This window comes from Myotis nattereri (genome assembly GCF_964212035.1).
Source record: "Myotis nattereri genome assembly, chromosome: 2".
In the NCBI taxonomy this organism is placed as follows: Eukaryota; Metazoa; Chordata; class Mammalia; order Chiroptera; family Vespertilionidae; genus Myotis; species Myotis nattereri.
In genome coordinates, this window is record NC_138076.1 from 158,011,713 (window position 1) to 158,083,801 (window position 72,089).

General features: G+C 38.6%; 2 pseudogenes across 2 annotated transcripts; one reads left to right on the forward strand and one right to left on the reverse strand.

Moving 5' to 3' along the window:
• The first annotated feature begins 9,100 nt into the window (after positions 1–9,100).
• Positions 9,101–35,538, forward strand: LOC308513899 (programmed cell death protein 2-like; annotated as a pseudogene). Its single transcript has 2 exons — positions 9,101–9,179; positions 34,816–35,538. The product of its transcript is annotated as a programmed cell death protein 2-like (transcript).
• A 4,505-nt stretch (positions 35,539–40,043) lies between these two features.
• LOC308513900 (small ribosomal subunit protein mS31-like) lies at positions 40,044–55,404 on the reverse strand (annotated as a pseudogene). Its single transcript has 3 exons — positions 55,316–55,404; positions 40,509–40,981; positions 40,044–40,292 (listed from the first exon to the last, which is right to left on the reverse strand). The product of its transcript is annotated as a small ribosomal subunit protein mS31-like (transcript).
• Positions 55,405–72,089: the final 16,685 nt, after the last annotated feature.

Genomic DNA, 72,089 nt, shown 5'->3' on the forward strand with positions numbered 1-72,089 from the left:
AGCGATTGCCTCACAGAGAGAGGCCCAGGCCAGCCAAGTGATCACACCCACACCTGTCGCCCACAGAGGGAGACAACTGGTCACCAGGAAGGGGGAGGCAGTGCCGCACAGATGGCAAACGGTGTCAGCAGTGGGAGCAGAGCCAGCTGCCGGCAGCTGGGAGAAGGAAAGCCCCCATAGGCCCTGATTGCTGGCTAGGCCTAGGGACCCTACCTGAGGTGCTCCATTTTGTGAGAGGGTACAGGCGAGGTTAAGAAACACCTCCATGTGCATGAATTTCGTGCACTGGGCCTCTGGTATTTAAAATAAAATAAAGAATAATATTCTTCTGTATATATATATAGTACAAGTTTAAAAAACTCTATTGTCTTTAACTTCATTGGCTCTATTTTGGGGGGTTTTATATGTGAAAAAATCTAGAATAAAATAGAATAATTTTTAAAAGGCATTATAATTTAAATAATTGAAGAATAATAATAATGTAAATTTTCAGGAAATGATTCATTGTCGATTTATCTATACTTGGGTCTCCCTGTTCTTCCTGCTCTCTTTTTAAATATTTTTTTTGCTCATTAATAACTGTATTTCAAACTAGGATATTATTAAAAAATCTATTTTCATACAATTTAATTTAGTTCCTTTTTTTACTTTAATTCTATTTGTAATAATGTATTAGTTTTGGGAGAAATATCAGGTATCAAAGATTCATATAAGCTATTGGTCAAAAAACAGCTTTTGTATTATCTCTGGGCCCAGGGACCCTTTTTCTCTGCGCATTAGTTTCCTTATGAACACCCTCCTGCCCTCAAATTGGGTATTTACTATAATAGGTACCGATGTTTGCACAGCATCTTCTATCATTATAGGTCTATCAGAATGTATATCCTCTTTGTAGAGAGGAATTGAATTCATCTTCTGGAATTATCAAGCAAAGGCTATTTTAAAACCAGAGGGATCTTTGCGGACTTCTTACAGTAACTCTTATTATTCATGGAATCACAGGCTTCAAAAGCAGGAGCGCTCACATTGACCCCCTTAATACCTCTCGATATAAACAGCGGTCTTTTACAATGAGCTGCCTTTCTGCCAAAAAGGAAGAACGCATCATAAAACAAGGACAGATACCACAGTTTGCCTAACTGATTTATAAAAACTAAAATGAGCTTTGATACCCTGGTTTAGCCTGAGTGTGCCAAAGTGGGGAAGATTCCAGTTCACTGTGGGTAGGGGTATAAATTTATCTCCAGGGAATTTTGGCAATATGTAAAATCACAATATACATACAAAAGATTCATATTATATTGCTGTTTATGGAAGCAAAGAATGAAAACAAAATGTTTATTAAGTTAATTGCAGCACATCTGGACAATGGGATACTATGTTATAATTTGAAATGAAAAGTTAGGTTTATATTCACCCTGATGAAAGGGCATTCATAATATCTTGATAATTAATGAGGTCAAAGGATATATTTTATTCTGAAAGTATATAAACCAAAATTTTAACATTGATACACTGAGTAGTGATATTTATGTAACTTTTGTTTTATCTAATTGTCCTAATTTATATTAAAATTATCACTTATTATTTAAATGATTTAACAAAGAAAGATTATATGCCTAAAAATATAAAAACTTGAAAGTCGTCATAAAGTCCTGATAATTGTGATACTTTTCACAAATCCATGAAAATTTTTTTAAAAAATATGTTTTTATTTATTTCAGAGAGAGGAAGGGGGAGGGAGAGAGTGATAGAAAGATCAATGATGAGAGAGAATCATTAATTAGCTGCTTCCTGCACACTCCCTACTGAGAGGATTGAGCCCACAACCTGAGCATATGGCCTGACCAGAATTGAACCTTGACCTCCTGGTTCATGGGTCGACACTCAACCACTGAGCGACACCAGCCGGGAAAGCCAGGAAAATGTTATACAAAATAGTATGCTTTCTAAAAATTGCTCAAGATATCAGAATGGTTTTTATAAATAGTGCTGATATATATGTCAGTGAGAGCAAAAATCCCACTGATGTGATCCCATCCTTTGTAACTGAAAAGCTTACAAGTGTGGTGATTTAGCACTAGAGCATAAAGGCCCCTGTATTATCTTGATCATTCCACTTCTTCAGAAAGACAATGAACTTCTGGTTCCCACCATTTAGAGTGTACTGAATTTACTGCTTTATTAACTGACCCTTTTTATTTGTGGGTAATGGACATGAACAAATTTATAATAACTTTAGATTGAGCTCTTTAAAATCTGATTCCTATTCAAATAGCCATAGTATCATGCTATTTAATGACTTTGAGGCTTTCGTTGTATAAATATAAAAACAAAAATGGATTATGGTTATTCTTGCATATTGGAGAAGTGCCAGAAATTAAAGGAAGCCAGCTTTCTCTGTACTGTTTGAAACCCAGTGACTTTCAGCCTTTTATTCGTTTATAGATTAAGTTGGGAATATATATAATGAAACCTATGGACCCTCTTCTCAGATAAAGTGTTTTATGCACATATAAAATTATTTTCTATACAATTTCGAGTGTTTGCAGAGTTCCCTGAAGTGCATATTTTTAATGGATAAATTAGTATTAGTGGGTGAAACTAAAAGAGGAGTTAAATTCATTTCTAAACTAGAAGGGTTTCCTAGGAAAGCAGAATTTTCCAATGATTTGTACTTCATTAAGTACTCCGTGAATTTGATTAAATATCTTCTGATAGCAGATTGAGTGAAATGGTATAAAAGGAATTCCGACTTCCAAATTGAGGTTTGACAAGATGACCTCAGAGAGTACTTTAAGACTTTTATCATTGGATTCAAGTAAAGATAGTGCATTTAATCTAATAGATGGGCTTTAAGAACATGAAGGGAATTAAAATAGTATGACCATACTACTCTCTGCCACTCTATTTTCTCAGTACAAAGACAATACAAGTGTTTGGTGTTCTCTTTCTTTGTCCTTAGAACTTCTGTTTCAAAATGGTGGACTGATCCCAGGCATATACTAGTATATGCCTTTCATCCCCATGACCCCTTACATTTAAAGTAAAGAAAATAAAGAGGTATAAAGTCCACAACAATGAAGAAAATGGTGGAGATGCAATCAATGGGTAAGAACCATACATTTTAGAAAAACACAAAAGATAAAAGGATGAACCAAACATGACACTAAATTACAGACTGGAATAATGGGATGGAAACTGTGGGAGACAAAGTCAAAGACAGATCTAACCTGCTCTAAGAGATGCTTGAGTGATTTTAACCCTCAGACCTAAAGGTCAGCAGAGTGTAGAAATCTCCTACCATCCCAATTAGTAGCCCCACTGCTTGGCACTTAGCTATGGACAAAAATCACTGGGTTCTTCTATTTAAATATTGCATCATCTTTCTTTGGAAAATCAGGACACCTTTTTGAGTTAAAACCTGTAGAGCAAGTCTCCTCTTATTCTGGCACTTAGAGGCTTTCTAGTTTAATGGCTACTCCTGCCCACTCACCTAATATGAAGTCTGCTGAACTTGACACACACAGAGCTTTGAATTTATTCCTCCTTAAATGAAAACAGAAAACCAGTATTCAACATAGTTGGGAGGATATCTGCATGCAACATAATAAGAGAAAAATCAAGAGTAATGTATAATTAGTGTATCATTATGAGAACTTGTTTAAAATCATTTTTTCAGAGATACTAATGAAAATATAGTATCTGTAAAATAAAAATGTCATGCCATGAAAAGGAAACAACCTAAGTTAGAAATTTAAAAATTAATTGGAAAGTTATTTAATTAATTGAAACTTTACAGAACATATAAAAAGATAGAACATATAAAACATGAAATACAGAAGGACCTACTTAGAATTGGTAACGTTTGATTTAAAAAGTGATACCAAAAAGGAATGAATGGTAAAAATTTAAGTACAAGCCAAGTTTAACAATTATTTTTTAATTAAAAAAAACAATGTTCATAGCTAAAGTTTTCCAGTGCTCAGGAATAGGCTGGGCAATAATAGGCAACTTCATAGGGTTTTCACAAGTACACAAACGAAATTATGATGAACCCTATCCTGGCATTTTTAGAAATCACCAAATAACATGTATGTATACTACTAAGTCTAATATGGCTGGGAATTCAGTATTAGAGGAGGGGCAGGTGAATTATTTTAGAAAGAGGGAGCAGCACATGGACAGCTCTGATGTGTACAAATGGAAACTTCCTATTGCCCTATGGTGGTCACTAAAATATTTAGTAAGTACCAGCTCATGCAGAAACCAACTAGGATAGAGACCAGCTCTACACAACCAGTACAACCATAGGGGCAGAGCGTCATTCCTGTAGGTATCAACAGTGAAGGACGAGTTCATTGGATTAATAGGAAATTTTAGCTTTGGTATCCAAACCAGTTTTTAAAATGCTCAAATATGATCTTAAAAAAGTGAAAATAATGGATACTAGGGGTGAAAATAGATGAGGTAGCTTTGCTGTATTAAAGCATATGGTCTTAGGAAGTGAGAAGACAAAATCTTTTATTTTGTATTTTTAAGAAAGAATACAAACACTTACATGGTAATCTATTTCACTGGGTTAGGAATAACTGCCCTATCTCCCCACAAATATCTATCTTTTATCTATATATGTGTGTTTATATGTAATATACATTTATTAATGGGTAAAGAAATGGTTGACTTTATTTTAAGGCAATAGATAACTGATTTACCTTTTAGTGGAAGTTTTGATGCTAGCGTCTCAGGGTTTCTTAAACACTAGAAGAAGCAAGAGAAGAAGTAAGGGTTAGAAGAGGTGCTAGAAACAAAGATTTATGAAAGGACCATCATGGTTCAGGTGCTGTCCCTTACCCTGGGGAGTCAGAGATGAATTATTGAGATGACAAACAAGGAAAAAAATCACTTTATAAGAGCCATGAGAAGGGCAAATTTAGAGTGATGCAACAACCGGGAAAAATTAATCTATCTTTAGAAACAAGACTTAACCCTGCCAGAATCTTTAATTCTGATTACTGTATGTTACTAAAGATCAAGTCTTATTTATTTCTTATTTACCCAAGAGCTGGAAAAAATGGATTATGCTTAATTAAGCTTGAATGAATTAATTAAGTGAGTGATTATGACGCTTATGTTCAAACTAGGTTTAAAGGGTAGGGTAGTAAATTCAATATAGGCAACTTAATTTTCATATTTTAAGTAACAAATGTTTTTTTCTTCAAAAATAAGGGTGTAATTTTTTTTTCCATTTAAAATTTCTTTTTCATGGTGCTTCTTCAGTTTACAGAATCTCGGCCATAGAAAATAAAATTCATTCTAGTTCAAGAACTTCTATTTTCAAAAAATGACCTATTAGAAGTTGACAAGTAAAAAAGGAATAAATTGAGATGTGTATAAAAAGTAACCATAAATTCGCATTCCGTATAAAACATTTAATTTAATTTAATGATTCTATTGATTTATCCATAAATAAAATTTGAGGTACAATCAATATTATTTCTTGCTTTTTAAATTACAGTTATTATTAAATCAAGCTTTCGGTTGAATTTTGCTATTTAAAGTAAAAGTTACCTGATCCTTCATGCAGTCTTCCAGTATCCTCACTCTTATCCTCTGCCCAAACCACTAGAGGGCAAGACAATCTAACATATTAGAGCAGATCTAATTTTATCCAACAGAGGGCAGTCATATGTGTACTAGGCAAACAAGTCAGTATATTACATTTCAGCGGTTCACATCTGCCATTTCCTTTGGGGATTATAAGAGAGAGGAGAGAGAGAAAGGAAGAAAGAACACAACCCTCTCAATAAACAATTCATTGGCAGACTTCTGAAATTATTAAGCAAGTGAGTTTAATAAACAATTTGCTTGTCTTTAGATTTAAATAGTTTAACTTTGAAGTGTAAAAAAACACAACTTAGAAGATAAATCTTAACAAAGGGAAATGAGAAAACATACGAAAATCATTTCCAATCAAAGAGACCAAGTGTTAACAGCTTTATTTTTATGTACAAACACAATATCAGGTTACTCTTAAAGGCTAAGTAGTGAATCAGCAGCATGAATAATTTTTTATTAAACAAAAACTAGAGAATGCTGTAAGCGAAGTGACAGATGGGATTAACCATTTCTCATAAAACATCCAGAAGAAGCCTGGGTTAATGGAAAAAGTCAAGAATCAGGAAGCCTGGGTTTTATCCCCAACTACTATCTGTTGGCTGTGTGACAACTGGTAGGTGGCCGGTCTGCATAAGCCTTCAGTTTCCTCAAATGCAAAGTTGTGGAGGTTGTGACATAAGTTATTTCCACATTTGGCTGATCATTGGAAACTTTGCTTTGCCAGTCTCCAGATCTACTGAATTAGAACTGAATCTCCAAAAGTGAAGCTCAACAACATACATACATATACCTGTATGTGCATAACTTATATACATATATACACAGATTATAATTGTATAATTTAATATATAGACATATATGTACACAGGCATACAATTCTAGGTAGTGCTGATGATCTGTCATTATTGCAAACAGGCTAAATGATGGCTACATTTTCCTTTTTCACTTTAAAATTTTATGACTATGATTATTTAACATCACTAAGTTGGTATTTTAAGGTATAAAATATTTTTTCTGGCTCAACACTAAAAACAAACAAAAAAACAATAACAACAGGGCAACAGAAACTCCATCACATTAAAAAAAAAAAAACTAAACCCAAAAAAACAATTTAGATAGAAAATTTTCAAGAGTTCAGCTGATACTTTGGTAGTTTTTTGTTCTTTTTTTCCTCAGAACTTTCATTTTTTAACTATTTGCCATAACCACTTTTTCATTATTATTGATTTTTTTTAGAGAGAGAGAAAGGGAGAGGGAGAGAGAAACATTCATGTAAGAGTAAAACATTGTGAAACATTGATCAGCTGCCTTCTGCACACCCACTACTGGGGATCAAGCCCACAAACCATGCATGTGCCTTGACCAGGAATCCAACCAGCAACCTTTTGGTGCACCTGGTGATGCCCAACCAACTGAGCCACACCGGCCTGTGGCTGCCATTGCTACTTTTGATTGTATGAGGCTGCAACTGATTATGTGCATAATCATGTTGACTTTATCACTGTTGTTGTAATATCTTGGATTTGTAACAATTAATTACCACAGGAATGATCTTAGTGTCTATGCTCTGGTTCTAAAATGGGAGAAATTTTCTCTTATGAAAGCACAACTGAAATTGTACGTTAGGATAAGGCGTGAGAAATCAGACTAAACCCAAAAGCAATATCTGAAGAAAGAGAAATGGATTCTGGAAATGATGGGTAAATTACTTTCTGTGTAAAGCTTATCTTTTTTACAATTCACTCCAAGTAGGAGGATTCTCGTCAAATATAACTTTACCTTAAATCATCAAAGAAAACTTTCTTTAAGTCACCTAATACGTAAATAAGTCTAGTGACAGAAGATGCAAAATGACTTAATTTTTGGTGGATATATGATATTTTTGGAACACAACTCGGTCACAAGGGCATTTCAATCTTTGTGTTATGCTGGTGCTCTGGGAAGCAGTATGGATTCTTGTGGGATTTTAATATAGTAATTGATGTAGGAGATGAGATGCCTCATTACAGATGAGTGACGAATAGCCTTAGAATCAGAGGTGATACTGAGAGATGATCAAAGGCAATGACAGTCGCTGCTAATATCCTGTTCTGATCACCACGTTATTTTTTAATCAGATTTTACACAATTTTCCCTCAAGAAGATATGAGAATTTATGATTTCCATTATTTCATGTGACACAGCACTTCCTGTTTCTGTGGAAGAACAAAGCAGAATAATTCAGAAATCAGATTTATATAAATGGCTTCCCTTTACTTGTCACATTTATCTAATTGTCATTCTGTATCCCTTCCCCCTTGTAACCTCTTTTTCTCTCTCACTCTCTTCCTCCCAGATGGTGTTAAAAAGTCCTCTTTTAATTTTGCACTTAGCACTTAAAATACATATTTCTATTTCAAGATAACTCTTTAAAATTTATCCTCATATAATGGCAGCAAAAAAAAAATATATAATTCTGCAATCCCAAAAGAGCTAAACTCCAATCAACAGTAATTCAGTTAGTCTCATGTTTTATTTTAAAATAAAAACAATTTCTAAGCAGCTCTTTGCCAGCTGTTCAGTTCATTTTAATATATGCACATTTTTTTTGTTTTGGGGGAGCAAGCTACAATGTTATATTCCATGCACCTTTCCGAAAGCATTCTTCCAGAGCCAACCAGCCCCAGAAGATGAAGTAGTCAGCCAGTCCAGAAGATGAGCAGAAAAATATTGAATTAATTGTAATAAATAGCACTCCCATATTGCATTTGATTCATGCCATATCCTTCAGCAACTGAAAATACAGAAAAAAATTTTAGGATGAATTTTATAATAAGAGTTTAAGAATGTGGACGTTTTCCCACTATCAAATAAATGTATGAGGCATGTTCATTTTAGGCTAACATGACTTCCCTGAATTACCTGGATGGTGAACTAGTTGCTATTAATTTAACCATTAGGAAAATTAAGCCTGCATGAAAGATCTTCAATATTCAGAAAGAACTTTAATATTTAATTTATTTTCAACATAAATATATACCCTCAATGTAAGGTGTCTGATTAAATCAAGTGCCACCCCATGCCAATGACGGTCTTTTTTCTTCTTAGGTTTAAGTTTTGTTTTTTGATCCTGATTCATGGAATAGCTCACACACCCTTAGCCTGCGACACTCATCGGTAACAGGTGCATGGACTTCTTGGTATTTCCTCTGCCCTTCAATTGCTATTTAATCCATGTACTATAATTGCTATGAAATCTGGCTTTCCAATTAGGACAAATGGTGCCTATTTAGTTTTTTCAAATACAGTTAGATCCCTGACCTATCACATGACTAAAGCATAAACAATCTAGAAATTGGTTCAAGAACTATATATATATATATATATATATATATATATATATATATATATATATATATAAAAGTGTAATATGCAAATCAACCGGATGGCAGAAAGACCAGTCGGCTATGACGTGCACTGACCACCAGGGGGCAAACGCTCAATGCAGGCACTACCAACCTCTCAGTTCCTCCCTCCGGGTGGCAGACTCCGAACGTCTGATGGAGAATGGGGAACTGGAGGTGAGTGGCTGCGGACGCGGGCAGCACCGGAGCCCCAATTGCCTCTCTGGTTGTCCCACACACAGAGGGCGACCAGTGGCAGCGGCCAGCCTAGGGACCCTACCTGTGCACAAATTTCTTGCGCAGGCCTCTAGTATATATATATTTAAAAATTTAAACAGATATTCTGTAAGTCCATTCTGTGTCATAGTGGGTGTTTATATCTTATTTACTTTTGTTTGTTGGTTGTTGTTATTTTATTTAATGAACAAGAACCAGAGCATTTGCTGCACTAAATGGGTGACTCATCCACAAGTTCCTTTCATCACTAGTTTCTAATATTGTGTAAAATACCACACTAACCACAACGTTCCTCTGAGAATCCAGACATCTCTAAGTCTACTAGATGACAACACTCTAATTTAGCATCTACGGAGCCCAATTTAGAGTCATGAATTAAAAGAAGGCACTCTGATTCTCAGACTCCAGGAATTTATATTGTCTCTTTTCTTCTTTCTCCCAACTTTTTTCCTCTTTTTCCTACATGCTCTGCAGAGAAAAACCCAGAAGCCCTTTGAAGATAGAGATAAATACAAACAAATTTGAAAAGTCGAAACGACAGATTCTCCTAGTTCTTGGCCAAATCTAGAAGGTAAGCCAAAGTGATAGTGACAAGGTATCACCACTATATTTTTGGGAAAACACTTATCGGACAATGTGAACGGAAGAGATGGATGCGGGGGCATTCAGCACACACTACGTACACTTGCTTTGCTGTCTAAAAGCCATCACTAATATGCAAATGTGTTATGCATAAATCTGAAGCTATTGCAACATCTTATGTTTTAAAACAGATATAGTGATGAATGGGGAAAAAGCATAGTATAGGCTTCCCAATATCACATCTTTTCTACATTCCATTCAGGTTTATACAGTAGAATAATCTTATATTTTTAAAAGTCTAGAAAGGCTCTCCAGATAGCGTGGGCCATTTGTTTCATTAATTCTTGAGCTATCAGAATGGACTAGCGCTGTGTCTCATCAGATATTAGTGGTGAAGTCTCTGAGTTCTGGAATCAGACGACTGGGACTAAATCCAAGCTCTTCTACATGCATAGCGTGCAACTTTGGGCAAGTTACTTCATTACTCCAAGATTCGGTTGCTTATCTATAACATGGAAACAAAGTGCCCTATTATAAAATTATTATGAGTTGAATCTCTCAAGTACAAATACCGTGCCTGGTGTTTAATAATTACACAATAAACATTATTTCTGTAATTTTCTTTGTTCTTTTAATACTTACATTAAAAAAAAACAAAACAGGGAGAAATTCTTTAGCATTTGGGTCAACCAAAATCAAATTGGATAATCAGTTGTGAGCTGACTTTAAGTCACAAAATATTATGGCTATGAAGCCAAAATTCCATTAAGTACAGACTGCATGTTGGTGAAAAAAAGCAGGAGAATTGGTGCCAGGAGAGTATTTTTAGCTCCAGTTTCTCCAATTACCAGCTATGTGACCTTGAGTAAGTCACTTAATCTCTGAGGGTCAGCTTTCTCATGTGTAAAAAGGAATTACACACATACCAGGCATTTATTGTGGGGATTAAAATAGGTCATTCGCATGAAGTTAAATTATGAATGTTAAGTTGAGTAAGGTATTTCCTTCACTTTGGGAGACAATAAGAAACAGAAACAAATCAATCAGTCAAAATCAGCAAGTGCTCAGCAGAAGGCCTTTCCTCTGTGGAGCCTTCCCTGCTTCTACAGTTTTCCCTCCCCAGAGCAATGTTGTTTACTCTGCCTCTTCTGTTACCTTCAGGCGTGTCCTCCTCAATCTGTCTCATACTTGTTTATAAGTCTACAAGTAGCCTGGTGCATGAATTCGTGCACCAGTGGGGTCCTTTGGCCTGGCCTGTGGGATTAGACCAAAACCGGCTCTCCAATATCCCCCAAGGAGTCTCAGTTTGTGAGAGGGTGCAGGCCAGGCCAAGGGACCCCACCAGTGCACGATCAGGGCCAGGGAGGGATGCAAGAGGTTGGCCATCCAGGGAGGGACTATGGGAAGGCTCCAGGGCATGTCCGGCCCATCTCGTTCAGTCCCGATTGGCTGGATCTCAGCAGCAAGCTAACCTACTGGTCAGAGCATCTGCCCCTGGTCAGTGCAAGTCATAGTGACTGGTCAACCAGTTGACTGTCTGTTCCCTGGTGGTCAGTGCATGTCATAGCTAGTGGTTGAGCAGCCTTAACATATCATTAGCATATTATGCTTTAATTGGTTGAATGCACGATCAGACAACCAGACACTTAGCATATTAGGCTTTTATTATATAGGATGGCCTATAGAAATGAAACATGTCTCTTTTGTTTCCATATCTCCAGCAACTAGCACAGAGAATGGTTCTCAGCAAATGATTTTTTAATAACTGATTGAATGTTTAAATGAAAGAATGTATCCTCCTGACATTAAAGATAGGACATATCATTTCTGAGGCTGGGTGGCCAAGAAAAAACAATTCCATGCCACTATTAACTTCACAAGATTGTCTTTTATGTGTATATCTCCAGTTGCATGATTCTTGGTATTGTGATGAGAAATGCTATGCTAATATTCCACGGTCAAGCAGATGTGTCTTTTGTTGGGTAGATAAAGACTGGAGCCTGCTGGTGGAGCTGACGCTGCACAGCCATCTGGAAAGAAAACTTGGAATAATGTAGTGGGGCCAGAAAGTGAGCATTTGCTTCATGAATGTGGCACTCGTACAACTGTTGGAACAAAGCTGGCTGGGAACCAAACCCTGTGCTTGTCTGCCTGTCCTCCTGGAGGAGTTTATATGTCACATCGGCTACAAGAGAGAGGCAAGGGTTTTCAGAGACAAGCAGAAGGGAAGATGGAATGTCATTTAAAATACATTTCTAGGCTCCATCTCAAGTGGAAACCCAGTAACTTTGAGTGGATCCACGCCAACAATGTTTAAACATTTCCATTCGTGATCAGATCACACTCTCATCTCATCTTGGCTTCAGTCACATGTGGGTTGTAGAGGCCTGTACTGCCTAGGAGACCGTAAGCAAAGAACCTGCACTCACACTCAAGTGGAACAGATTTGGGTGGAGGGCGTAGTAAACGTATAAACAATTTATACACTAAAGCATTTAGCAATTCTTGATGAAGGGACAAATCCTTATAGCTCTTTGCCAATAAAATATAGGGTTTCACTGTTTTTAGTAACCATTTGGAAATCTTGGAAAAAATCCTACTTCACAGCTAGACAATATCTCATAATGATTATGAAAAACCCTTAGTATTGATATGTGTCTGAAGTGATTTATATAAATCTCTTCCAAGTATTATCCCTCTGAACTAACAAGACGCAGGTTTTGTAGTGATAGCAGCTAGGAAATTCAAACCAGTTTTTAAAAAATGAAAAAAAAAGGTAATTAAATCAGTCAGACGCAATGTCAGAAAATGAGTTGTAATTTTTCTTTAATACATAATTGACTACGGCTCTTCAAACCCTAACTCTTCCCTGGTTGGCAACACTGAGTCTGTGTAAGCAGCCCACTCTTTGGTAAGCTGGCTTTCCTTGCCCGCAGAGGCCTAGTGGTCTACCCACCTGCCCACCCGTTCCCTTCCAACGTGATATAACCAGTGAAAGGCCCTCGTGTGGGGTGCCGGTCACAGAGTCATGGCTAAATCAAAGACCTATCAAAAATTGTGGTAATAATCTGAAAGTAGGCCCAAAATAAGCATGCCAACTTACTAACCTGGAATATTTTACTGAACTCAAGGCTTCTCAAGATCAAAGACTGGGTCCCAATCACCTTTTTATTCCCAGTACTTAGGGCAGACCCCTACACTAAGTAAAATCTCAAAAGATTTTGTTCAACAGCATGAGACACTGAGTAAAAATTTGGCTATAATAAAAAATATTTCAGCTCAATAGATGCTTTGAAGGCAGAATCAATAGTGGATGAATATTAAATACATTACTCTGTTCTTTAAATTTTTACTCTTAAATACCCTACAACAAATGGATCTTTGCAGTAAGCACACCTAAGGTGAGCAGAAAAGAGATTAAAGGGTAGAAAGAATGAAAAAAAGCTACTTGGGGATGTATAGACGAAGTAAAAGTAGATGTGAAGAGGGAAAAAGTTCCAAGCACTCCCAGGGAGGAAAAAAGTAAGTAGCAGAACTTAGTTTTATCACAAAATCAACCTTATTCATTTATAAAGAATTTCCTAAGGGATTTTTAAAAATAACAATCAATGAAAAGATCTTTAAAGAAGAAAAAAAAAATAAATGAATCACTTTAATTCAATTCAATAAAAGCTTTTCTTTATTTTCTGAGTAATAGATTTTCCTTTTCAGGCCCTCTAAGGCCAGGTCTCTGTAGTCAGCATAAAGTGAAATTGAGCAATTATTTGTTGGATTTTAATTTAAACCGTTGTAGATCAGAATAATTTAGGTCAATTATGATCAAGGATTCATGTCAGCATGATAGCCTCCAGTATTTGAGTTAATGATCCCCTCCCTCAGTGTGGTAGTGAAAAGAACATTCGATAGGAGGTCAGAAGAGGTGGACACTTTTTTTAAATTCACCAGATAACTAGGAATTGTTCATCTCTCTGGGCCTCAGTGTCATCATCTGATCACTGTAGATAATATTTGCACCGTGGAGTTGTTTTAATGAGCAATGAAACACTGTATGTAAATAACTTTGTAAATAAAAGTACTACATAAATATAATTAATTCATTGTGAAAACTCCCTTCACCCTGCATACCATCATACTCTATATAGTTTGCCTACACTTTTCTTTAGTAAGACATTAGAAGAGATATGGCTGGAAAGCAAGTAATTTGCTATCCTATATAATAAAAAGATAACATGCAAATTGACCTTAAGGGCAGAACCCCTAGGAATGACTGGTCACTATGAATCGCACTGACCACCAGAGAGCAGACGCTCAATGCAGGAGCTGCCCCCTGGTGGTCAGTGCACTCCCACAGGGGAAGCTCGGCTCAGCCACAAGCCAGGCTGATGGACTCCTCCCACCCCTCAGTGCATGAATTTTTGTGCACTGGGCTTCTAGTGAAAACATATAAACACATGTATGGGAAAGAAAGAAAACATTTTCCAATGTACATGCATTAATATCAAACAAAGCACTTCTTAGAAAAATAATTTCTTCAATAGTATTCAGATTGTTTTAGGGCATATAAAAACATGTATGATTTAACACATGATAAAAATATATACTTTTTCATTTGTCCCTAATAAGTGATCATGTTTTTTCAATGGGCCTAAATTGTTTGTTTCCATCTTACTAATGCTAAAATTTTATAAAATCAACTTTTTAGTTCAGTATGTTCTAATTCATATACCATAAAAGCGGCTCCTTCAAAAATTGAAAATGCCATTAAGCATTTTATGTGCAATGAGTACTTAGAAATGCATAATGCTTGCTTTTGTTATCATTAGGGATAATAATAGTTTACACTCATGCAAATATTGGCAGCAATATCAGGCCTTGTTTAGAAATTTTGGATTCACTTGAAACCTAACTTAAATAAAACTAGACTGGGTGAATCCACATGAACCAAAACGGCAAATTCTGTGAATTTTCCTCCCAAATTTACAGCACTTTAAATCCTCCTTATGATACTGTTGTAATCAGCTAATTATTATTAATAACAGAAAAGAAGCAAAGAGGAAAGCCAGACATTATAGGCATCATTTGGGCAGCTTCACCAGGAAGTTGCAACTTTGCATTTCCCAAGGAACCACTAGCTTATTCCCTGCAAAACACTGGGGAAAGGGGCCGAACAAAGGGAAGATAGACACATGCCCAATAAAGTGGGGGTAACATAGGAAAGATACTTGCTTGTCAGTCAAACCTGGGAACGGAGATGATTGGTCAAAATGCATATGGCTGCTGCAAGTACACACAAAATTGGGAATACTAATCTCTTAAACAAAGAAGTTCTCTTTCTCTTGTGACTCATGGGGCTCTTTTGCTCTGGCTTCCTTTCATCCGCCCACATGGCCCACAACAGATTGATGGACTGCAGCAGGAAACCCAAATTAATGTAGCCTGATGCTGTATTAGACTGTGCAGCCATGGAAAGGAAATGGACACTGCTCTGATTTTAGCCCTGCTAAAGGCAAAAATAGGACTTCTTTCTTGGTGGAACTGAGGGACATGGGACTTTGGAAACTCAGGGGTTTGATTCCAGAGAAATAAATCTTTCTACACTACTTCATCCTCCCATGCAAGTCTTAAAAATTCTTATTTCTTGGAATATCAGAAAAAATCCACCCTACCCCTATTGGCAGCCAGGACCTCCTATCCAGTAACACCTAGGTGCATATGATTTAAACAACAAAAACATTACCATAGTTGCCAAGAAATTAAAACAATATTTTATTGGTTTTAGTGAGAGAAAGATATTTTATTGTTCTTTTTGCTGCTGTTTGCCTATTTGTTTTTAGTGAGAGATCTATTTAAATTTTCTTTAATTATCATTAAACAAGGTAGCAAAATGGGAATACATGAAAAATAAGCCAGACATTGTTTGGAGACAGTAAAACTATTTTGGTTTTTTTACAACTGAGATATAGAAAGATTCTTGGATAGTAAAAATTACTTCATCATTAAGATGAAAATTATTTACCATTAAGATGAAAAGTTATGATTAAGATAAAAATTATTTTCAGGTTGGCTTTTTAAATGTTTTAAATCTTTTGTTGGAGACGGAAGATGGCGGCGGTATAGGCAGACGCATCCCAGGTCGTGTCCCGGAGCAAATGCAGTGAGCAGCTGAAACTAGTAACATCCACCCCGAATTGGCGAAATTGCTCAACTGGTGAGACGGTTTGCAGCCGGGAAGAGCAGAACTCCCCTGGAAAGGTAAAAAAAACAGGGATTTGGGCAGGAAAGTTTGCCAGACCTCTGAGCCCAGAGAGTCGGAGGGAGACCGCGTGGCAGACAGCCATGTCCCTTGGGACAGGCACAGCCCCTGACGGGGGAAAGGAGAACCGCGGGATTCCTGGCGCCACCTGGGGAATTGAGAGCTGGGTTCTGTGATCACAGAGGACTGAGCCTAAAGGGGGCAGCCTGAAGAGCTGACCAGACCATGCAGTCCCGGTAAGAGAAGAAGCTTACAGAAACCAAGCCTTTCCCGTTTCCGTGGCCGGCGTTTGTTTGTTTGTTTTCACTGAATCCTGTTCATGGGACATTTCGGATACAGACACTCACCTGTGCTGAAGAGAGGGAGAGTGTGCGGAGGAGTGGAATCTGGGGAGAGACTGAAGAGAGAGGGGGGCCGGGAGAGGTGGCAGCGAATTGAGTGCTGAGACACCCCTGAGCCCAGGTCTGGGGCAGCCATTCTCTCTGGAGAGTGAGACTCCTCCCCCCAACCCCCAGGCAAGGAGCACAGCCACACCCAGATTCCACCCTGTATGAGATCAAGGATTAAAATAACCTGATCAGTCCCTGGGAGTTAACAGGGTCTGGCCTATAGAGGGATATTTTCAATTCCAGCAACAACACAGCGCCAGTAACTAACTATTATGCAGCCAGCTCTGGGCAGTGAACTTCCACTGGACAGAGAGGCCCTATAGCCTCAGAGGCCAACCCCAGAACACTGCCACCCAGAGGCTGACCCACAAACTGACTCTTTGCTAAACACAAAATAAGGCAGTCTGGGAAACAAATGCGGATTGCTTTAAAATAAGGACTGTCGTTTACAACACAGAGGAACAGTGTATCGCAGGGAAACTCAACACTCTCCTGAATACCTGGCAGGTCTAAGGCGAGCCACACTGAAGAATAGAAGAATCGAAGGACCTTCACTACTGCAATTTTTTTTTTCTTTTTTCACCTTTTAACTAAGAAACCAATTTTTTCTTTCTTTTCTTTTTTTTCTTCTTTTTTTTTCCTTCTTTTTCCATCACCTGATTTTACCCTTTTAATTACTACCTTCTTATTTTTAACCAGTATTATTACTGCTACCATTTTACCATTTTTTTTAAAGTGCCATTTTATTTTCTCTTTATTTTATTTTGGGATTAGTGTTCTCCATTCTATTTTCATCGTTATATTATTGGTTATTTCTAGTTTGCATTCATCTCCAGGGAGCTGTTTCTGGAATTTGTTGGGATTAATGGCTGTTCTATAGGAGTATTCTCCTCATATAAAAAAGTCTCTTCCCCTCTTCCACTTCATTCTCTCTTTTCGCTCTTTTTTTTTCTTTTCTTTTCTTTTCTTTTCTCGCTTTTATTTCCCCCCCTCCTTTTTCCAAATTTCATTTTTCCACTCCTTTTTTTGGTCCCTACTTTTCTTTTTTTTCCTCTTTTATCTTTTTCTCTTCCTTCTTCCTTATCCCCTAATTCTCTTAATTCAGGTGGTCACCTTTATTTGGGGTTATTAATATCGTGAATATATTTGTGTATAGTGCCTGGTACGTGGTGCCTTGTTGTGTTGTATTTTGTGCCTTTAAATCAACGCAGCAGATCCAAGCAACAGCAACCTCCTGAGCACCACACCCACTGCTGAGGAACAGCCCCTGTACATGAAACCTCGCCCCACCAGCCAGAAGAGCCACCACAGCTGTGAACAGCACCCACCAGAGGAGCTGCTGCCAACTGAAGAGCAGCTGCTACCGCAACCGCCCAAAGAGCAACCACAGACCAAGAAGTCACTGCCACCAAGGGAGCAACCACTGAACGACTCAACGTCTAGTTATGTCAGTGAGATCAAACATGGGTAGACAAAGAAACCCCCAAAGGAAAGAGAAGGAGGACTCTCCAGAAAAGCAGCTAAGTAATACAGAGGCATGCAACATGGCAGAAAAAGAATTCAGAATAAGGGTCCTAGAGTGCATAAACCGAGTGGAGGAAAAAATCGACAACCTCTGCAAGAAGCAAGAAGAAACAGATGAAAAAATCGGTAACATATGGAAGAAGCTAGAAGAAACAGATGAAAAAATCAACAACTTAAGTAAGACCCAAGAAGAAATGAAGAGTGATATAGCTGCAATGAAAAACTCCATTGAAAGTATCAACAGTAGACTAGGAGAAGCGGAGGACCGAATTAGTGAATTAGAAGACAAGGAAGCAAAACACACCCAAAATGTACTGCAATTGGAGAAAAAAATTAAAAGACAGGAGGAGAGCCTAAGGGAGCTTTGGGACAACATGAAACGAAACAACATACGAATAATAGGGGTACCAGAACAACAGAAGGATGAACAAGGATTAGAAAACCTATTAGAAGAAATAATATCAGAAAACTTCCCTGAGGTGGGGAAGAAAAAAGTCACACAAGCCCAGAGAGTCCCAAACAAGGTGAACCCGGAAAGACCCACACCAAGACACATCATAATTACCATGGCAAATGTTCAGGACAAAGAGAGAATCTTACAGGCTGCAAGAGAGAGACGGAAAGTTACATACAAGGGATCTCCCATTAGATTGTCAAATGATTTCTCAACAGAAACACATCAGGCCAGAAAAGAATGGACAGAAATTTACAAAGTGATGCAAAGCAAAGGACTGAATCCAAGAATACTCTATCCAGCAAGGCTATCATTCAAACTTGAAGGGGAAATAAGAAGCTTCACAGACAAAAAAAGGGTAAGGGAGTTTATCACCACCAAGCCAGCAATGCAAGGAATGCTAAAGGGACTGGTATAAAAATAAGAAATAAAAAGCTCAGAAAGAAAACAGCCACACAAAAACAGAAATGGCTACAAACAAGTACCTTTCAATAATAACTTTAAACGTAAACGGACTAAATGCTCCAAACAAAAGACATCGAGTGGCTGAATGGATAAAAAAACATGACCCATACATCTGCTGTCTACAAGAAACCCACCTCATTAGAAGGGACTCACACAGACTGAAAGTGGAAGGATGGAAAAATATCTTTCAGGCAAATGGAAAGGAAAAGAAAGCTGGGGTAGCAATACTTATATCGGACAAAATAGACCTCAAAGTGAAGGCCATAATAAGAGATAAGGAAGGCCACTTCATAATACTAAAGGGATCAATACAACAAGAAGATATAACCCTGGTAAACATATATGCACCCAATGCAGGAGCACCCAAATTCATAAAAAAAAAAACTCCTGGAAGATATCAAAGGAGAGATCGACAACAATACAATCATAGTAGGGGACTTCAATACACCACTGACAACACTGGATAAGCCCTCTAGACAAACAATCAGCAAAAATACAGCAATCCTAAATGACTCACTAGATCAGATGGACTTAATAGACATCTTCAGAACACTTCACCCCAAAGCCAGGGAATATACATTCTACTCAAATGCTCATAAGACATATTGAAAAATAGACCATATATTGGGTCACAAGCAAAGTATCCACAAATTCAAGAAGATTGAAATCATAAAAAGCGTCTTCGCAGACCACGATGGCATAATATTAGAAATAAACTACAATAAAAACAACCCAAAATACTCAAACACCTGGAAGCTGAATAGCATGCTATTAAATATTGATTGGGTTACCAATGAAATCAAAGAAGAAATTCGAAACATCCTGGAAACTAATGACAATGAAAACACAACAATCCAAAACCTATGGGACACAATGAAAGCAGTCCTGAGAGGGAAGTTTATAGCTCTACAGGCCTATCTCAAAAAAACAAGAAAAAATGGTAGTAAATCAGCTAACTCTACAACTCAAAGAATTAGAAAGAGAGCAACAAGAAAACCCCAGAGTGAACAGAAGGAAGGAGATAATAAAGATTAGAGCAGAAATAAATGACATAGAGACCAAAAAAACAATATAGAAAATCAATGAAACCAAGAGCTGGTTCTTTGAAAGGATAAACAAGATTGACAAACCTCTAGCCAGACTCACCAAGAAGCAAAGAGAGAGGACCCAAATAAACAAAATCAGAAACGATAGAGGCGAAATAACAACAGACCCCACAGAAATACAAATGATTGTTAAAAAATACTATGGACAGCTCTACTCCAACAAACTAGACAACCTGGAGGAAATGGACAAATTCCTAGAAAAATACAACATTCCAAAACTCAATCAGGAAGAATCTAAAAATCTCAATAGGCCAATAACTATGGAAGAAATTGAAGCAGTCATCAAAAAGCTTCCAGCAAACAAAAGCCGAGGACCAGACGGCTTCACAGGGGAGTTTTACCAAACATTCAAGGAAGAACTAAAACCTATCCTCTTCAGACTACTACAAAAAATTCAAGAGGAAGGAACACTTCCAAGCTCATTCTATGAAGCCAGCATCACCCTAATACCAAAACCAGGTAAAGACAACACAATGAAAGAGAATTACAGGCCAATATCCCTCATGAACATAGATGCCAAAATCCTCAACAAAATCTTAGCAAATCGGATCCAGCAGTACATCAGAAAGATCATACACCATGACCAAGTAGGATTTATCCCAGGGAAGCAAGGATGGTACAATATCCGCAAATCAATAAATGTGATACATCACATAAACAAATTGAAAGAAAAAAACCACATGGTCATATCAATTGATGCAGAAAAAGCATTTGACAAAATTCAACACCCATTTTTGATAAAAGCTCTCAGCAAGGTGGGAGTAGAAGGATCATACCTCAACATAATAAAAGCCATATATGACAGGCCCACAGCCAACATCATACTCAATGGACAAAAACTAGCACCATTTCCCCTAAGAACAGGAACAAGACAGGGATGCCCCCTCTCACCACTCCTGTTCAACATAGTACTGGAAGTGTTAGCCATTGCAATTCGGCAAGAAGAAGAAATAAAAGGCATCCAAATTGGAAAAGAGGAAGTAAAACTGTTCTTATTTGCAGACGACATGATATTATACATAGAAAACCCTAGAGACTCCATCAAAAAGCTACTAGACTTAATACATGAATTTGGCAATGTAGCAGGATGCAAAATTAACCCCAAGAAATCTGAGGCATTTCTATACACCAATAGTGAACTTTCAGAAAGAGAGATTATAAAAACAACCTCGTTTACCATCGCACCAAAAAAATTAAGCTACCTAGGAATAAACTTAACTAAAGAGGTAAAAGACCTCTACTCAGAAAACTACAGGACGCTGAAAAAAGATATAGAGGAAGACATAAACAGATGGAAGAACATTCCGTGTTCATGGATTGGTAGAATCAACATCATTAAAATGTCCATACTACCCAAAGCAATCTAAGTTCATCTGGAATAAAAAAAGACCCCGAATAGCTGCAACAATCCTGAAAAAGAACAAAGTAGTTGGGATCTCAATACCAGATATCAAGTTGTATTACAAAGCCACTGTTCTCAAAACTGCCTGGTACTGGCACAAGAATAGGCATATAGATCAATGGAATAGAATAGAGAGCCCAGAAATCGGCCCGAACCAATATGCTCAATTAATATTTGACAAAGGAGGCAAGAACATACAATGGAGCCAAGATAGTCTCTTCAATAAATGGTGTTGGGAAAATTGGACAGATATATGCAAGAAAATGAAACTAGACCACCAACTTACACCATACACAAAAATAAACTCAAAATGGATAAAGAACTTAAATGTATGACAGGAAACCATAAAAATTCTAGAAGAATCCAAAGGCAACAAAATCTCAGACATATGCCGAAGCAATTTCTTCACTGATACAGCTCCTAGGGCACTTGAAACTAAAGAGAAAATGAACAAATGGGACTACATCAAAATAAAAAGCTTCTGTACAGCAAAAGAAACCATCAACAAAACAACGAGAAAACCCACTGTGTGGGAAAACATATTTGCCAATGTCATATCTGATAAGGGCCTAATCTCCAAAATTTATAGGGAACTCATACAACTCAACAAAAGGAAGATAAACAATCCAATCAAAAAAATGGGCAAAGGACCTAAATAGACACCTTTCAAAAGAGGACATTCAGAAAGCCAAGAGACATATGAAAACATGCTCAAAGTCACTAATCATCTGAGAGATGCAAATCAAAACGACAATGAGGTACCATCTCACACCTGTCAGACTGGCTTTCATCAACAAATCAACAAACGACAAGTGCTGGAGAGGATGTGGAGAAAAAGGAACACTTGTGCACTGCTGGTGGGAATGCAGACTGGTGCAGCCACTATGGAAGACAGTATGGAGTTTCCTTAAAAAACTGAAAATGGAACTCCCATTTGACCCTGTGATCCCACTTCTAGGAATATATCCCAAGAAACCAGAAACACCAATCAGAAAGGATATATGCACCCCTATGTTCATAGCAGCACAATTCACCATAGCTAAGATCTGGAAACAGCCTAAGTGCCCATCAGTAGATGAATGGATTAGAAAACAGTGGTACATCTACACGATGGAATACTATGCTGCTCTAAAAAGAAAGGAACTCTTACCATTTGCAACGTCATGGATGGAACTGGAGAGCATTATGCTAAGTGAAATAAGCCAGTCAATGAAGGAAAAATACCACATGATCTCACTCATTCATCGACAATAAATACCATTATAAACTTATGAACAATAATAGATACAGAGGCAGAGCTGCCTCAAACAGATTGTCAAACTGCAGCGGGAAGGCCGGGGAGGGTTGGGGGGGCAGGAGGTAGGGGGGTAAGAGATCAACTAAAGGACTTGTATGCATGCATATAAGCATAACCAATGGACATAAGACACTGGGGGATAGGGGAGGCTAGGGGACTGTCTAGGGCGGGGGGATAAAATGGACACATATGTAATACCCTTTGTAATACTTTAAGCAATAAATTAAAAAAAAAAATCTTTTGTTTTGGTTTTCTCTTCCTGTATTGGTATATAGCCAAATAAGAAACTATGACTTCTGTGGATGCAATAATAATACCAATCTTCTACACTGGGTTTGGCTTCTAAAACATTTCAGTTTTGGCTTCAAAAACACATTATACAATACAATGAAATTTTTTTAAATTAGAAATTCAATATAGACCCTTTGCTTATTTTTAGAAAATGAAAATATATTAAAATATACATATTATTCTATCTCAATCAATTTGGAGTTACATGATTTTACTTTAAAAAAATAAAAAGAAAGGTAATTCTTTAAAAAGAATAGAAATTTCTCTTTTATTATGAATTTAGAGGACTCAGAGATCCTGTATATCAGCAGTTTAGTTTTACTCATGAGATACTTTTCTAGCTATTAGCTCTGAGAGCCCAGTTCTGCTGAATCATCATTTTAGTGATTTTTAAATTCTATTATGGCTGCTCTTGAGTACTCAGAAACTTAAATTGAATATAAAGAAAAACTATTTTTAAAAAAACTCTTTAAGTGTACTTAGGAAATATATTTTAAAATAATTTTCAATAGTTTTACAAGAAATGTTTATGTATGCCATCCTTTAAGAAAAGACATACAACTATTGAATATTTCTTCTGTTCTATGAATGGAAAATGTATACAATGGCATACATGAGTATTTCTAGTATACTCACAATTATTAATATATTTCTTTATAATGTAAAATAGTTGGTTAAAATTATTCTCTTTTAGTCCAAAACAATAATTTGAGAAGATATATTCACTCATTATTACTGGGCTAGTTCTGAGTCTTGGCTGCCCTGCCCTGGCATGGTTTGACCTCCAGGCTCTTGACTCACACAAGAAAGAATTCATGAATGAGTCAAAGTGCGAGCTAAAGCAATTTCTATTTAGGTAGAGAAAGAGAGGGTTCTTGGAGACAGGATCAGGGGTTGAGCCCAGGACTGGCTGCTGTCTGGCCCCCCTGGCTGCAAGTCTCACAGCACCCCACTTGAAATAAGTGAAAGTACACATCTGAGTGGACGTAGTGAACTAGGGACTGAGTTGTGTGCCACTATCATTCAGTTTTGGGGATTTTCTATGGTTCCAAGGGTGGGTGGGTTGTTTCTCAACTTTGTGGTTCCAAATTCTGACTTTGGTTAGGAGAGGGTTTTGTTTCTAATAGGGTGTCTTCCAGAAGTGTCATAGCGTTCATTCCCCTCATCCCCCTTCTACTTGTGGTGTCAGTTTTCATTACAATGATGACATAATGAGCTTTGGGGCTAGTCTCTGGTCACTTTTCCTCTACCTTGGATTAATGTAGTTTTAGTCAGTTCTCGTTGTTGCCTTCTGCTACCACCACAGGCACTTCCTGCCATTGACTGTTTCCCTTTGATCCTGCATGAAGGTGAAGGCTGTAGTGAGGGGACCTAGCAGCTTATTGGCCTGTGATATCCACTTCGACTTCCTCATTCCACTTGTCAGGAGCTTTCCCTAAGAGTTTCTATCCTGCCTCTCTATGTTCATTGCAGCATTACTTACAATAGCCAAGATATTAAAGCAATCTCAGTGTCCACCAATAGACAAGTGGATAAAGAACATGTGGAATATATATATATATATATATATATATATATATATATATATATACACAATGGAATATTACTAGCTATTCAAAAGAGTGAAATATTGCTATTTGCAACAACATGGATGGGCCTAGAAGGTGCTGTACTAAGTGAAATAAGTCAGTTACAAATACCATACCATATGATTTCATTTATATGTGGAATCTAATAAGTAAATAAATAAATGAACAAACAAAACAGAAACAAATTCATAGATACAGAGACAAAGTGATGGTCACTAGACAGTAGGTAGAAGTGGGAGGATAGATGAAAAAAGGTAAAAGGGATTAATAAGAACAAATTGCCAGTTATAAAAATAGTCACGGAGATGTAAAGTCCAATATAGGAAATATAGTCAATAATACTATAATAACTATGTATAATGTCAGATGGATACTAGACATACTGGGGTGATCACTTTTTGACGTTAAACACACACACACACATACAGTATTTTAGTGGGTATAAAATAATCTGTTTTTTTGTTGTTGTTTTCTTTGTATTCACACACTTTATTTAACAAGTTATCTATTAAGGAAAATCTGTTAGGTTATTTCCAATATTTATTATAAACAATACTGTGATGAATACCTTTGTGCTTATAGTTTTACATACTTGGGCAATCATCCCTTTAAAATAAATATATTTTAGTGGGTTCCCTGGGTCTAATGGTATTAACCAGTAGGGAGAGGTCCTTGTCTCCACATGTTGCTAGCGGGAGTGGAATCCTAGCAATATCCTGAGTAAAAGCATTTTCTGAGGCTCACACAGGAGGATGAAATGCTGTAGAAAGCTTTATTTCTGTGGAATTACATCCCTGAGTTTCCAAGATCCATTCCCCCTTTTCCTGCCAATGAAGAAGTGTAGCTGTGGATTCAATAAGGCTAGAATCAGAGTCAGTGCCAGAGTTTCCATTCCATATTGGAGCAGTGTCCAATGCAGCCTCAGGCTAGCTCAGCAGTCCATCAGTACATTGCATGTGGGTCCGCAAGGAAGCGTGAATGAGAGAGCCCCATGAGCCAAGAGCCAAGAGCAACAAGAGAATTTCTTTGTTTAGGGGATTATGTGTTACCAAATGTTCATGGGCTTGCCGTGGCCATGCTGATCCTGGCCAGTGATCTCTGTTCTCACATGTGACTAGCAGACACCTTCCCTAGTCACTTCAATTTCACTGCACGTGTGTCTATTTCCCCTTTGTTGGACACCTTCCCCTTGTGATCTGGGGGGTGGGAATATGGGTTGGTGGTTCCCTAGGGACTGTGAAATTGCAGCTTCCTGGTGAAGCTGCCCAAACGATATGCCTATAATGTCTGGCCTTCCCTTTGCTCCTTTCCTATTAATAATAACTAGCTAATTACACTGGTATCAATGGCATGTTCATTTTACACTTATTCTCTAAGCAACAATAATTATGTGTTTCGCTTCGATCATATAATTTGAAAAAATGGCTGCTGAGATTGATAGTAATATGAAGAAATTTGATTTTTTAAAATATTGGAAGTCAAATGTGTCAACATTTAGAAAATGTGCTTATATCCACAAACCATTGTTTTCTAAATGACCAACGCACAATGTTATATTATCAAACATACATAAATGATCCATTTAAAGTACAAGATAAATACATTTAAAAGGAACGCTTTGAAAAGTTCATTGGTATATTTCCAGATTCCACATTGCCAGTAACCTTCAAGAAACTACCATTTGTCAACCAAGGCATAATATAAAGAACATGCAAAGTTATATTAAAGGGCTCTTTAATATTCTTTTTTGTTCTAACTATATCTCTGTGTGCGGTTAGATTTTTTTTTTAATGTACTCCAACTAAAAGAACTGAAATTAATTGAAAGTGGGAGCAGACAAGAGAATCCAGCTGTCTTCTATCAAGCCAAACATTAATGAAATTTGCAAAATTGTAAAATAATGTTGCTCTTCCTCTAAGCATTTTATTTTGAGAAAATATAATCATTTTGTTAAAAATGAGCAGGTGTCTATGTTAAAAGGTGATTGATTTATTCTTGGTATTAAAAATAAATAAACAAATATACATTTTAATTTCTTAGTTTTAATGTATATGCTAAATATCAATAGATAAAACCCATATAAATTAAACTTTTCATGGGTCCTCAATTTTTAAGAACATTATAAGATTCTGAGACTAAAATGTTTACAAATACCTGACCTAATCAATACAAAATTACTCAAAGGTGCACACCCCTTAAGGATCTGATAATCATTAAAGAGTCCAACAGACAACTCCCAGCCCTCATCTGAAAGACATCCAGTAGTCTCTTTCTCCCATTTCCAAATCTCGGACAATTTTTTCCTGACAGTAGTTATGTAAAGAGATCACATTTTATTATTTAATTCAGTACTTAAGAGATTGAAAATGTGTGTTGGTGTGATACCATTGTAATTAAGTTTTTAATAATAGGAAATGAACAAAGGCAAGGCCAGACATTATAGGAATGTTCCCTGCAAAACACTGGGGGAGGAATCCAACCAAGGGAAAATAGACACATACTCAGTAACGTTGGGATGACATAGGGGCGGTACTTGTCTGTCAGTCACACCCGGGGACAGAGATGGTTGGCCAGGATGGGTGTGGCCACTTGCAGAAATTTGGAATTTATAATCCCCTGAGCAAAGAAGTCCACTGTCTAGTTCCTCTTGGAGCATTGTGCTTCACTCCTCATCTGCGGGGCCCTTTCGCTCCTGCTTCCTTGAATTCACTTGTGTGGCCCATACACAATGTACTAATGGACTGCAGCTAGCCTACTGCTGCACTGGACCCTACTCCAATATGGAAAGAAAACGCTGTACACTGGCTCTGATTTTAGCCCTACTGCTACGCTTCTGTGACTGGACTAAGGGAAATGGGGCTTTGGAAACCTGGGAGTGTAATTCCACAGAAATAGAGCTTTCTACCATATCCCATCCTTCCGTGCGAGTCTCAGAAAATTCCTTTTCTCGGAATATGCAAGGACTCCACCCCCAGCAGCAGCATCCAGTAGGGAAGAGGACACCCCCCACCCCTACCCCCCCCGCCCCCCCCACACATACACACACACACACACACACACACTCACACGCACACTTCACCCAGTAACAGGATCTTGCCTGCTTTAAATTACTAATTTACTTTATATGACTACATAGGCAGGATGAGAATTCTGATATACGTTTTTACACAATAAACGACAGAACCCACAAAGGAGCAACAAAATTTTTAATTTCCTCACGTCCCAAAGCTCAAAGCACTAGGTTATCAATTATTGTGTTCTTAGAGCAAGGCCTGAATGACTAAGAGTTGGGAGGAGAGCCAGCAAATGTATCCATGATAGACTTTTTAGAGGAAATAAGCAGAAATGAGAAGAAAAAAAAACCCCTCTGTCCCTCTTGACAAATGGAGGACATCTGGTCACTTTAATGAAGCATATGGACACTGACATTAGCTGAGGGTTCCTTCTGTTGTTCTTACAGAGACACTACAAATCAAGAGACTACAATTTCTTATTTTAAAACAGGAAAAAATGGGTTCTATTTGTGCTATAAAGTCCATGTAGACTGAAGGTATACATCTGACTTTTAGCAAAAGTCTACCATATTTATATGTCTGGAGTTTATGTTTTATGACAGGTTTGTATCCCAAGTTATGAGAGTATGGGTCCCATAGGCCGCAGTAGCAGGGCACCTAAAAACAAAGGGGAGAAAGGCATATCCCTTAAGACTCATTAGTGTCACAAGGGGTAGAGAAAGCAGGCCATACAAGAGAGTAAGGTAAAAAGCCAGTCATTTAAATCTTAAAATTAAACCTGAAGTTGAGCAATCAATCTTTGGTAAAATGTATAATCAAATGCAAGCTACATAAGATTAAAGTAAGGGAAAATTATTTCTTTGACACTTCATTTGGGTAAAACTTGAGGAGTTATTGAATAATTAAGATGTTCACCCTTCCTACAAGTAACAAACTACTTGAAAAAAAAATACATCTGGGGACTCAATAGGGACCCACAGGGGATGTTTAGGATTCTTTTAGTTCTTCTCCACTGGTGACCCAAGGGTACCTCAAGGGAAATAGACTTAGAAAAATAACTAAAAATGTCACTTTATTCAAGAAAGGCATCCCTGTCTTTTTTACTAAATGTCTTTACCTTAGAGCAACCTCCGCCGTTTGTTTTTCACACATACCTTGAATTATAAATAGTGACCTAATTTGAAATTGTCAGAGCTGAGGTGGCTAGTGAGCACAGACAAAAAAACTCCTGTCTGAGGCTAACCAAAACAAAGAGCACATGCAGGTTTGCCAGAGGGATGAAAAAATTCAATTCAGTCTGTGTTTTCTCAGGTGCTGTTAGTGAAAAGCTCTCTCTCTCTCTCTCTCTCTCTCTCTCTCTCTCTCTCTCTCTCTCTCCCCCTCCCCACCCCTTCCTGCTCCCTTCTTTCTCCCTCTCTTGTCTTTCTTCTAGTTTATGTAGAATGATAAATAAGATAAGAAAGGACCTATTGTTTTCCCATGGCCCCATTTCCCTCATGCCCCTCTACCAGCATTAGCACAAAGAGAGAATTATAAACCAAAAAAGTTGGCAGTTCCTGCCTAATTTATGTGAGCTATTTTAAAATGTGAGAGTCAGAAGAAAAATCTCATTCCTGAACAGCCTTGGAATGATCTTGAGGGAAGTGCACACACACACACACACAGGCACACACATGCTTTGGAGAGCCACAATTTTAATCTAGTCAAATTATATGCTAAATTGGGAAATTTATCCTTACAAGTGAAAATTACAGTTCCAGAGAAAAACATTCATATACATACACTTAACATGAACTTTGATATTTTCAGTACAACATCAACAGACAGACATCTTTGATAATTGACAACTGCTTTGTGCAAAATATTAACTCTTCTTTCTCTCCCCAACTCCTTCCTTAAGAAACAATTTAAATTATTTAGATAATAACAAGTTAATGTTTTAAACATGAGACTGGCAGGACTTTCTAAAAAATTAATCTGAAAGATCATTTTAGTTTACATTAAAAGCTAATTGTAGTAAAAATTCAAAGTGCAGTTTTTTTCTGGTCCTATCCTTCCATTATTAATTTTAATGAATCTAAATTCACAAGATTATATCTGCAATATTCAATGAGGCCAAAGCAAGCCAGCTGCCCTCTGCAACTGTTATTGGAGAAAAATGGGCCTCTGGGGAGTGGGATTCTTGGGGTACCACTGGAATAAGCATTTCCAGAGGCACCCAGGGGAGGATGAGATATGGTAGAAAGCTTTATTTCCGGGGAATTATACCCCTGGGTTTCCAAAGTCCCATTTCCCTTAGTCCAATCATAAAAGAAGTGTAGCTGGTGTTTCTTAAAGGTAGAAGCAAAACCAGTGTCCAGAGCTTGCTTTCTGTGTTGGAGCCGGTCCAGTTCAGCATCAGGCTAGTTGCAGTCCAACAGTCCATTGTGTGTGAGGTGCCCATGAGCATGGGCCATGTGGGTGAATGCAGGGAAGCAGGAGCAAAAGAATCCCGAAAGCTCTGCGCCACAGGAATCCCAAGAGAACCAAGAGAGCAAACTTCTTAGTTCAGGGAATTAAGTCCCAAGAGCCCAAGTGAGTAAACGCCTTTATTTAGGGGATTGTGTATTCCCAAATGTTTGCATGCTTGCAGTGGGCATGCCCTTCTGGCCATTCTTAGGTGTGATTTACAGCAAGCACCTTCCTAGTCCCCCCAAGTTCACTGAGCATGCATCTGTCTTCCCTCTTTCCTTTGTTGGACCCCTGGGGAATGTAAAGTAGTTTCCTGGTGAAGCTGCCCAAATGACATGCCTAAAATGCCTGGCCTTTCCTTTGCTCCTTTCCTATTATTAATAACTAGCTAATTACAATGGTATCCCAAATAGCTACCCATTTCCTCACTTGATGTGAGCTATAAAAACTTAGTGATATGTTTAAGTTTGTATATGTAACAAACTTGCTCAAACGCTAGAAATACAGAAACTATTCCAAAGGAAAAAAAATTAAAATAGTTCAAAATAATGGCATATTAACTTCTTTTCTAATGTTTTATTCTGTCTAACATGTTCCTCACCCCAGAATAATATATCATCCTCTTAATTTTTATATCAGTTTTTGTATTATTGGATATTTTTAAAAATTCTATATAGGTTTCTTCTTTAGATGTTAGTAAAAACTATACCTAGTTTTAATAAGGTAAAAAAATCGTAAGCAAATTTTTATACCTGAATTTCAGTGAAAAGAGAAAGTGCTAATTTAAAAATAGACATATTAAAATATTTGTTTAGTCTTAGCTGGGTGGCTTCAGTTGTTTTAGCGTCATTCTATACACTAAAAGGTTGCAGGTTCGACTCCTGGTCAGCGTTTGATCCCCAGTTAGGGGTGATTAAAGGTGACAACTGATAGATGTTTCTCTTTCCCCTCAATGTCTCTATCTCTCTCTCTCACACACACTATTTTTCTCTCTCCCTTCCTCTCTCTAAAAATCAATGAAAACATCCTCAGGTGAGGATTAAAAATATGCTTGTTTAGATTACACTAAATTACTAGTAGAAAGCTGACATAAATTAACTGATTCTTAAAGGGATTGTGTGGACTACCTTGTGTTGTTAACAGAAGACACTTATCAGCCGACACTTATTACCTAGTAGCCCCACCGCTGTGCTCCCAGTTCCAGCTACAGCTGCAGAGGTTGCTATTTCAAGCCTTAGGACTATCAGGGATATTCCCAGGCCAAGTCTCAGATTGGAACAAAATTACAAATTGCCTCCCTAGACTTTGAATCTCCATATTTTAAAATGAGTCATGTCCCTTCATTTAACCGCCAAAAAAAGGGCAAATTTGTCAATAGTTCCAAGATCTTTAGAGATAGTGTATGAATAGAGGTTGTGATAATTTTGTCCAAGGCCTTGATCCTTACATACATCTTAACAATATATGGCAATGTTTTCCTTTGAAGAAAAATGCTTGGGAAACTGAAATCTGTTGGTTTGGAAGTTGTATACCTGAAGCTTTGCTACTAAATAAATATGTTGTGGGCTGCGCCAGGTATTTTTAAACTTTACCTTTCTGACTATAAAAATTAATCATAGTGTTTCTCTATATTTTATGGGGAATTTGTTGGGATTAAGTTTTATAAGTTATATAAAACACTTGAAGCAAACTAAACAAATGCCATCATATAAAATATAAGAACTACCTGAACTGGCAGTGCTGACCAAATTCTTATGCATAAGTTTTGTAAAGTTGGTGAACTTTTTGCGCCATTAAATTCATGCACTAGTCCTTGGCCTATCTGTGACACCATTTATCTCTTTTTCTTTTTCAAGACAGTGTCATTAATGATCTGACCATTTAAGGATTCTTGAGTTTTTAGATGGACTCTAACATTGCCTCTTTAAAGAAAGTGTATGTTTTACAATTTTTTAAATCTAAAAAAATTGGTGTAATGTACCTCTCATAATTAGTGTTGTAAAAATATTATTTTACAGTTAGATGATACTTAAATACAATATTTATTAGGTCACAGTGAAGGCTGGTTTATTTTAGGCAAAAGGTATATTGCTTGCAAAATAAATACATTATCCATAGCTTTAGTGTTGACAAAAAGTAAATAGGTGGGACTGAATTCATTGTTGAAAGAAGACCTTTTAATATCCTTTAAGTACATGAAGTAGTTCGAACTCTTTATGCAACTGTACATGACAGCGAGTTTCTTGAAGAACTAGGCTGTTGTGGATTTATTTGCCTTGTGCAGGTTGGGTGGACTGTCCATTATCTGTAAGGCTGGAGCAAGAATCCCTTTTGGTGAGTTTGTGAAAACTCCTCTGACCAAATTATTATTGGGTTAACTATATCCTACCATCTGTATTCTTTGAGAACTGACTAAAAATCAGGGCTGCTCATATGAAATGAATATTTATTTATGAGAAAATAAGAACTTATTTTAAAATATTTACATTGCGAAATGTCCTGGTATGATTTTCTGATTTTCACTCTTGTTTCTTTTCTATAACTTGTCAAAGCTCTTCTGTTTTGTTGCTTTATATCTGACAGTCCTTACCAATCCTCACACTTGAGTGTAAGGATTGATTTATATCATAAACTTTAAGATATAATCAACTTTAAGATACAATGTGACCAGAATTTAATTTTTTATAATCCCTTGATTGAAACTGAAAGGCACAAAATCTCCTTCAATGTACCTGAGGTGGAGCATTTATTAAAGGAGCTTGACTAAGAACAAGTACCAATACCTTTTTAAAAATATATATTTTTATTGATTACAGAGAAGAAGGGAGAGGGAGAGAAAGATAGAAACATCAATGATGAGAGAGAATCATTGATCGGCTGCCTCCTGCATGCCCCCCACTAGGGACTGAGCCCGCAACCCAGGCATGTGCCCTTTACTGGAATCGAACTGGGGACCCTTCAGTCCGCAGGCCTACGCTCTATTCACTGAGCCAGACCAGCTAGGGCACCAATACCTTTTAAATGTCTCAGACCCTTTGATTTTCCAATCATTCTATGTTCATAGCTAGGCTCCTGTCTTAGTAAACTGGGAGGTGAGGTTAGGCTGGATTGATGTTCTATTTAATTTAATTTAATTTAATTTAATTTAATTTAATTTAATTTAAATATGTATCTTAATGTTGGTAGAGACTATATGGAGGCTAACAGTTAAGATAATCAATAATGCCAATTACATTACCTCCTAGATTCATTTTTTGTGTCAATATTAGCTGAGAAGAACATGACTCGTTTATTCTGGTTGCTGTTGGGGGTGGGGTCTTTGAAATATCCTGAGAAAAGGAATTTTCTGAGACTTCCACAGGAGGATGCAATATAGTAGAAACCTTTATTTCCATGGAATTACACCCCTTGGTTTCCAAAGTCCCATTTCCTTTAGTCCAGTCATAGAAGTGCAGCTGGGGTTTCAGTAGGGCTAAAATCAGAGCCAGTGTCCAGAGTTTCCTTTCCATGTTGGAGCTGGGTCCAGCACAGCATCTGGTTAGTTGCAGTCCATTAGTCCATTGCACATGGGGGTCTACATGGCCATGGGCTACATGGGAGGACGCCAGGAAGCCAAGCCTGGGCCATGAGTCAAACATGCCAAGAGGAACTAAGAGAGCCAACATCTTTGTTCAGGGGATTAAGTATTCCAAATCTTCATGCGCTTGCAGTAGTTATGCCCATTCTGGCTAGTGATCTCTGTTCCCAAGTGTGACTGACAAAAAAGTATTGTCCCCTGTATTATTCCAACTTTACTGGGCACATGTCTAATCTCCCTTTGTTGGATCCCTGGGGAGTATAAAGTTGCAGCTTCCCGGTGAAGCTGGCCAAATGACATGCTTATAATATCTGGCCTTCCCTTTGCTCCTTTTCTATTATTAATAACTAGTTAATTATAATGCTTTCATCCCTGTTTCACACTTGCAGCTTCTGGACTATAATAGACTTGATGAAAACATTTTATGAAGATCGGTATATTTGCCTTGAGAATAACAGAAACAGGGAAATGACCTCCATATGCCTCAGTTCAAGGTAGGGTTCAATACAGTCCAAGATGACCAATAACTAATATTGACTTTTGAGTCCCCATGAAAAAATTAAATTTTGCTGTGAGAAAAGACCAAGTAAAGCAGGTGCATGTGTTTTAACAAATAATATAAAAATATAAAAACAAAAGGTTGTTGGGGTATAATTAAAGAACAATAAATTCCACATAGAGTACAATTTGATGAGATTTTGCATATGGGTTCACCCCTGATACTATCGCCACACCAATAAAACACATATTTCTATCACCTCCAACTTTCCTCTAGCCCTTTGTAGCCCCTCCCTCATGCGGTAACTTTCTGTTGCCATAGCTTAGTTTGAAGTTTACATAATTTTATATAAATACAAAAACATGGTAGACACTGTTTTATTGCTTGCATTTTTCACTCATTGAGATTCATCCATGTTGTTGAGTGTATTGATAATTTTTCATTTTTATCGATGAGTAGTGTTCCCTTGTATAGATAGATACACCAAAATTTGTTTAATCCTTCCCAAGTGCCTAATAAAACTAAAGATCCCAGATGCCCAACTTTCGCCTTCCAGCGAGGGTGGTGCATCTTTCGAGTGCACTCTGGGCACCATGGCAGCCCCAGCTGCAAGGGGGTGGGGCTGGGCTTGGCAGAGGTGGCACCTGGAGTGGTGGCTGTGCAGTGAGCAGTTCCCCAACAAGTTTTTAGAAATCAGCTACCCAGGGAAAATGACTTTTACTCATAAGAGATGCCTCCTGAGGATCCTCTCCCAGAGTCAAGATGAATCCTGTGCTTCCAGATCAACTCTGGGGCTCATCTCTGCAAGGTTTGCGGCTGTCTAAGCTCCAAAACATCCAATCACGAGGTGCATTACAGCAGTAAGGAGCACCAGACTGGAGATCGGGACATACACAGGCTTGCACGCAGATAATTTGGACAACACAATCCCAGACCACAGCTTCCCATTAGTTGACATCATCATGGAAACAGAAGATGAGATTGCACCTGAAATTTCAGAAAAAAAAGATGAATCTGAGATTATAGGGGGCGTTTTGAAGCACTTGAGGTAGAATTGGATTCCATGGCAAAACATGAAACCAGAGGAGTTAAAATTTTCCAGAAGTTTAAAATGAAAATAGCCCTGAAACCAGAAGAGATTTTCAGATATGGCAGAGGAATTTCCCCCATTGGAATTTCTGGCAAAAACATAACTCAAGGAAAGGATATTCCAGATTGCTCCTGTGGTGCCAAGAGGATATTTGAATTCCAGGCCGTGCCTCAGCTGCTCCACTGCCTAAAGGCCGACAGCTTGGGCAGGAGTGTTGAGTGGGGCACCTGCCCATCTGCACCTGTGCTGAGGGCTGCGGCCTGGGCGCCGGCTACACACGGGGATTTGGAAGCAAGATGTAACAGATACATCTTAAAGACAACATCACAGAGACTTCAAAATGCTCATTATCTCTTCGACCTTGCAATTCCACTTTCAGGGCTCCGTCCTAAGAAATTGATTATACCAGGCAGAGAGGTACAAAGATGTTTTAGGCATTGTTTACAATATCTAAATATTGGTGAAACAAAATGTCCGGTAACATGGAATTACAGGAATGTGGGTGTATCTATCAAGCAGAAGGCTATGCAGTTTTCATGGTACAGAACTGTATGCACATTAAATAAGGTGCAGATCTAAATAGACGCCAAGATACCATTGTATATGGTATTCATAGTATGATCATATATTTTTAAGTATTTGTATACATGTATGTGCACAGAAGTAAATCTGGAAAGATACATACTAGGTGGTTAACTATGAATGGTGGGGCTAGTTAAAATGTTCTTTTTATTTGTAAGTATATTCAATGAAAATGGGTTATGTGCCTAATTAAATAAAAAATATTTTAAAAAATAGAACTGCCATGAACATTCATCTCTAATTTTTCAATATGTTTTATTTCATTTTGGCAAATACCTATGAGTGAAATGGCTGAGTTGTATGTCAGATGGATGTTTAACATTATTAAAAAAAAAACAAAAACCCATCTAACTTTTCAAAAGTGGTTTAGCATTTTGCATTTTCATCAGAACTGTATAAAAGTTGCAGTTCTTCCAAAATACTTGGTATTTAGCCAATCTAATTTAGTGGCAGCTAAAATCTCTGTTCAATATTTTCAGCTACATAGCTGTTGCTTTCCATTAGCTCCTTGGAGTTTTTGTTGTTGTTGTTGTTGTTTTGTTTTTTGTTTTTTTTTACGAGAGCAGAGGGAAGGGAGGAAGGGGAGAGAGAGAAAGAGAAACATGGATGTGAGAGAGACACATCGATCGGTTGCCTCCTGCAATGTTCCTGACTGGGACCTATAACTGAGTCTGCAGGTCAACGTTCTAACCACTGAGCAACCGGCCAGGGCAAAGATGATTCTTTTAACAGCTATATAAGATTTAAAATTTTGCACTGATATATTAATACTTAAAACTATCTAGAGTAAGCTATAGCCATTAATCTGCATTTTAAGAGTAAAATTTTTGGCATTTATAGGTAAAACTTTTATAGGTGCTGGAAAAAAATAAGGGTTGTAAAAGAGTAAAGATAACGTTTTCTATGTATTTCATTAAATTATAGCTCAACTAGCCCTCGAAAATATTTTTTTGCTCAATTTTCTAATATTGTTCAGAGATACTATTAGGGGAAAAAAACAACAAGAAAAATTCTAGCCAAGAGAACATAACTGGGGACCTGCTCTGCATCTGGCTTCATCTCTGGAAAAGTAATCCTTGTGCCAATTAGATCCTGGAATTTATAGTGTTTTTATAAGGCAAAGTGGTCAAGTTGGCTCAATGAAAGCTGTAGCCAAACTTATAGGAAAATGTGTCACACAGGCTTTCCAAGTACATGTCAGAAGACATAAAATGAAGTCAAACTACAGGTGAGCAAAGAATTTTCTCCGGGGCAGGAAACAGATGTGTTGATTTGGGGGACCGAAATAGCTCAGGAATCCATAATATGAGCAATTGTCCAATGCCTTCTTAACACCTAGAAGAAGCCCCAAAATTTCTCCATACTTTAAAATGGCCATAAATTTTACTCTTTATTTAGTTATCAGTATGTGAAATCATAAAGAATCACATCTCAGATATAAATTTTTTAGATTAAAAAATACTAAAATAATATTTTCCTACTCCTATAATTTTCAGTGATTTCTGGATTTATTAAAAAAGATGTTGAAAGCCCTAACCGGTTTGGCTCAGTGGATAGAGCATCAGCCTGCGGACTCAAGGGTCCCAGGTTCGATTCCGGTCAAGGGCATGTACCTTGGTTGTGGGCACATCCCCAGTGGGGAGTGTGCAGGAGGCAGCTGATCGATGTTTCTCTCTCATCGATGTTTCTAACTCTCTATCCCTCTCCCTTCCTCTCTGTAAAAAAATCAATAAAATATATTTAAAAAAAAAGATGTTGAAAATTGAGGATACTTATGTAGTTCAATTTCAAATAAAAATCACTGAAATGCTCACATCTCAACACATATTTATTGACCACCGGTTATGTGCAAGGCACTGTGCCCAGGGCTGAAAGAGACATAATAATAATAATAATAATAATAATAATAATAGATTAATACAATGAAATAAGTACTACATAGAGGCAAATGCAAAGCATGGTTAATACCATTTTAATTAGCTAGTTATTAATAATAAGAACGGATCAAAGAAAAGACCAGATATTATAGGCATGTCATTTGGGCAGCTTCACTAGGAAGCTATGATTTCACACTCCCCGGGTATCCAACAAAGGGAAGAATAGACACAAGCCCAGTAAAAATGGGGTGAAGGGGGAAGGTACTTGCCTGTTAATTAACCTGGGGACACGGATGGTTGGCCAGAATGGGCATGGCCACTGCGAGCATGCAAACATTTGGGAATACATCATCCCCTAAACAAAGGAGTTTACTCTCTTGGGCTCCTGGGACTCTTGTTCCAGGTAAGCTCTTTCGCATTCGCCCCTATGGCCCACGGCCATGTGGATCCCACAGACAATGGATTGATGGACTGCAGCCAGAAACACAAGCTAACCTAGCCTGATGCTGTATTGAACTAAGAAAATATGGAAAGGGAACTCTGGCTGGCTTTGATTTTGGCTCTCCTGAAACCCCACCTATAGTTCTTCTATGACTAGACTAAGCGAAATGGGACTATGGAAACCCAGGGGTGTGATTCCATAAAAATAAACCTTTCTACTATATCTCAGCTTCCAGTGCAAGTCTCAGAAAAAGCCTTTTCTTGGGATATCACAAGAACTCCACCCATAGCAGCAACCGGGGGAGACCAGGCACACTCCCCTCTGATAACGTGGTGACTAGAGAGAAGGAAAAGACTAACTCTTTTTTAAGGTCATTTAGAAGAAAGGACAATTGATAAGCATTTGAAGAACACGTAGGCGCTTGCTTGTGCAAGAATATCAGAGAGGGCTCTCACTGCATTGAGAATGTTGCAGTAACTGGGATGAGAGAATGGGGGGAAGTGGCCTGAGATGAAGCTATGGAAAGGTCAGTGGGAGCCAGGTCAGGCAGAATTATCTTCATTAGACCAATGAAAGAATAGAGTCACGCTGGAATTTTAGATTCATTACTCAGGTTGTTTCTTGAGAATGACTTTGGGGGCAATAATACTGGAGGTAGAGAGACTTGTTAAGCATTATAGCATTCTGGCTGAAATGTCTGAGTCTAAACTAGGATGCAAAGAATGTCTTCAATAAAAGTTCAGGGAAGGAAGAAAGAAGGGAAGGAGAGTGAGAGGTTGGGAAAAGGGGAGTGAGAGAGGAAGTCGAATCTTACCCTCATTTCTCAGGAGGAAACAAACGAGTCCTGAGAGATACAAGTGTTTTATCCAGTCTACAAAGCAGCAGCTGAGAGCTTCCAGCCCAGAGACCCTTATATGGGGGAGGGGAATTCGAATTACAGCATTAATAAGAAACTTGAAAAATAATAGCATCTGCAAAATTTTTATTGTCTTTGCTGACTTATTTAAAATAGTAATTTTAACCTCAAGAAAAGCATGTGTTACCGATTGGAATGTCATGTTACTGGCAATGTCTTTGTACATATTTTCCAAGACTTCATGGAGTTGGCTTAGGTTTTTCTTTCCTTAGACTGAAGCTCATGTTTGCTGAAGTTCTGTTGCAGTACAATGAGGTTCCTCTTCTCATATGTCTATGTTTTTATGTATGTTGTGATTATTATCAAAGTTTTTCAGGGTTATAGTTAAATTTTTCAAGATTATAGTTAAATTTTTATTTCTAAACCACCCCCAAAACTCTCCAAAAGGTAAAGTACTACAGATGTCTTGTAAGATAATACATTTTAGCAAAGCTAAGTGTTTGTTCACATTTTCCAGAACATTTACATCCAAGAAGAACCAAATGGGGATACATTTCCTCATTCTTTACTCATTTAAACACCATTTGAGTTAAACATCTTCAGTTCAATGAGGTTAAACTCTTAAAAAACAAATGTGTTATGTTTTATAACCATGCTACAGAATTTAGAACTGAATTGAAAACAGTTGGCTTGTCACAGCCTATAGCAATTATGAAATTGATGCAAAGTTAATACTATCATAATTTCCAGGTTTCTATTTCTGTCAGTGCCAACACCATTATTTTGGTCTCCTGAACTAAAATCTTAGACATCATTTTTAATTCTGCCCTCTTTTTGCCCATTATGAATAAGTTACTAGTAAGTCCATTTGCAACCTCATATAAAACTGCCTTAATCATCTTAATAGTAATTAATCTCTCCATCACCTATATTCTCTTTTTTTCCTAGTAAAGTTATTTATTTAGTTATAATACCAATCTCCAAGAGCTTGAAATAAAAATCTCCATAGTCTTCATTTGGACCATATGTCACTTTCTTTTAGAATGTCTTTCTTTTTCTTTTTTTTAATTAAAATAACCTTTAAACCACTCCATGTGTTCTACTTCCTAACACTCAGATATAGGTTTTTGGAAAGGCCACAGGTCACTTACTTCATCAAGGGGCAAATTAGCCCTTGTTTTGGAAAATCCTTCAGGTATTTATCCAGAAATATATGAAATTCTAAACCATCATCATCAAAACTGCTTCATAGTTAATTGGGAACTCCCACAGTCTCCCCTCTTTCGTCCACTGGATCATCTCTTCAAAGCATTCTGAGCCCTGACCTCAGTGGATAGAGCGTCGGCCTGTGGACCAAAGGGTCCCAGGTTCAATTCCGGTCAAGGGCATGTACCTTGGTTGTGGGCATATCCCCAGTGGGGGTGTGCAGGAGGCAGCTGATCGATGTTCCTCTTTCATCAATGTTTCTAATTCTCTATCCCTCTCCTGTCCTCGCTGTAAAAAATTAATAAAATACATTTTTAAAAAATTCTGAAAGGACTCTTCATTTATTACAGCTAACCGCTTAGCAAATTCCACAGCCCAGAGTGAAGGTGCTATTTCAGGTGCCTCTTCAATAGCTGCCTTAAGATAAAAAGTACTGTCTCTTTGCCCTGAATATATTTTCCCTAAAACCTTTTCTAAGATCGGTAGTCTTATCCCAACCAACATAATTATCAGACCCTTCATCAAACTGAATCTGATGAACTGGTTTTGTTCTAACTCTAGCTGGGGCACATCTGGCAACTTTCATATGTGATATCATGGCACTGAATCCAACGGTAGGCCTTTCTTCCTGTTTCTGTGCCATTGAGTCTTCCTCATGCTGCTGGGGCTGCCTGAGCAACTGGTTGTATGCTTGTCAAAAGGGAGAGAATCTGCAACAGCAGATGCAGCGGCCACCAACTCAGGACTCGGTGGCCCTGTTCTCTTCTTTGGTTCATGTCCCGTAGGTTTTTGAAGCCTGCCAATTGTAGCCTGCGAACTTCTAAGCCAGTGGTTCTCAACCTCTGGTCCTTTAAATACAGTTCCTCATGGTGTGACCCCAACCATAAAATTATTTTCGTTGCTACTTCATAACTGCAATGTTGCTACTGTTATGAATCATAATGTAAATATCTGATATGCAGGATGGTCTTGGGCAACCCCTGTGAAAGGGTCGTTTGACCGCCAAAGGGGTCGCGACCCACAGGTTGAGAACTGCTGTTCTAAGTGATCTTCTGTTGGGCATCTTTGTGGTTTGTACATTTACTGTGCTTAATTCAACTGCATGCCCTTGATGATACTTAACAAGTCTTTTTTTTTATTATTTTTGTATTCTCCTTTACACTGCCTTGGTTCTCTGTCTCCTTGGAAATCTCATGAGTTGGAATGGACTGTCCATCTTTCCTACTAAGGATCATGTTGTTAGTGTCAAAATATTCTTGGATATTATTTTTTGTCCTGACCTGTCTGAGTGTAACACCTAGTAGCACAATCGCAGCCATGGATACCTCTGGGCCTCCAGAGCACAAAGGTAGGCAGGACAGGGGGACAAGAGGTAGGGTCACCAACACTCTTAGAAACATTGCCCAGAAATATACTGAACTGCCGACAGTAATAGCATGTCATCTCCATCACCTATATTCTCTCTCTCTCTTTTAAAAATCTTTATTGTTGAAAGTATTACATATGTTCCCCCTTCTCCCCCATTAACCCCCTCCAGCCCGCCCCCGACCCCCGCCCCAGGCCTCACCTAATTGTCCTTGTCCATGGGTTATGCATATATACATACAAGGCCTTTGCTTGATTACCTCCTGCCTACCCAACCTCCCCCACCTTCCCTCTGACATCCACACTCTGTTCCATGCTTCCATGCCTTTGGATCCTCTCTGTTCATCAGTTTATTTTGTTAATTAGATTCCACATATGAATGAGATCACATGATACTTGTCTTTCTCTGACTGACTTATTTCACCTAGCATGATACTCTAGGTCCCTCCGTGCTGTCTCAAAGGGTAAGAGATTCTTCTTCTTTACTGCTGCATAGTATTCCATGGTGTAAAAACACCACAGCTTTTTTATCCACTCATCTACTGATGGGCACTTGGGATTTTTCAGGTCTTAGCTATTGTAAATTGTGCTATTATAAACCTAGGGGTGCGTATATTCTTTCTGATCGGTGTTTTGGGTTTCTTGGGATATATTCCTAGAGGTGGGATCACGGGGTCAAATGGCAGCTCCATATTTAATTTTTTGAGGAAACTCCATACTATTTTCCATAATGGCTGCACCAGTCTGCATTCCCACCAGCAGTGTACTAGGGTTCCCTTTTCTCCACATCCTTGCCAGCATTGTCATTTGTTGATTTGTTGATGGTAGCCATTCTGACAGGTGTGAGGTGATACCTTATTGTCATTTTAATTTGCATCTCTCTGATGACCAGTGACTTTGAGCATTTTTTTATATGCCTCTTGGCTGTCTGTATGTCCACTTTGGAAACGTGTCTATTTAGGTCCTTTGCCCATTTTTGAATTGGATTGTTTTTCTTCCTTTTGTTAAGGTGTATGAGTTCCTTGTATAATTTGGATAGTAAGCCTTTATCAGCTGTATCATTGCCAAATACGTTCTTTCATACAGTGGGCTCCCTTTTGGTTTTGTTGATGTTTTTTTTGTTTGTTTATTTGTTTGTTTGTTTATTTGTTTGTTTTTTGCTGTGCAGACGCTTTTTATTTTGATGTAGTCCCATTTGTTTATTTTCTCCTTAGTTTCCTTTGCCCTAGCAGATGTATTCTTAAACACATCACCTATATTCTCTTAATGCTTTTGCCCAGCTGAGATTATTCTAAATATTAAATTATATAACCTGTATGTTACAGTTAATTTAAAACACAATGTTAACATATCCATTAAACATCACTCTATAACATTAGGGCTATTAAAATATTCTTGCATGTTTAGACATTTGATTGTTTTCTTTAAATAATAAAGTAATAAATACTTTGGGGAATAAAATCTTTCTTGTATTTCAAATTATAATCCCAGGATAGATTCTAAGAATTGTTTGCTTATTTATTCATTGTTTTTATCCTCACCCAAGGATACTTCCATTGATTTCTTAGAGAGAGGGGAACAGAGGGAGAGGAGAGGGAGAGAGACACATCAATTGGTTGCCTCCCTCACATATCCCCACAGTGGGCAGGGACAAATCCGCAACCATGGTAGGTGTCCTTGGCTGGGAATCAAACCCATGACCCTTCGGTCCAGGGTCGACACTCTAACCACTGAGCAAAACCATCCAGGGCAAGAATTGTTTTTATGAGATTAAAGGATATGTGGCTGAAACCGGTTTGGCTCAGTGGATAGAGCGTTGGCCTGCGGACTGAAGGGTCCCAGGTTCGATTCCGGTCAAGGGCATGTACCTGGGTTGCGGGCATATCCCCAGTGGGAGATGTGCAGGAGGCAGCTGATCGATGTTTCTCTCTCATCGATGTTTCTAACTCTCTATCTCTCTCCCTTCCTCTCTGTAAAAAATCAATAAAATATATTAAAAAAAAAAAAAAAAAAAGACAGATGACTGGGCCTCTTTCAAATTTAAAAAAAAAAAAAAAGGATATGTGTATTTTAACTATTAATTAATAGTCCAGTGTTTTTTTGTTGTTTTTTTGATTTTACAAAATAGTTCCATGATGTTATACTATATTCAGCAACACTGTTCCCATTAAATTTTGTGATCTTTGCTAATATGATAATAAGTATTTTCCTATGAGTTCATTAATCACATGTATTTTTCTTTTATAAATAATTTTGACCCTTCATTCATCTTTTGGCAGTTTTGATGTTTTCTTATGAATCTATGTGAACTCATTACATATTACAGAAAAAATTCTTATACTTGCTGCAGGTTTTTCCCCCAAAGTATTGTTTTTTGTTTACAAGTTTTATGTACACACACACACACACACACACACACACACATTTTTATTTTAGTGCTATTAAAATAATGGATCTATTTCTTTGTTATTTTTATTATTGGCATTGTTTCATTATTAATGCAATATGGGCATATTATAGGAAACAGAAAATGCTGCAATATAGAGAGAAGAAAATAAAAAATCAGTGACAGTGCTTATAGTAAATTACTAAATAAAAAGATATCTCAACCATTATACCACAATGATGTTTTCCCCATAACTTGCAATGCAAATCCTATTTTTATCATTTCATAAAATTAAATATTTATACTCCATAATGTACTTAACCATTTTCTACTTGGGTCATTAAGGTTTTTAGTATGATGAACAATGTGTCAATAAATATTTTGTACATGAATCTTAGATCGTAGTTTTCATTGTATTTCTGGGATACATTCCTAAAAGCTAAACTATTGAGTCAAGGGTTATAAACACATCAGGACTTGCCAACTTGCTTTCCAGGGTGTTAATTCACTCATCCACCAATGGTATCTAAGAATGCTAATACTGTTTTTAAAAGTCTGTTAGTTAAATATGTAAAGATGTTTATGTTATGCATATTATTTGGTTATAATTATGTTGGGCACTAAATAAGGTTTTTCGGCTCCAAATTCACAATTCACTACCCGGCTTGGAGATGCTGACTGGGGCTAGGACTCTGCAAACTATTTCTCTTCAGCCAGCAGTTCCCTATTGGATTCTGTGATGAGGGCCCTACAAGGGGACTGCAAAACAGGAGAAGGGAGAATAGAGACTTTCTCCTTGCCATGTGCTGCTGCCAGTCTTCCCAGCCTGGGCTTCTTTCCCTGGCAGCAGCCATTGATCCCATGTTCCCTCCACACTCCCAGAAGGACACATTGCTCTCCGTGGTGCCAGCACCCACGGGGCAGTCACTCTTCTCAGAGGTCTGGATCTCAGTTCCCTAGGATCCTCTTGTAAACTTCCTGGTTGTGAAAACACCATCTCTTCCCTCTGTTCCTCCAGCTCTCAGCATGCTAGCGCTCATGCAGGTACATCACCATCATCTCAGAGAGTTCCATTGGAACGAGCTCCACTAGTTCTTGAATCAAAGGTCAAGCTAGGGCAATAGCTCTGCATATGACAATCACTGCAGGAGCTTTCTCAAACTTCCAAAGCCCAGGCCACACCCCAGGTCAATTGAGTCCAAGTCTCTAGGGGTAGAAATAAGCATTATTATTATTATTAATAATTTATTATTTTCTAAGCTTCCCAGGTGATTACAGTGTGCAGACAAATAACCTAGGTGTTGGTTTAAACAAAATGACAGGATAATTAACATCATATCCCATATAATAAAAGAGAAACATGTAAATTGACCACCCCTTCACTATGCTCACCAGCTCAATCAGGAGTGAGTATGCAAATTAACCCAACAAAGATGGCAGGTTAATTTGCATACACAGGCACGGGGCAGAGAGCAGAGCGGGAGACCTGGTGGCTTGGAGGACTTGATGGAGACAGAGCAGGAAGGGAAAACCAAGAGTGTGGGGAGCACCAGGAATTCTGGGAATAGTAGTTCTGGTGGCAGCCCAGGACCTGAAGTGGAAGCCCAGAGCGTGGGGAGCACCAGGAATGCTGGGAATCATAGTTCTGGTAGCAGACGGATCTCTTAGACACTAGAGCAAAGTGAGTCTGGAGCAAGTTACTGTTGCAGTGAAGGATGGAGGGAAAGCAAAGGTGAGAGACATAAGTAAAATCAGAGTGTCTAGGAAAAATTAAAGGAAAGATATCCTAAAACTTCCAGGAAATCTGCACCAATGAAGCAAAGAAAAAAAGTGCCTCTATTATTCTGTGAGCAACAAACCAAACTGAGTTGGGGGTCTCAGACAATTCGCTCATATGACAGACAGAAATTCACGGATTGGAAAGGGCTCCCCTGAGGGCTCTCAGATTGGAGAGGGTGCAGGTCAGGCTGAGGGACCCCCACACCCCCCAGTGCACAAATGTTGTGCACCAGGCCTCTAGTATTCTTCTATAAGATTGCTACAAGAGACTAATCACCACTCTCCCCCTCTCTTAAATCCCAGCTGCTGATAACCATAGAAACTGCTTTTATCTTTTTAGTGTCTGGGCTACCTACATTTCTGTCTTTGAGTAAGGCCTAGAAAGAAAATGCATTCCTTAAATTCATTTGGTGCATTAAAGAAAACTCTTCATCCTTCTTGGAAAAAAACAGTGCTAACAGGTATTTTGGTTTCCTGGTGTGCAGGTTGGTTTGTTTAGAATGGCTTATAAGTGGCATTTAAAGGCCCTGAAACACCTGCAGTGCTCCAAAAAGTGTGAAATTCTTTTCTGCTTTTGTAAACAGTAGAGGAAATATCAGGGCATCTGAAGTTCCTGCTGAACGCCCCGCCATGCTAAAGGGAAGGTGAGCTGACTGACTGGGCCAGAGTTGCCTGCTGGCCGACAGGATGATGTGATAAGCATGGCAACGCACTCATTTGGTAAAAGAAAATGTACATTTTTGTTTGAATTACTTGGCAAAGGCTAATTTCTGCTCACGAAAAGGTTTGAATGTTTGGGAAACAAGAAATCAGGATGCAGAGTGTCTTGATTTGGTTTTTGTGCTTCACATTACTCCAAATGAAAGGAGAATAAATGCAAAGGGAAGGGAAGGAGATGAAAGCAAAAGGGCAAGCTGCAGCCTTCTTCCATGTAAATGAGTTATTCTTCTTAATAAGTCCTGTTCCTGCAAGTAATTAGCTGAATATGGAATCTGAATGAATGGGTAATGCTAAATAAAATAAGAATTGACCCCAGTCCACAGCTGTTTGTTGAAGTGAACCCTGTAAGAACCTCTCAGGGCTGTGGCAAAGTCAAATGCATAAATGGTTCAGCTCAGCTAATTCAAAGCAAAACCACAATGCTTGTCTCAATTATCAGAATGTTTCAGTAGAAAATTATTTCTCTTGTGTTTTCCACTTCATTTGCATGTACAGCTTAAGATAATGTATTCACAGACACATCTCTTTTCTTTATACATTTCCCATAATTTTCAGAGAGCAAATATTTGAGGAAAAGAGAGCCCACAGCTTATCTATATTGTATTACTTGTCATTTGTTTTTTTTTTGCATTGGAGGAAAAATGCTGCTCAGAGTGTGTTTTCAATTTGTTTTGTATCATCCGTATATTCACTTCATTTGTTCAAAATCATTTAGTAAATTTTTACCATGAGCTAGGTATCTGGATTGCTTTCAGGTATAAGAAATGAATAATGTATGGATTAAGTACGGTCATTTATTGAGACTATATATATATATATATATATATATATATATATATATATATATATATAGCTAAGTGACAGACCATATGTCCATCTGACCAGCTGGCTGGTACATATGACATGCACTGGCAATTAAAAAATAAATATTGACTCACACATGTGCAATGCAGATAAATCTCTCACAAGAAAAAATAGTCAAGCACTCTGAAAGTGTTTTTAGTTTTAATGTGGTATACAGGGAGGTATCAGAATAAGTTTAATCAATTTATTAGTCATTGTTTTTATCAATGTTTTTATATCATGTTGTTATTGTTTATTCATTAATCAATTTATATATTATTTTCATGTACATTTTACTAATTGTCTTTCATCTCTGACACTTCTATTATAGAGAAAGGGTGAATAGCAATATTAAATATTTCTTCTAATTAATGTCCTTTCAATGTGCACGAATCTGTGCACTGGGCCATTAGTTAATTTATGATTGTTCTCTCTCTCTTTTTCTTCTTTCCCACTCTGCAGGGAGTAGCCAGACACATAGCATTGCCTTGCCTTGGGGATTTTGTTGGTCGTGGGTAGCGTAGTAGCTGCTTCTTTCCCAAACTGAAACGGTACCACTTCTATGGGTTGCAACCCCTGGAGGGGCACAGACATGCAGTGGATGCATCAGAAAGGTCCACTCAGGAGACAGAAACCACATAGTAATTCGAACAAAGACATTTTAATATAAAGAATTATAAAATGTAACAATGGAGTAACTGTAAAAAAGAAAGGAGAATGCTAAGGCAGGAATCTGCAAACTTTTTCTGTTGAAGGGCCTGATAATAAATATTTCGGGCTTTGTGGACCATTAGGTCTCCGTTGCAACTATTCAGTTATGCCATTGTGGCATCAAATATAAATAAATGAGCTTGGCTGTGTTCTGATAAATCTTTATTTATAGAAACCAACAGCAGGTCGAAGTTGCTGACTCCTGTTCTAAAGTATACCTTCAGGCTGCCAAAGAGAAAATCACAGGTGCAAAATGGCGTCACTTGTGCTAAAGCCCATGATACCAAACCTAGAGTTAATACCTGATCTAATTGTTGCTTCCGCCTCTCCAGGGAACATAATTTTAGTCAGTCTGGGATTTTCTGGTCAAGCACCAGGAAGGTAATCTGTCAAATGGGCCTTCCCCACCTCCCACAGAAAGAAACCCTTTCCATTTCTTTCCACTCAAAAAGAAGATGCCTGGTCTAAAAATAACTTTTTCTTCTCTTCTCTTCTCTTCTCTTCTTTTCCTTTCCTTACCTTTCCTTACCTTTTCTCTTCTCTTCTTTTCTTTTTTTTTTTTCTGTTTTATTTCGCTAATAGCACCCTTGCCTCACCCCTCTTCCTATAAAAACCTTCCATTTTGGACACCCACCCATAGTGCCCTTCTTGTTGCTAGATGGGATGCTGCCTGGCTCACCAATCGCTTAATAAAGCCAGCTAGTCTTCACATTTACTTGGTTGAATTTCCTTCTTGAACGGGCCTGAGGGAGAGAACCCAAGGGAAGAACAACCTGGAAAGCAGGCCAGCTCCCTAGAGCTGGGAGCCAGACCTACCGCAGGTGGCGTCCTTGGGCCCTCTGGATGGTGACGCTGGTTGCATTGTCCTGGCCAGAGCTGGTGCGCGGGACAAGCAGAAGCAGCCTCGGTGCTGGGAGCCCACCTACTGGCAGGCCAGTGGGAGGCCTGGTGCACAAAAGGTCCACACCAGGAAGGTCAGTGGATGGTCACCAGGCTGAGACTGAGGTTCTGAGTCTGTCAGAAGACAGCACATGCCGGGTGCACGTACGGAACAGACCGCCTCTAGCAGCAAAGCAGACAGAGCTGAAGCCAAAAAACTGACTGCTCAAAGGACCCAGAAAGATCAACTCCTTCTTCCTGCAATGTCCCTCTAGCGCCCTCTACTGACAACTTTAGCACTATGCTTGCTGCAAAGCTGGTGATAAAAGTATAGATTGAGAGAAGAGACCTAATAAACTCATAATCGTCACGATGCAGAAGAATTCTTAATATCAATCAAATCCTACTATGGAACACGCATGCATCTCAAACCATAATTTCAGGTGGACATTGTACAATTCTAAATATTTTATTTAGCACCCAACTTCTCCCACTGCTGAGTCAGCGAGAAACTCAACCCCCATTTGTTTGGTGTACCCAACCTCTCCAAGCTGTGTCAAGAGGCCAAGGGATTGGGGAGAGAGAAAGCATCTGATCCTCCCACTGTCTGTCCACATAGGTTTCCATGGAAAATGTCCTGTGCGTCTGCCTGCAGAGCTGTTGAGCTCTGGCGGCACTTCCTTTGGTTGTGGGTAAATTGGTTGCCAAATTTCCTCAACTCTGTCCAGGATTGGCTCCACATTTGCTATCATATTTTGAAATTTTGGATCTATGTTTTCAATAAATGTAAACAAAATTTATAGACTGGGAAATCTTTGCATAAACACATCTATTTTCATTTTTAAAAATAAACACTTTTCAGTAGACTGTGGGAGACTTTGGGAAAATGGCAAGCCTAAATAAATCTCATTCTGGAATCAGTAGGTGCTAGATTACCTGCTTCCAGTGCCCTCCTCCACAGCTGCCCCCACACATGACTAATAGGAGTGCTGCCCTCACAGCCACAGCAACATGTTCAACTTTTTCTCTCCAGTTAGCCTCATATTCACCGTGCCAGACGAGGTAAATTGAGCTCCCATAGGAAAAAACCCAGATTGAGAGTCAGACCAGAACCCCTAGAAACAAAGATCCTAGTTACCTAAATACAGAATAACAGCAACAAGAGCCATATGAGGGCATGCTTTCTATGTGGCAAGCACCGCCCTAACAGCTTTACATGTGCTAGCTCATTTAATCCTGATAGCATGCCTATGAGGAAGATAGTTATTTTCTCCATTTAACGGATAAGGTAACTGAAGCACAGAGAGGTTTGGTGACTGGTCCAAAGTTAAGTGGCAGAGATGCCTGACATTGAAACATCTAAGCTTTAACAGTCTTCACAGGTAATGCATTTTTTTTTCAGTTGTATTGAGTTATAATTTACAAAATTGTATAAAGTTTATAATACTTCACAGATTATTTTGATATGAAAATAGGATTGGAAATCAAGTATTTGAGCTGTACATTTAATGGTATTGACCTTACATTCATTTCTACCAATATGATAGAGTTAATTGACTTTTTAAAAAAATTTTACAAAGTCATACAGATGGAAAAACAGTGCTAATTCAAGATTTCACAAAATCTTACCTGTAGTACTTGTTTTTTTCTAGGTTAAAAATAAAATGTCCATGATGATTTTCTTCTTACGTTTGGTATCCCCATAGGTCTCCAGAGCTTTCTAGCTGGTTGTAGCAACTCATGTTATTACATGCGTTACCTGAAGCAGAATATTTGGGAGGTGTTAGAACTGAAGTCTCTATGGACATTCTTGAAGCCAATGTTAATCAACAGCAGTATTCCAGGAGCTATAATAGGTGTCCTAGGATACTGTGTCATATATTCACACACATATGTGTGTGTGTGTGTGTGTGTGTGTGTGTGTATATATATATATATATATATATATATATATATATATATATATATAAATAAATATCTTGTGCTGCTTAATGAAAGGGATATGTTCTAAGAAATGTGTCATTAGGTGAGTTTGTCATTGTGCAGACATCATAGAGTGCACTTACATGAGCCTCCATGGTGCAGCCTACTATAAGCGGTTCTCAACCTGTGGGTCACGACCCCTGAAAATACATCCTGCATATCAGATAGTTACATGATGATTCATAACAGTAGCAAAATTACAGTTATGAAGTAGCAACGAAAATAATTTTATGGCTGGGGGTCACCACCACATGAGGAACTGTATTAAAGGGTCGCAGCATTAGGAAGTTTGAGAACCACTGAATCTAGGCTATATGGCAGGGGTCCTCAAACTTTTTAAACAGGGGGCCAGCTCACTGTCCCTCAGACCGTTGGAGGGCCGGACTATAGTTTAAAAAAAACTATGAACAAATTCCTATGCACACTGCACATTTCTTATTTTGAAGTAAAAAAAGCGGGAACAAATACAATATTTGTATTTGCATGTGACCCGCGGGCCGTAGTTTGAGGAACCCTGGTATATGGCATTTGCTCCTAGGCTACAAACCTGCAGAGCATGCTACTCTCCTGAACATTGTAGACAATTATAATACAATACTAAGTGTTTGTGTATGTCAACATAAAATGACACCATAAATATACAATATAAAATATTTTTTAAATAGTACACCTCTACAGGGCACTTGCCATGGACTTGCAGGTCTGGAAGTTGCTCTGGGTGAGTCAGTGAGCGAGTGTTGAGTGAATGCGAAAGTCGAGGAGATTACTATACACCACTGTAGACTTTATAAACACCATACACTAGGCTACACTAAATTTATAAAACACCATGAGATTAAAGCAAGCACAAGAGAAAATTATGTGATTAAGAGACACAGTAAACAGAAGATGTATGAGACTGCTGTCAGCATAACATGCAGTACTATTTTACTGCAAAGTTGTTGGGTTTTAATATGTAGAAAGAGTACACTCTAAAGTAATAATAAATATTATAGTACAGTAAATACATGAACCAGTAACAGAGTCATTCATTGTCATTATCAATTATTATGCACCACACATAATTGTATAAGTCATGCTTTTATATGACTGGCAGTACAGTAGGTTTGTTTACACCAGCATCACCACAAACACGTGAGTAATGTGAGCTACTACCTTACCATGGCTACAATGAGACGAGGTGATAGGAAGTTTTAGCTCCATGATAATGTTATGGGACCACTGTTGTATATGTGTTTCATTCTTGACCAAAATGTCAGTATGCTTATGGAGCATAAGTGTATATATTTTCAGATGTATTCCACAAGAGTAAAATTCCTGCATTATCCCACTGCCCAATTTCAAAATTGAGCAATAATTGTTCCATTTTTAATAAGTGGTAAATCTTCTAAAACATTAACTCTAAACACCATATTGCCTCAGTTGTTATTAAATGATACTTTTTTTCTACTTTTAAACCAAATAGTAAAAAATAATATATAAATAGTAGATAATATATAAAAAATAATATAGTAGATAATATATAAAAAAATAATATATAAATTATTTTTAATGCCTAGTTCAAGATGTTATGCGTTTAAGGAAGAATATAGATATGTTAGAAGGACATTTGGGATGGTTTTACTTTCCAAAGATGTATTTTTCTCTAACAAAGGTATTCAGAACAAATTAATCACGAATCTTTAAATGTGCATATATTACACTCAATTATGTATCAAACAGCATTTGCATACAACCTCTAATCAAGCACAAGAAAGCAAGCTCAATGTAGTCACCACTATCTTGGTGTCTATTAAGACACACAGACCATAAGCAGACAAATACAAAATTGCAATAGCAACTGATCAAACCATAATTACAAAAGCTGATATGACCCATCCCAGTAAACCATTCATAAATTAGTAAATGGTAAAAAAAAAAAAAATACTGATTTTATGGAAACTGCAATAAATGAAATAAGTAATTTTGAAGTGTTAATCAAAGAGAAGTGTGTGTGTGGGGGGGGTGCCATCAGCAACACAGAGAAACAGGAGTTCCTCTGCTCACATCCCAACTCAGCAACAACGATATGAGAGCCATCCAGACAAAAGTGCCTTTGTGGAAGTTATGGGATCTCGGTAGGAGACTGTGAAACCCTCATGAAGCCCAAGACCAAGGAGGCCCATTTTAAGAAGGCAGGCCTATGCCCTGGTAGGCTCACCATCTATGGTCCTGGCTGCAGACCCAGAAATAGCCCTGTGCCCCTCTGGCCTCAACTACTGCTGGGGTCCAACCCCAGCAGGTCCAGGGGTCCCCAAAGGTGTGGACAGAGTCTGTGAAGAAGGAATGACACGGAGACAGCATTCAGTTGATCAGCAGCCTAGCCAGGATCTCTAGCCAGGATCTCCAGCCAAGTTCTGGTCTGGATCTCCAGAGAGGTTCTGCTGTTTATTGTCTTGTTACATCCGTATTTATACCAGTTGATTTTAATCCTGTCAATTTCTATTGCAAAGGTTAGGGCGTTTCTTATCTCCATTCCAGGGAGTAAAGATTATGTAGCTTAAGCATGATTGTTTGTAGTTAAAGTGATTAACTACCCGCCTGGCACTTAGTTAAGGAGTTTTATCCCCTCCCTGACTTCAGGGAAAATTCCCTACCTGGGGAAACAACCTTTCTCAGAGAGGTGACCTTGGTTAAAACACACAGTGCTAAGGGAAGCAAACATATTAAGAACAGTATGTTATATACGCCAGGTCCCTTGAAACATATGCTGTGCAGATGTTTCTATCCTGCAGCGACTGTGTCAAGCAGCAAGGATGGACCAGCTTCCGGCAAATTCCCCCTTTATTATTTTTTAAATGATAGCACATGCAAATCAGTGACCACCTCTCAGATTGGGCCGTTTAAAACTCGAAAGAAGACTGGCAAGCAATGACAGTGAGCATAACTATAAACATAGTGGATGGAGTGCACAAGGAGCCCCATTCCTATAGAAGGTTGCCGGCCTCTTCAGTCAAGGGATTACAGCTGTCCTCAAGTTGTTGGTTTGATTGTCTTTGTTGGTCTGGCTAGCGGGTGGCATCACTGGCGACGGGCTTCCCGAAGCGTCAGCGAGTTGAAGGGCTGCATCAAAGGGTCCATCAGGTTGATGGTGGTGTCGGTGTCCTATTTGCCGGAAGCCGGTCTATCCTTGCTGCTTGACACAGTCGCTGCAGGATAGAAACATCTGCACAGCATGTGTTTCAAGGGACCTGGCGTATATAGCATACTGTTCTTAATATGTTTGCTCCCCTTAGCGCTGTGTGTTTTAACCAAGGTCACCTCTCTGAGAAAGGTTGTTTCCCCAGGTAGGGATTTTTCCCTGAAGTTAGGGAGGGGATAAAACTCCTTAACTAAGTGCCAGGCGGGTAGTTAATCACTTTAACTACAAACAATCATGCTTAAGCTACATAATCTTTACTCCCTGGAATGGAGATAAGAAACGCCCTAACCTTTGCAATAGAAATTGACAGGATTTAAAATCAACTGGTATAAATACGGATGTAACAAGACAATAAACAGCAGAACCTCTCTGGAGATCCAGACCAGAACTTGGCTGGAGATCCTGGCTAGAGATCCTGGCTAGGCTGCTGATCAACTGAATGCTGTCTCCGTGTCATTCCTTCTTCACAGACTCTGTCCACACCTTTGGGGACCCCTGGACCTGCTGGGGCTGGACCCAGGCAACAACTACAGCCCTGTCTCACCTTGATCCTGCCACCGGCCCCATCCACCCAGGGACCTGGGAGGAGTGACAACCACCTGTGCTCACCGATCTCAGTCCTGGCTGTGGGCCCTGAAGTCGCATGTAACCTGGCTCCAGCCAGTCCTAACTGCCTGGGACCCGGATGGAGACGTACCCATTCATGTCCCCAAGGCAAGTTCACCAACACTGGCCCAGCTGCAGATCTTGAAGCAACCCTATAATCTGACTCCACCCTGCAAAGCCATGGTCCAACCAAGTCCTGTCCACCCAGACACCTGTAGGAGACATGTTCATCAGTGCCCCCAGAGGCAGGCCCCCCAATATTAGTGGGACTGCAGATCCTGACATGGCTCTGCGACACTCCAGCCTTTCAGGCTCAGACCAGGAGCAGTCCATTCTGCTCAGGAATCTGGTGGGACACACACCTATCTGTGCCTCTGAAGGCGGGCCTACTCTCCTCCATCCAGCTGCCAATTCTGAAGTAGCCCTGAAACTCAGTCTAGCTAGCCTCTCGCAGCTGCAGTCTGGGGCTGGGGGCCAGGCTTGCCCACCCAAAGATCTGCCCAGCGATGGAGCCCTCACATGAAACCAGAGGGAAGCACAACTTTCCATGCACCTGGACATATACAGATGCCTTAAATGTAAATTCTTTATAAACTAGCTTTCTATAATCTTAACCATGACAAGATTGCAACCCCACACGCAGTCTCCCACTGAGAAGCCTGAACAAGCTCATTCACCTATCTTTCCCATCACCATCATATCCAGATGGATACCAAGTTGAAGTTATGTCTCGGAAATAACTCTTAAACAGGTATTCTTTTCCCATCTTTACTGCTTTTCAATTCAAACCTGCATCCTATCTCCCCAGAACTGTTGCCATAGTCGCCTGATTTGTTCTGCTTAAATTTCCCACATTACTTCCAGAAATAGTTTCGTAATATATTTTTTTAATTTAGAAAATAAAACTAACCATCTCTCTTCCAACTTTAAAAACCAGAAAGCTTTTATTTCTTGTTGATTATTGAATGAAGACCCCAACTTTTTGGTTTAGCAAATAAAACTCTTTACAATCTGGTCCACTCTACCTTTCAAATCATCTCCCCCTCCTCCCTCTCCTGACTTATTGAAATGTTCTTGGGTCTTAGACACACAGATCTTTTCATAATCCCGCCCCTGGGTAAGTTCCCCCAACTTCTAAAACACTCCCTCCCACCTTTCTCATTTGATAAACTACAACGCATCGCTCAATACTCAGATCGGTAATATGTTAATCCTCAGTGAAAATTCTTTGGCATTGTTGGAAAGATGCTTTGCACTGGTCTATCTGTTCCACGGGGCTTTGTTCACAAAGCTTTAGTATTATTACACCTTGATATTACAACTTATCTATTTTTATTGGCTGCCTAAAATAGACTGTGAGCTCAAGAGCGGAGTTGCTAGTGCATTTATTTTTTTAAAATGTCTCCTCACCTTCACCTGCAATGGCAAAATATTTCTCCTTGATACAGTAACCCGACCTCTGCACATGGGCCACAAAGTTTCAATCGCACTGTACGTGCGCGCCCGCATGTGGTATTTTGTGGAAGAGCCACACTCAAGGGGCCAAAGAGCCGCATGTGGCTCGCGAGCCGCAATTTGCCGACCACTGGTATAGGGAAACAAATACCCTAACAATGAACGCTAGCAGACAGTGGAAGAAGAGGTTGTGTGAGGAGGTAAATTGCTTTCAGAAAAGGAATTTAAGTAGAGACAATCATTTGTCCCAAAATTTGTCAAGGAGATTGAGGAAGAAGGTATTTCTGAGGTCACCTCCAACAGTAGAATATATGAACTCTACATCATATAAAACTTTTTTATCTTCCCTTTTTCCCCCCTTTTTCTTTTTTCCCCTCTCTTTTCTTACCAGAGTTCCAAGAGATTCAGCTAAGGATTACTGAAACAGGGAATATGCTTCAGTTAACTCATCTTTATGTCCTTCAATCAAACTTGTTGCAATAAAAATGCAGACTTCAGTAGGGATGGCTAGATAAGTGAAAGTTGACTGTACCCACTAGTGGAATACTAATCCACTAGTAAATGCAAAGGGTTAAGATATGTCTTCCTAAAGGACATAATTTACTAACAAGAAAAGAATGGATCTATGAAGAAAAGTTTAAGATATTTATTTTGATCATTAACAAAGTTCTTAGATTAAATGACAAATTCCTTTTTCATGCCTGACTTGTACACAATATTTTCTTCCTAAGTATTAGACATAGGAGGGAAGTCCCATGAAACCATTCCTATAATATTTTACAAAGTGAAAACTGTAATAAGTTATTGGGGGAAATTAGTGTTTAAATAGATTTAGCTTTTACATAACAGTTGAATTATTTAATTGTCAAGCTACTTTGAGTTCATTTCAAATTAGTGCTAATTGGTATGGCTTTGATATTCTCCCAAAGAAAAACGCTCGTTAATTTTCAATGTGTGCCACAATAAAGAAATATTTCAGAAATTAGATCTGCAACTAGATTTGTGTGTGAATCCTCACATAGTCCAACATGGCACTTTTCCTTTGTTTATGAAACACTTGCAATATTGTCATGTTACATTACCATGAAAATAGGTCACATTGTATTTTTGAAATGGAATCACATACATGAGAAATTGGACACCAGGAGGATTGAACCCATGAATAAATGGTTTATCGTGCATGACTTCAAATGGTAAGTTTAAATGATGCTTAGAAAAAACACTCATTTTACACTCATTTTACCTCCTTTGTCCAGTTGGAACTTGCATTGAATGCTTGTTTGGAAAAGTAAGGGTAGGTTAAATTTTGTACTTGGAACTACATTGTTAAATTTTCAGATTTCAGCCATCATAACCAAGAAATGTTAAAGCTGAATTGATTTTGACAATGTGAAGTAGGACAAATTAAGGGAAAATTACTGGGTTAAAAGGGAAGAGCCTTCAATTCATCCCAGTTTCACTGTTAACTGTATGATCTTCTGAAGAACCTTTAGCATAACCTCTAAAATGATGATGAAAAAAAGAATTGAATTACATATATTCTAAGATTTCTTCAGAAGTTTTATGACTAAAAAGATATTTACATTGCTCATGTGCAGTTGCCTCTTGGGCTGCTTTTATATTCCTGTTTTCCCTCCTTAATTAATATTCCCTATAATATTAATATTTACTCTAATTAATATTTACTCTAATATTAATTTGTACCTAAATTACAAAAAATAAAATATAAAATAGACCACAAAGTCCATATGCAGTAAATAGTCATTCAAACAAAATTGGAAAACTGTAAGAGCAGCATGCTTGCATAGTCACAGTTCACACTTTGTGAAAATGATATTCATGCTAAGTTACAAAAAACTTGACATATGCTGTATTCATTCATCCAACCATCCACTTAGTCATCATATATTTATTAAATAATTATTATGTTTTAGGAATGATTATAAGTGGTGATAAACAAAACAGATGTGGTTTCTGTCAGGTGGAGTTTATCATCTAATTGTGGTGACAATTAATGGAAACTCTTTAAATATTAAAGCACAAAGTGTGACAAAAGCTATAAAGAATCAAAGCTCTTAGAGAGATTTACAGGGTGAGGCTGGGGTGTTACTTTAGGTTGGTCATAACTTAGACATAATAAATTACCACATGGAACCACCATGCAATTGAGACCACCTTGTAAGAGGTAGTTTTTTGCAGGTGGAGTTTTTCTCAGGAATGACTGATTCCAGGGCCATGGTTTTAGGCGGCTTACAGAGTAAAAGGAGAGAGCTGCAGCTGAATGTTGCCTTGTCATATCCCCATCTGCATCCTCCTCCATATCACCTATGATCTTCCCTGGCTGCAGACACCCTCCCACCTCCCGCTGCCAAATCCTCAGTCTTAGCCATGCTGAGATTTCAATTGCTCAACCATTTTGCTTCTCTTCAAAAAGGCATTGTAGACCCTGATCTACAGTATTGTATTTTAGACAAGAGCTACATAGCTCTTTTCATTGGGATTCCAGTCATATCAATAGAGAGATATTACTGACTTCTCAGTTTCTGAAAAGAATAGGATGTGGAGTCAGGAGAATTAGGATCCAAAGCCAGTTCTACCAATTTCAACAAGTTTCAACATCTCTAGATAATCAAGATGGCTAACATATCTACCTTAGAGGTTATAAGAAATGCAAGTAAGATGAGTGAAAACACATTTTAATTAATTAATTAACTAATTAATTTTTTGTTAATCCTCACTGGAGGATGTCTTTTTTTCTATTGGTTTTAGAGAGAGTAGATGGAAGGGGGAGTAGGAAAAAGGAGAGAGAGAGAGAGAGAGAGAGAGAGAGAGAGAGAGAGAGAGAGAGAGACATCGATGTGAGAGAGACACATCAATGGGCTGCCTCCCACACTTGCCCCAACCAGGTCTAGGAACCTGCAACCCAGGCACATGCCCTTACCTGGAATCGAACCTGCGACCCTTCGGTTCTTGGGCTGACATTCTAATCACTGGGAATCACCAGCCAGGGCTGAACACATTTTGAAACTGTATAGTGCTGTATAATTGTTTGCTTATTTTTCCCTCCTTCATGTAGTCTCAGTAACACACACCTCTCTTCTTCCTTCTTTCCCCCTCTCTTTTATTTCCCTTCTCGCCCTTTTCCCCTTTCTTCCTCCCTCCTTCTCTCTCCCTTGTCCCTCCATCTCGCTCTCTTACTCCTTTCTTTCATCTTTCCTCCTTCAATGCTTGTATTTTTTTCAGTTTCTACTATGCATCAGGTACTTTAATAGTAAGTTCAGTACAAAGATAAATGAAAATGATGAAAAGCATAGACTATAGAATCAAACTGAGTCTAAAAGATGTATGTATCTATGCTGAGTGTTCAGCACAGTTCCCAGCACATTGTCAGTGATCAAAGCATTCAGAATTTACAGCAGTGGAATAAAGTTAGAAGTAATAAGCTTTACTTAGAAATATTATGGAAGTTTTTAAACACACAAAAAAGCCTTTGGGATGAATTTTGAGAAGTAAAGAGGAGCAGCAATAACCTGGAAGCAGTGATATTTTGTTCTTAAATGAATAAGTTGAATAAATGAACTGAAGTTTCACTTATTCATTCATACCGACATTTACTGAGCACCACTATGTGGGGGCCAAGCTGGGCATTGAAGATATAAAATGTATATAATGTTATTAAGGAAGCATTGATAATGTTTTAGGGATGGTAATGATATAGCTAAAGTGCTGTTAGGTGTATGTGCATAGCATATAAATATATAAGTATATAATATATTTATATATTAAAGTATAAATATATACTTTATATACTTCTATGTTTATATACTCATATTTAGGATATAAACATTATCTAGATGTATGGGATGTGTTTCAACATAACCAGAATATGAGAGGACTGGATGAGCATGAGTGTATAGAGGACAAACAAGATTGGACTTAAGGTGATAAGCTAGACAATAGGTATATGGGAGTCCTCCAACTAATTTCTGTTTTTAGATGTTTTAAATTTTCCTCAATAATAAATTTTTAAAAGAAATGAATAGGAGGCACTCTCCTCCCTTTTTATAGCCAAGTGTGGGACACATATGCTGGATGCCAATACTTTCTTTGCAATGTAATATTTGCATAAGACCACTTATAGATACATAGGGGATGAGAATTCCAAAGTTAATGAAGGATGTTGAGGTACTGGGCCACTCTATTTACAAATGCTTTTCTTATTCATCATGTTAGTGGCTCCCTTGATAGAGACCGAGGTATGCTTCCTTTTTCACTGTGAAATAATTGGGAGAAGCAAGGTGGAGATCTTGTAATATAGTACTAGACAGTTTCCTCCTTCTGGTAATTATATGGCACTTCCATTGAAGCTTCTGGAATACTAAAGTTCTTCCAAGGGAAACTAATCTATCACTTTTCCGTAGAGGGATTCAAACTTGGAGACAAACAGTGACTTAGTCATTATGCTGCTACCACATAATGAAATAGCTGGTGTGCTATTACCTTACATTGCTTTCTCACAGCTTTTATGATTTTACCTGCCTCCTGAATGTCTGCATTTAATACCTCTCTCCAGATGTCTTAATCTGCATTTAATTCCTGCTCTAATCTAGTTTTCTCTTTTGCTCAGATTCCTAAATTCTTTAGGCTCATTCATGTAGTTTCTCTATTCCTATAGTTGCTTGCCAAGCCACCACATTAATGCCATTAAAATTTTGAGTGCTGCATTACTACCTATTGTAGATCATTAAATGGAGGCAAATATGTGGGAGGAAACTACAAGTAGTGTTCCATTAATCAACTAAAAACTAAAGTTTTTTGTTGTTGAAAGGCATAAATATTCCTCTACCTGATGATAAAAACATTCATCTGAGTTTATTCACATATCTACTTCTTATCCTGCCTTTTTCCAAAAGAGACGTGAGTTATGTATATTGACCATATGGCTCATTAAAATAAATAAACAAGTAGAATAAAGACCATTGAAAGAAAAAGCAGGATGTATTAAAGGGGGATAATTCAGTTGCTTTGATAATTAAGCATAAAATTTGACTACACTAGAGTTGCACATTGATGCTTGACAATCTTCTTTTCTATCACCAGTTATCAAAAGAACATTAGTTTTTATATGTGAAAAGATTGAGACATTTTACTTCTGTCATTTACTAGATGGATATCCTAATTAAACTAAATACAAATGCCAACTTAATTGTTGTATCTCTTTATTTTGTAATTGTCAGATTCAATTGAGGTAAACTATATATTGAATGGCTTTTAGTTTCTAGATTGAAAATGAAAGAAGGGGAAATTATATGGTAATACTTGATTTAGATGTTATTATTCTATGTATAAAAATGCAATCAACATGCTGAGTTCTATAATAAAAGGATATATACAATATTCTGGGAATGCAGACTAAAGGAGATATTCATTCCTCCTTGTTCATGTAAGTGTAAGGAAAGCAAATAAGGAGACATTTTGGATATTCCTGCCCCAGCAGAAAAAGCAAGGCCCCAGACAGAGGGCCCAATCAAACCAAGCATCTCTGAGAACCTTCATCAAACAGCAGAGACAATTCATCCCCCATGCCCTGTGCAAACTCCTTACTCACCAAAACAATATTAGAGTGGTTTCTGTTTTATTTTATTGGATGGGGAGGGTATTATGCAATGATAGATAACCAAGACACTGATCAAATTCACATTACCATTCTTTTGCCTGAATTTCTCTAAGATCTTCCTAACCAATCTCCCTGATCTTTGTCCTTGTAGGTTTCCATACTATTCTCTATATGATGGAGGAATCTTTCCAAATACCTCTCTGATCACAAAACTTTCTTCGGTTAACACCCTTCAAGGGTTCTCTAACTCTCTTTACAGGGCTCTCCAAATCTTTTCACAGGTTATTTTCACAATATCACCTTGCTTATGTCTTTGTATATCCTTCCTCAATTGTACTGGTATACAGTGTAACCCAGCCATACGATAACTGGCAGTTCTGCCAAATATGCCACAGGTCTCTCAACCTGTAAACCCACTCTTGCCTCTGCCTTGGATACTCTTCTCCATTCATCTCAAATTTCCCACCATCCCTTTAATCTGGTTAACTCCTATTTATTCTTCAGATTTCAGTTTAAGTATCTTTTCATTCTGTTATCTTTTCCCCAGGAGTGACACCTGTAATACTTACCATATATTCTGCGCATCCCTAAAACCTTCCTGCACCTTAATGCTCCTGAAATACCATCCTCATAGATTTCATCTTCAACTTGTCCCTATCCCATGGGCAAGACTAAATTCTACTAGTGGCTAACACCCACAACAGCCGGGATGTGTCAACTTCTGCCAGACACTTGGTAAAATATCTCCATGGAAGTGAAGATTGACACTTTATCCCCTGTTTTTGGAGCATACTATTGAAGTGTGTGAGGCAATCCTATAGGGTGCATTATGCATTAGAAACTAGAGATAAGATGAATGATTCTTTCTGAGTTGTCATGGAGAAAATATGTCCACAATCTGTGTTGAGTAAAAAAGCTCTGGCTCCCTGAGATAGCCTTCACATTCAAGGCTCTTAGTGCCCCCTCTTTACTTAAGCATGGTTGCTCATACTTGCTCCTCAAACCTACAACTGAATAATCACTGAGGAACAAGAAATGGAGAGAGTGAGAAGTTGTGGCAGGAAAGGGGGATGCCTGGAGCAGAAGGTATGACAGAGCTCATGACTTTCAGCAGGTCCACGTAATAGCCCTGGACAGAGGTATCATGTCCAGTCCTTTCTAGAGGAACCTCAGGCACTAGACCAGGGGTGGGCAAACTTTTTGACTCGAGGGCCACAATGGGTTCTTAAACTGGACCGGAGGGCCGGAACAAAAGCATGGATGGAGTGTTTGTGTGAACTAATATAAATTCAAAGTAAACATCATTACATAAAAGGGTACGGTCTTTTTTTTCAATAGTTTTATTCATTTCAAACGGGCAGGATCCGGCCCGCGGGCCGTAGTTTGCCCACGGCTGCACTAGACACTAGAGAGAATCAGGGAGAAGCTCTCAGAGACAGAATCAGCTCATTAGCCAGGATTTATTTCTATTGACAAACTCTCAACCTGCAACCCGCCCAACCACTCTAATCTAGAGAGGTTAACTCTGCACCTTTGTGATTTTATAGAAAGACTCCATTGAATAAAGATGCACAGTTGTCATGGTTTATTTTTCTGATTCTCATGGCAAAGCTTATTTATATTGTGGCCTTTCTCTGGGTCTCTGCATGTTTCCTTTTTGCCAATAAATAATGTATAGCCCTGTTCTCCCCTCCCCTGGGCCATGATCCCTCCTGGACTATCTTCCCAGTGCCTTTTTAACCTTTCCCCCAGATAACATTGTCCCTTTTTAACACTCCTCCCACTCCTGCCCGATAACATTGTCTCCTTTTAACCTTTTTCCCCCCAGGTAACATTTTCAGCTTTGACAATTTTACATGAAGCCCTGGGGCTCCCATGGGAGTCCTGGGCTCCTCTGGGGAAAGGACTGCTTCAGAGATCTGGTCCCTTGGCACACTGCATTTCAAAACAAGATTACTTGCTGTGATACTGAATGAGGCAAAGGCAGAAAATGCATCATGGACCAAGAATAAAACTATTTGGGAACTTGTATGCCGATATAAATAAGAAGCACCCAATGAGAAAAATTTCTACAGATCACATTCAACTCTTTCAGAGGTTTAAGAAATGAATTTTTTTATTGTTGTATTTCTTGGCAGTGGATGGGCCCTCAGCAGGCAGAAGGACTGTATACATAAACATAGCTCTGCAGTCGTGCAGCAATCTGAACCATAAAATATGTCGTGCTGTTTAGTCTACTGTGTCACAGCAATTAACAGTAGCTACATTTTGTTTGAACTTCCAAAAACATCAACTGATTTACTAATAAGTCCGGTCAAAATAGTTGTAAATGATGGTAGAAATGAACTTTCACAATAGAGATGGTTACATTGGATACATTTTCATGAATCCCTACCTTTTTATTACATGCACATTCAATAGCAATAAGTATTGTTCATATATGGATAAATATTCTATTAAATACTTTGAAGGATCCTGGGATATATTAGATACTAGAAGCCCGATGCACAAAATTCGTGCAAGGGACTCGGCTCTCGAAGCCCTGGCTTTGTCTGGAAAGTCATCTGGAAGGTCATTCAGACGGTTGTTCCACTGTTCAGCCATTTGGTCAATTTGCATATTACGCTTTTATTATTATAGATGACCCCTACTTCAGTGCCCTTAGTTCTTAATAAAATTATAAAAGAAATTCTCAAGAGAGAAAAAGAAAAAAAATATTATAAGGTTAATGTTAAGAATAACCAACAATTAAGTATCTGAGGGGCATGTCTGGAATTATACCCAAAGGAAAAGAATTTGAGATTCATGTCCCTAAAATTAAACAAATGAGGTAACTACCATTTCTGCCATTCTACAGATATTTGTTGATTGCTTACCGTATACTTGGTACAGAGTGATAATAAGAAAGAGATAAAACAACAGCTAAATTAGAGATTAATAGTGGGGGCGGAGGTTCTCTGTGAGGCCATGGGGAAGTCTTCTTGAGAAGGCACTCACACTGACACCCAGCAGATGAGGAAGAGCAATGAAGGAAGGGGGAAGAGGAAAAGAATTACCAGTGTAGGCTGGAGGTGTGCATCAGGGGAGACTAACACGGAGAGCTTCCTCAATAACAAGTTGCTTTTGGTCCCTAACATGCACCATGTACTTTTGACTCAATGCCTGAAATGAATTTTCCCTTCTTTTCCCATACCTTTTATTCATCTTTTTATTCTAAGTTCAGATGCCTCTTCCTCCAGGAAGACCCCTTTAGTTCTCTCAGACGAAGTTTCAGCGCCATTACTTTCTCTCTGGAACTGTCTCTGTAATTCCACAGGGCCTGTTAGTTTGTCTCTTCTAGTTTACAATGTGTGATCTAAGAGTAGAAACTGTGCCCTGAGTGGGTTTGTACCCCAGCAGCCTCACAAAGTTCAAGACTGTGGCAGACATTCCAGTTGCTACCCAATATCCATTCTTTAATTCATTCACCAGCTATATGCTAGATATTCCCTCGAATCCTGTTTTGTTTTAAACAGCAATTCTTGCCTTAAAATTTTTATTTTAAATTAAAAGAAAAATACTGAACAAAATCTGCAGTTCCCCTTGGTAGATGACATCTTTTCACAATAACATATTAACAGAAGATTGCTGGAAATTTGAGGGTAGTTGTGTTTTCCTAATATTTATGACAACATTTCTCCTTTATGACTACCTTCTCTTATCCTAGAAAACAACATCAGGCTGGATTACAAGAGAACAAGACATATACTCAAGATAGAGGGGAAGAAATATTGGAGTCTGAGTCCTTGTTATTTCATGGATCAGCCAGAAAAGCTTCAGTCTTTTTTACATGAGAAAAATAAATCCTCTCAATTATAGTTGGGTTTCTGTTATGTACACAACTGAATGCAATCCTATCTGATAACATGTCTAAAAGCACGGAGAACATGAATAGGCTGCTTATAGCTCTACAACTTAGCCAAATAACCTTGGACAAGATATTTAGCTCCTCTAAGCCTGTTTCCTCATCTATAAAATAAGAACAATAATAACAGCTAGTTCAAAATGTTGGTGTACAAACTGAATTAGATCATATAAGCCAAGTTTTGAGCACATTGTCTGAGAAACAACAGATGCTTACTAAAAGTTAACTATTATTATTATTCAACTAGAGGCCTGGTGCACAAAAATTTGTGCACTCGGGGGGGGGTCCCTCAGCCCAGCCTGTGCCCTCTGGAAGTCTGGGACCCCTCAGGAGATAACGACCTGCTGGCTTAGGCCTGATCCCTGATGGCAGAGGGCAGGCCCAATCCCTAGATGCAGCCCCTGGTCGGGCTCAGAACAGGGCCGAATGGGGAGTTGGGGCACCACCCCCTGTCATGCATAGAGCAGGGCTGATCAGGAGGTTGGGATGCCACCCTCAGTCATGCTCAGGGTAGGGCCGATTGGGGGTTGGGGCACCGCCCCCTGTCACACTCAAGGCAGGGTCAATGGGGAGGTTGCGGCGCCACCCCCTGTCACGCACAGAGCAGGGCCCATCAGGGGGTTGGGGAGCTCCCCCATGTCACTCACAGAGCAGGGCCAATAGGGGAGTTGGGGCACCGCCCCCAGTCACACACAGAGCAGGGCCCGTGGAGGGAGGTTGGGGCCCAGCCCTCTATCACCCACAGAGCAGGGCTGATCAGGGGGTTGGGGCGCTGCACCCTGTCACACTCAGGGCAGGGCCGATGGGGAGGTTATGGCTCTACCCCGTCACACACAGAGCAGGGCCAATCAGGGGGTTGGGGTGCCGCACCCTGTCACACACAGAGCCAGAGGGCGATCAGAAGGTTGGGGAGCTCCCCCCTGTCAGGAACAGAGCAGGGCCGATAGGGAGGTTGTGGCCCCGCCCCCTGTCACACACAGAGCTGCAGGGCGATCAGGGGGTTTGGGCGCTGCCCCCTGTCACGCTGATCCTGGTTCCAGGAGGCCACGCAGCTCCGCTGATCCCGGTGCTGGGAGGCATATTACCCTTTTACTATATAGGATAGAGGCCTGGTGCATGGGTGGGGGCTGGCTGGTTTGCCCTGAAGGGTGTCCTGGATCAGGGTGGGGTTCCCCACTGGGGTGCCTGGCCAGCCTGGGTGAGGGGATGATGGCTGTTTTCAGCTGGTCACACACCCTTCAGGGTGGGGGTTCCCACTGCGGTGCCTGGCCAGTCTGGGTGAGGGGCTGAGGGCTGTTTTCAGGCTGGCAGGTGACGGAAGCTCCCAACTGCTCCTTTTTTTTCTTTTTTTTTAATTCTGGGCCAGCTTTAGCTCTGGCTCCAGCTTGAGGCCTCTGCTGCTGAAAGCAGGTATCTGGTTTGGGTTCTGTAATCGAAACACTGTATCAACTCCAGCTCTGAGATCCTGGCTGGCTGAAAGCAGGTTTCTGGGGTTTTGTTTAGCTTCTGTGTATGTAACAATGTTTCAAACTGCAAGCTCAGAGGCCAGCAGCGGCAGGCAGGGAACGTTGGTTTCCTCTGTCACTGAACCAAGCAAGCCTCATGTTCACTTCAAGCTGCCTGGCTGCCGGCCACCATCTTAGCTGGCAGTTAATTTGCATATCGCCCTGATTAGCCAATGGGAAGGGTAGCAGACATACGGCTAATTACCATGTTTCTCTTTTATTAGATAGGATATATGTTTATTAAAAGAGTGAATGAATAAGCTGTTTTTTTTCCTTTACATTGTCTAATGAAGTTATCACCTTTGGAAAAGAAAAGAAAAAATAAAAAACATGGCTGCAAGACTCCCATATCAACAGATGTTAAAATGAGGATTACTGATTTTTATAGAAACTTTTTGTTTTAATAAACGTTTTTATTTTAGAACAATTTTAGGTTTTTATAGACAAAATTGCAAAGATAGTAGGTGTGGAGTATAGAGTTTCCCTATACTCCACACCTAATTATACACTTGTCACAATTAATGGATCAATACTAAACATATTATTATTAACTAAAGTCCATACTTTATTCAGATTCCCACAGCTTTTACCTAATGTCCTTTTTTGTTCCAGGATCCCACCAAGGATAACACTTTACGTTAGTGATCATGTCTCCTTAGGCTCCTCTTGACTGTGACAGTTTTTCAGACTTTCCTTGTTTTTTGATGACTTTAACAGTTTTGAGGAGTACTAGTAAGGTAAGTCCTTCAATTGGGATTTTCTGATGTTTTTCTCCTGATTAGACTGGGCTAATGTGTTCCACTGAGGTAAAGTGCCATTGTCATCACATCATATCAAAAGCTCATACTATCAGAATGTCGTATCACTGTTGATGTGGTGCCTGTCAGGGTTCTCCATTGTAAAGCTACTCCTTTTTATTCCCTTTCTATAATGTGCCCTTTGGAAGGCGGTCACTCTGCATACCCACACTTCAGGCCTGGGGAGTTCTCTTTTACCTCCATGAGTTGTTGCCCAAAGAGGTGGGCAACTTGAATTTATTATGTTTAAATGAAATTTTATGATGATTATAGTCACTGAAGTTCCAGATTCCTTTCATCAAAACTATGGGAGAAACGTGAAGAACCAAGAAAGGAAAAAGTGGATAGTCAATAATTGTTGATTGACTAACTGAATGACTGGTTGCCCACAATGCAGTAATTGGAAGTTAATGGTTGGTTCAACAAAGAATTTCAGAATGAATAATGATCTGGATTTGTTTCCTGGTATTCCAAAAGTTGACTTCGTAATAGCTAGAAATAGTCCCGGTATTTGAATTGTATGCATCATTTCACCAAATGATTTCTAGGGCAGCAAACCCTATGAGTTAGAACTTTGGTTTCTGCCGTTAAACACACATGTTCAAAACCACTCTGTGTGACTCAGTGTCTCATCTCCAATATAATAGCAGCACCTACCTTCTAGGAGAGCTGTGAGGAGCACTTGAAAAGCTCTTGGTATAATTCCTAGTACCCAGGAATTGCTGTAAAACATTTAATCTTCATCATTCTTGCACATATTACAATATTTCTGGACTCTATTTTAAAAAAAATAAAATTCAAAATTTCCAGAAAGAGGGGATACTATCTTAAGAATATGCAGTTAGTTAGAATAAGTATTCACAGTTTTCGAAAAGCAGTTAATTAGATGTTAAAATATATTTGAAAAAATGACAAGTATCTTCAATGCACGTATTCTACTTTTTTCCCCCTGTGGGAACAACTTATTTTGACTTTGAGTATAGCTGGCATAATATGTTTGAACTCTTGATTTTCTAATTAATTCTTCCTCTTTAGCTATTTCATCTCTTCCCTTGTGCAGAACTTTACTAAAGGATCACTGTGATTAAGACCTTTGAAACCATATGATTTCACTCATATGTGGGATATACAACTGAAAGCAACAAATGAACAAACAAGATTGAACAAACAAACAAGAACTGATAGACACAGACAACATATGGTGGTTACCAGAGGGAGTGAGTTGGAGTATGTTAAGGAGGGCTGATATATGGTGACAGAAGGAGATTGGACTTGGGGTGGTGGGCACACAATGCAATATACAGATGATGTATCATAGACTTGCGCACTTGAAACCTATGTAATCTTATTAAACAATGCCATCCAAAAAATTCAATTTTAAAAAGACCTTTCAATATGACAGAGTTGGTACATTCACTGTTAGATTTATTATTCATTTCAAAGCATCCTGTTTCCCATTTTGCACTTTTGTGCCTAAAGTATTCTAAATTTGATCATCTGAGAGCTATTTTCAAGTAGTTGACATTATATGGGAGACTGTTCTTTGGCTTGCCTGACTTTTGCCATTAGGAACACCATAAAAATAGAGCAAATTAAAGGTTTCTTTCTTTTAAAAACAACATTCTTATGGAGTCAGATAGGTGTTTAAATATATATCAAGCTTTCCCACTTATAGTTTCAACTTTGGGTTCAGCCTCATCGGTCACTAAAAGTTGTAATTTTCTGGGTTAACATTCAGTTACTAAGGCATCTTAAAGAATTCTACTACCACTTGTTAAGGAAAAATAGGTCATTGTTCCTGATCGAGCATTAGTTGGAAGACCTAATTACTTTCCAAAATCCCTTAGCCAGCTAGAGATACAGCTGAGTCATCAGTGGAATCAGAACACAGGCATCTCAATATGAAAGGCCTCCTACCCAACACAGACCTTTTAAGGATATTGAGTGGGCCAGAGTATGTACTACTTCATGTCTAGGTTATAATTATTTAAGTGATTATCAAATAAAGAGGGAATCTAAAGAAATATGGTATCAATGAGTAACCTCTTTCTATCTGCAATGTTTTAAATTTGACTCCACTACCTGCCAAGGGACAGTAAGACCCACTAATATTATGGAGGCTCCCAAACTATGTGATAAGAAACTACGAAGCACTCCTGAACTCTTGTGCTCTGACCTCCACATGTGGCACATGTTTCCCAGAGGAGAGCTTCACATTGCACTCTGTCCCCGCAACTAAGCTGCGACTTGGAGATTCTAAACCTAACTTTATTTGAAAAGAATCTATAAAAGAACCTATTAGCTCATTTTGTAGGTTAAAAGTGGTTCTATCTAATAATCATTGTCGCCAATTCAGTTAAAGGCATATAAAAATCTAAAATGTAAGAAGTTAATGGTATGTAGGAAGTTCCAGCATTTGTTATTGGTAGATAATGGGGAAGACTTTTTTTGGGTTATTGAAGGGGACCAAAGTTTTGTCACCCTAAAACAGCCTTTTCAGACATCGATTTTAAGCTGGTTATTAAGAAACCAAAAACTCAGAAAGAACCCCTGACACTCTTTTTATTCTGTCTAAGAGATTCAGGTACAAAGACCTGCTCACGTAAGAGAATCTTAGCGTATTCACCTTAGGATGGTACACAGAAAGGCTCCAACAGGAGGGTCTGTTCCTGCCCAGCAGGAACTTGCCTGCCATGTATGTTCCTTCCCAACTACCTGTAAGCTGCCTATTTTCTTTGACATCTGAGACCCCTGGCCCCCCTGTCTCCTTTGTCCATAAATGGCACATAAACCTAAACTGCCCAATGCATTTTGAGTCTCATTTTTATATGACACCCCATATAATAATGCATCAGTGTAATACACTTTCTACATTTTTTCCTGTTAATCTGTCTCTGTTAACTTGATTGTTAGCCCAGTTAGAACAACTTAGAAGGTGGGAGGTTTTATTTAGCTTCCACATTATGCCTCCCAAAAAAGCTTTCTCTTCCCAACCCAAAGCCTGGGTTTGTGTCTCTAGCATTCTGGCTGTAAAATAGTCTTTCCTATAAGTCATTTGATGTCCTCACCCCCAGATCAAAGCTGAGACCCTAGGGAACCAAGGTTGCCATAGGTGACGTCTCCTCAGGGAGTGAGGTCATCTTGACACCAAGTAACAGTTGTGATCCAACACAGGTGATTATCCTGTCATCTTAACTTTTTTTTTACTTGCAAGGTCACTCTCAATCATCAATACATCCAAACACAGTTCACACAATCATATTGGGGGTTGACCAATGGAAAGTCCAAGAGTCCCAAAAGTCCTCTGGTCTGGGCTACTTGCATAGCTGCGTTGGTGTCCAGTGGTCGGTCAGAGCCACAGCAGCCAGACCAGCTCCAGAGAGCAAGGCCCCAGAATAGAATACTCAATGGCCACCAAGCAGACACAAAGAATTGTCAGCATGGCTCATTTGCAGGACGGATAGCAAGTGTCACTGATCTAGTTTCATTTCTATCCTTCTTGTGGAGGTGTATCCCTTTGTCTGAACTTGTTAGATTTGCTTGTGGTCTCCAGAGATTAGTTCTTTGTGTGTGTGTGTGTGTATGTGTGTGTGTGTGTGTGTTTTGTATTTATTTATTTATTTATTTATTTATTTATTTATTTATTTAACTCTTTATTGTTCAGATTATTACAGTTGTTCCTCTTTTTCCCCCCATAGCTCCCCTCCACCTGGTTCCCACCCCACCCTTCGCCCTCACCCCCACCTCCACTGTCCTCATCCATAGGTGCACGATTATTGTCCAGTCTCTTCCCGCATCCTCCACACCCCTTTCCCCCCCAAGAATAGTCACTCCACTCCCTTTCTATGCCCCTGATTCTATTATATTCACCAGTTTATTCTGTTCATCAGATTATTTATTCACTTTATTTTAGATTCGCTTGTTGATAGATGTGTATTTGTTGTTCATAATTTGTATCTTTACCTTTTTCTTCCTCTTCCTCTTCTTAAAGGATACCTTTCAGCATTTTATATAATACTGGTTTAGTGGTGATGAACCCCTTTAGCTTTTCCTTATCTGTGAAGCTCTTTATCTGACCTTCAATTCTGAATGATAGCTTTCCTGGGTAAAGTAATCTTGGTTGTAAGTTCTTGGCATTCATCACTTTGAATATTTCTTGCCACTCCCTTCTGG